This window comes from Triturus cristatus, chromosome 1_1 (assembly GCF_964204655.1).
Source record: "Triturus cristatus chromosome 1_1, aTriCri1.1, whole genome shotgun sequence".
In the NCBI taxonomy this organism is placed as follows: Eukaryota; Metazoa; Chordata; class Amphibia; order Caudata; family Salamandridae; genus Triturus; species Triturus cristatus.
Genome location: NC_140579.1, coordinates 222,468,587 through 222,539,867, shown reverse-complemented (window position 1 = coordinate 222,539,867; position 71,281 = coordinate 222,468,587).

The following is a 71,281-nucleotide window of genomic DNA, read 5'->3' as shown; positions in this document are numbered from 1 at the left end:
ATGAGGCACAGGGTCAGACTGATTTGCATATGGCCATGTCTGAACTGGGGTGGCAGAGTGGGCTAAAGAACGGTGATGGATCAAACCCAGATCTGTTGACTGGGTGTGAGTGTTTGATTGGTTCTGATGCTCTGTCCATCACCACCCCTTTTTGTACCGCTTTGTTCGCCATAAGTTGGCAGGGTATGCTCAGGCGTGAGTCCCTTGCTCACTTTGCCACTGGATTCAAGCAACCCTAGCTGAAGACGGCTGAAATGCCAGAAACCGGTCCTAGGACGCTTGTTTTCAGTCCAGGGAAGGCATGGCATGGCAGTTCGGGCTGGACTGTTCCCATGAGGCACAGGGTCAGACTGATTTGCATATGGCCATGTCTGAACTGGGGTAGCAGAGTGGGCTAAAGAACGGTAATGGATCAAACCCAGATCTGTTGACTCGGTGTGTGTGTTTGATTGGTTCTGATGCTCCGTTTATGACGACCCCTTTTTGTACCGCTTTGTTCGCCATAAGTTGGCAGGGTATACTCAGACGTGAGTCCCTTGCTCACTTTGCCACTGGATTCATGCAAGCCTAGCTGAAGACGGCTGAAATGCCAGCAACCGGTCCTAGGAAGCTTATTTTTGGTCCAGGGAAGGCATGCATGGCTTGGCAGTTCGGGCTGGACTGTTCCCATGAGGCACAGGGTCAGACTGATTTGCATATGGCCATGTCTGAACTGGGGTGGCAGAGTGGGCTAAAGAACGGTGATGGATCAAACCCAGATCTGTTGACTGGGTGTGAGTGTATGATTAGTTCTGATGCTCCGTTCATCACCACCCCTTTTTGTACCGCTTTGTTCGCCATTAGTTGGCAGGGTGTGCTCAGACGTGAGCCCCTTGCTCACTTTGCCACTGGATTCAAGCAAGCCTAGCTGAAGACGGCTGAAATGCCAGAAACAGTTCCTAGGAAGCTTGTTTTCAGTCCAGGGAAGGCATAGCTTGGCAGTTTGGGCTGGACTGTTCTCATGAGGCACAGGGTCAGACTGATTTGCATATGGCCATGTTTGAACTGGGGTGGCAGAGTGAGCTAAATAACGGTGATAGATCAAACCCAGATCTATCGACTGGGTGTGAGTGTTTGATTGGTTCTGATGCTCCGTCCATCACCACCACCTCCTTTTGTACCGCTTTGTTCGCCATAAGTTGCCAGGGTATGCTCAGACGTGAGTCCCTTGCTCACTTTGCCACTGGATTCAAGCAAGCCTGGCTGAAGATGGCTGAAATGCCAGAAAGCGGTCTAGGAAGCTTTTTTCCGGTCCAGGGAAGGCATGGCTTGGGAGTTCGGGCTGGACTGTTCCCATGAGGCACAGGGTCAGACTGATTTGCATATGGCCATGTCTGAACTGGGGTGGCAGAGTGGGCTAAAGAACGGTGATGGATCAAACCCAGATCTGTTGACTGGGTGTGAGTGTTTGATTGGTTCTGATGCTCCGTCCATCACCACCCCTTTTTGTACCGCTTTGTTCGCCATAAGTTGGCAGGGTATGCTCAGACGTGAGTCCCTTGCTCACTTTGCCACTGGATTCAAGCAAGCCTAGCTGAAGACGGCTGAAATGCCAGAAACCGGTCCTAGGAAGCTTGTTTTCGGTCCAGGGAAGGCATGGCTTGGCAGTTCGGGCTGGACTGTTCCCATGAGGCACAGGGTCAGACTGATTTGCATATGGCCATGTCTGAACTGGGGTGGCAGAGTGGGCTAAAGAACGGTGATGGATCAAACCCAGATCTGTTGACTGGGTGTGAGTGTTTGATTGGTTCTGATGCTCTGTCCATCACCACCCCTTTTTGTACCGCTTTGTTCGCCATAAGTTGGCAGGGTATGCTCAGGCGTGAGTCCCTTGCTCACTTTGCCACTGGATTCAAGCAACCCTAGCTGAAGACGGCTGAAATGCCAGAAACCGGTCCTAGGACGCTTGTTTTCAGTCCAGGGAAGGCATGGCTTGGCAGTTCGGGCTGGACTGTTCCCATGAGGCACAGGGTCAGACTGATTTGCATATGGCCATGTCTGAACTGGGGTAGCAGAGTGGGCTAAAGAACGGTAATGGATCAAACCCAGATCTGTTGACTCGGTGTGAGTGTTTGATTGGTTCTGATGCTCCGTCCATCACCACCCCTTTTTGAACCCCTTTGTTCGCCATAAGTTGGCAGGGTATGCTCAGATGTGAGTCCCTTGCTCACTTTGCCATTGGATTCAAGCAAGCCTGGCTGAAGACGGCTGAAATGCTAGAAACCGGTCCTAGGAAGCTTGTTTTTGGTCCAGGGAAGGCATAGCTTGGCATTTTGGGCTGGACTGTTCTCAAGAGGCACAGGGTCAGACTGATTTGCATATGGCCATGTCTGAACTCGGGTGAGCAGAGTGGGCTAAAGAACGGTGATGGATCAAACCCAGATCTATCGACTGGGTGTGAGTGTTTGATTGGTTCTCATGCTCCGACCATCACCACCACCTCCTTTTGTACCGCTTTGTTCGCCATAAGTTGCCAGCGTATGCTGAGACGCGAGTCCCTTGCTCACTTTGCCACTGGATTCAAGCAAGCTTGGCTGAAGATGGTCTAGAAAGCTTGTTTCCGGTCCAGGGAAGGTATGGCTTGGCAGTTCGGGCTGGACTATTCCCATGAGGCACAGGGTCAGACTGATTTGCATATGGCCATCTCTGAACTGGGGTGAGCAGAGTGGGCTAAAGAATGGTGATGGATCAAACCCAGATCTATCGACTGGGTGTGAGTGTTTGATTGGTTCTGATGCTCCGTCCATCACCACCACCTCCTTTTGTACCGCTTTGTTCGCCATAAGTTGCCAGGGTATGCTCAGACGCGAGTCCCTTGCTCACTTTGCCACTGGATTCAATCAAGCCTGGCTGAAGACGGTCTAGAATGCTTGTTTCCGGTCCAGGGAAGGTATGGCTTGGCAGTTCAAGCAAGCCTGGCTGAAGACAGCTGAAATGCCAGAAACCGGTCCTAGGAAGCTTGTTTTTGGTCCAGGGAAGGCATGGCATGGCTTGGCAGTTCGGGCTGGACTGTTCCCATGAGGCACAGGGTCAGACTGATTTGCATATGGCCATGTCTGAACTGGGGTGGCAGAGTGGGCTAAAGAACGGTGATGGATCAAACCCAGATCTGTTGACTGGGTGTGAGTGTTTGATTGGTTCTGATGCTCCGTCCATCACCACCCCTTTTTGAACCGCTTTGTTCGCCATAAGTTGGCAGGGTATGCTCAGACGTGAGTCCCTTGCTCACTTTGCCACTGGATTCAAGCAAGCCTAGCTGAAGACGGCTGAAAGCCCAGAAACCGGTCCTAGGAAGCTTGTTTTCGGTCGAGGGAAGGCATGGCTTGGCAGTTCGGGCTGGACTGTTCCCATGAGGCACAGGGTCAGACTGATTTGCATATGGCCATGTCTGAACTGGGGTGGCAGAGTGGGCTAAAGAACAGTGATGGATCAAACCCAGATCTGTTGACTGGGTGTGAGTGTATGATTGGTTCTGATGCTCCGTTCATCACCACCCCTTTTTGTACCGCTTTGTTCGCCATAAGTTGGCAGGGTATGCTCAGACGTGAGTCCCTTGCCTACTTTGCCTTTGGATTCAAGCGAGACTATCTGAAGATGGCTGAAATGCCAGAAACCAGTCCTAGGAAGCTTGTTTTCGTTCCAGGGAAGGCATGGCTTGGCAGTTCGGGCCGGACTGTTCCCTTGAGGCACAGGGTCAGACTGATTTGCATATGGCCATGTCTGAACTGGGGTGGCAGAGTGAGCTAAAGAACGGTGTTAGATCAAACCCAGATCTATCGACTGGGTGTGAGTGTTTGATTGGTTCTGATGCTCCGTCCATCACCACCACCTCCTTTTGTACCGCTTTGTTCGCCATAAGTTGCCAGGGTATGCTCAGACGTGAGACCCTTGCTCACTTTGCCACTGGATTCAAGCAAGCCTCGCTGAAGAAGGTCTAGAAAGCTTGTTTCCGGTCCAGGGAAGGCATGGCTTGGCAGTTCAAGCAAGCCTGGCTGAAGACGGCTGAAATGCCAGAAACCGGTCCTAGGAAGCTTGTTTTTGGTCCAGGGAAGGCATGGCTTGGCAGTTCGGGCTGGACTTCTCCCATGAAGCACAGGGTCAGACTGATTTGTATATGGCCATGTATGAACTGGGGTGGCTGAGTGGGCTAAAGAACGGTGATGGATCAAACCCAGATCTGTTAACTGGGTGTGAGTGTTTGATTGGTTCTGATGCTCCGTCCATCACCACCCCTTTTTGTACCGCTTTGTTCCCCATAAGTTGGCAGGGTATGCTCAGACGTGAGTCCCTTGCCTACTTTGCCTTTGGATTTAAGCGAGCCTAGCTGAAGATGGCTGAAATGCCAGAAACCAGTCCTAGGAAGCTTGTTTTCATTCCAGGGAAGGCATGGCTTGGCAGTTCGGGCCGGACTGTTCCCTTGAGGCACAGGGTCAGACTGATTTGCATATGGCCATGTCTGAACTGGGGTGGCAGAGTGGGCTAAAGAACGGTGATGGATCAAACCCAGATACGTTGACTGGGTGTGAGTGTTTGATTGGTTCTGATGCTCCGTCCATCACCACCCCTTTTTGTACCGCTTTGTTCGCCATAAGTTGGCAGGGTATACTCAGACGTGAGTCCCTTGCTCACTTTGCCACTGGATTCAAGCAAGCCTAGCTGAAGACGGCTGAAATGCCAGCAACCGGTCCTAGGAAGCTTATTTTTGGTCCAGGGAAGGCATGCATGGCTTGGCAGTTCGGGCTGGACTGTTCCCATGAGGCACAGGGTCAGACTGATTTGCATATGGCCATGTCTGAACTGGGGTGGCAGAGTGGGCTAAAGAACGGTGATGGATCAAACCCAGATCTGTTGACTGGGTGTGAGTGTATGATTAGTTCTGATGCTCCGTTCATCACCACCCCTTTTTGTACCGCTTTGTTCGCCATTAGTTGGCAGGGTGTGCTCAGACGTGAGCCCCTTGCTCACTTTGCCACTGGATTCAAGCAAGCCTAGCTGAAGACGGCTGAAATGCCAGAAACAGTTCCTAGGAAGCTTGTTTTCAGTCCAGGGAAGGCATAGCTTGGCAGTTTGGGCTGGACTGTTCTCATGAGGCACAGGGTCAGACTGATTTGCATATGGCCATGTTTGAACTGGGGTGGCAGAGTGAGCTAAATAACGGTGATAGATCAAACCCAGATCTATCGACTGGGTGTGAGTGTTTGATTGGTTCTGATGCTCCGTCAATCACCACCACCTCCTTTTGTACCGCTTTGTTCGCCATAAGTTGCCAGGGTATGCTCAGACGTGAGTCCCTTGCTCACTTTGCCACTGGATTCAAGCAAGCCTGGCTGAAGATGGCTGAAATTCCAGAAAGCGGTCTAGGAAGCTTTTTTCCGGTCCAGGGAAGGCATGGCTTGGGAGTTCGGGCTGGACTGTTCCCATGAGGCACAGGGTCAGACTGATTTGCATATGGCCATGTCTGAACTGGGGTGGCAGAGTGGGCTAAAGAACGGTGATGGATCAAACCCAGATCTGTTGACTGGGTGTGAGTGTTTGATTGGTTCTGATGCTCCGTCCATCACCACCCCTTTTTGTAGCGCTTTGTTCGCCATAAGTTGGCAGGGTATGCTCAGACGTGAGTTCCTTGCTCACTTTGCCACTGGATTCAAGCAAGCCTGGCTGAAGACGGCTGAAATGCCAGAAACCGGTCCTAGGAAGCTTGTTTCCGGTCCAGGGAAGGCATGGCTTGGTAGTTTGGGCTGGACTGTTCCCATGAGGCACAGGGTCAGACTGATTTGCATATGGCCATGTCTGAACTGAGGTGGCAGAGTGGGCTAAAGAACGGTGATGGATCAAACCCAAATCTGTTGACTGGGTGTGAGTGTTTGATTGGTTCTGATGCTCCGTCAATCACCACCCCTTTTTGTACCGCTTTGTTCGCCATAAGTTGGCAGGGTATGCTCAGACGTGAGTCCCTTGCCTACTTTGCCTTTGGATTCAAGCGAGCCTAGCTGAAGATGGCTGAAATGCCAGAAACCAGTCCTAGGAAGCTTGTTTTCATTCCAGGGAAGGCATGGCTTGGCAGTTCGGGCCGGACTGTTCCCTTGAGGCACAGGGTCAGACTGATTTGCATATGGCCATGTCTGAACTGGGGTGGCAGAGTGGGCTAAAGAACGGTGATGGATCAAACCCAGATATGTTGACTGGGTGTGAGTGTTTGATTGGTTCTGATGCTCCGTCCATCACCACCCCTTTTTGTACCGCTTTGTTCGCCATAAGTTGGCAGGGTATACTCAGATGTGAGTCCCTTGCTCACTTTGCCACTGGATTCAAGCAAGCCTAGCTGAAGACGGCTGAAATGCCAGCAACCGGTCCTAGGAAGCTTGTTTTTGGTCCAGGGAAGGCATGGCATGGCTTGGCAGTTCGGGCTGGACTGTTCCCATGAGGCACAGGGTCAGACTGATTTGCATATGGCCATGTCTGAACTGGGGTGGCAGAGTGGGCTAAAGAACGGTGATGGATCAAACCCAGATCTGTTGACTGGGTGTGAGTGTATGATTGGTTCTGATGCTCCGTTCATCACCACCCCTTTTTGTACCGCTTTGTTCGCCATTAGTTGGCAGGGTGTGCTCAGACGTGAGTCCCTTGCTCACTTTGCCACTGGATTCAAGCAAGCCTCGCTGAAGACGGTCTAGAAAGCTTGTTTCCGGTCCAAGGAAGGCATGGCTTGGCAGTTCGGGCTGGACTGTTCCCATGAGGCACAGGGTCAGACTGATTTGCATATGGCCATGTCTGAACTGGGGTGGCAGAGTGGGCTAAAGAACGGTGATGGATCAAACCCAGATCTGTTGACTGGGTGTGAGTGTTTGATTGGTTCTGAAGCTCCGTCCATCACCACCCCCTTTTGTACCGCTTTGTTCGCCATAAGTTGGCAGGGTATGCTCAGACGTGAGTCCCTTGCTCACTTTGCCTCTGGATTCAAGCAAGCCTGGCTGAAGACAGCTGAAATGCCAGAAACAGGTCCTAGGAAGCTTGTTTCCGGTCCAGGGAAGGCATGGCTTGGCAGTTCGGGCTGGACTGTTCCCATGAGGCACAGGGTCAGACTGATTTGCATATGGCCATGTCTGAACTGGGGTGGTAGAGTGGGCTCAAGAACGGTGATGGATCAAACCCAGATCTGTTGACTGGGTGTGAGTGTTTGATTGGTTCTGATGCTCCGTCCATCACCACCCCTTTTTGTACCGCTTTGTTCACCATAAGTTGGCAGGGTATGCTCAGACGTGAGTCACTTGCTCACTTTGCCACTGGATTCAAGCAAGCATGGCTGAAGACGGCTGAAATGCCAGAATCTGGTCCTAGGAAGCTTGTTTCCGGTCCAGGGAAGGCATGGCTTGGCAGTTTGGGCTGGACTGTTCGCATGAGGCACAGGGTCAGACTGATTTGCATATGGCCATGTCTGAACTGGGGTGGCAGAGTGGGCTAAAGAATGGTGATGGATCAAACCCAAATCTGTTGACTGGGTGTGAGTGTTTGATTGGTTCTGATGCTCCATCCATCACCACCCCTTTTTGTACCGCTTTGTTCGCCATAAGTTGGAAGGGTATGCTCAGACGTGTGTCCCTTGCTCACTTTGCCACTGGATTCAAGCAAGCCTGGCTGAAGACGGCTGAAATGCCAGAAACCGGTCCTAGGAAGCTTGTTTTGGTCCAGGGAAGGCATGGCTTGGCAGTTCGGGCTGGACTATTCCCATGAGGCACAGGGTCAGACTGATTTGCATATGGCCATGTCTCAACTGAGGTGGCAGAGTGGGCTAAAGAACGGTGATGGATCAAACCCAGATCTGTTGACTGGGTGTGAGTGTTTGATTGGTTCTGATGCTCCGTCCATCACCACCCCTTTTTGTACCGCTTTGTTCACCATAAGTTGGCAGGGTATGCTCAGACGTGAGTCCCTTGCTCACTTTGCCACTGGATTCAAGCAACCCTAGCTGAAGATGGCTGAATTGCCAGAAACCGGTCCTAGGAAGCTTGTTTTCAGTCCAGGGAAGGCATGGCTTGGCAGTTCGGGCTGGACTGTTCCCATGAGGCACAGGGTCAGACTGATTTGCATATGGCCATCTCTGAACTGGGGTGAGCAGAGTGGGATAAAGAATGGTGATGGATCAAACCCAGGTCTATTGACTGGGTGTGAGTGTTTGATTGGTTCTGATGCTCCGTCCATCACCACCACCTCCTTTTGTACCGCTTTGTTCGCCATAAGTTGCCAGGGTATGCTCAGACGCGAGTCCCTTGCTCACTTTGCCACTGGATTCAATCAAGCCTGGCTGAAGAAGGTCTAGAAAGCTTGTTTCCGGTCCAGGGAAGGTATGGCTAGGCAGTTCAAGCAAGCCTGGCTGAAGACGGCTGAAATGCCAGAATCCCGTCCTAGGAAGCTTGTTTTTGGTGCAGGGAAGGCATGGCTTGGCAGTTCGGGCTGGACTTCTCCCATGAGGCACAGGATCAGACTGATTTGTATATGGCCATGTATGAACTGGGGTGGCTGAGTGGGCTAAAGAACGGTGATGGATCAAACCCAGATCTGTTAACTGGGTGTGAGTGTTTGATTGGTTCTGATGCTCTGTCCATCACCACCCCTTTTTGTACCGCTTTGTTCGCCATAAGTTGGCAGGGTATGCTCAGACGTGAGTCCCTTGCCTACTTTGCCTTTGGATTCAAGCGAGCCTAGCTGAAGATGGCTGAAATGCCAGAAACCAGTCCTAGGAAGCTTGTTTTCGTTCCAGGGAAGGCATGGCTTGGCTGTTCGGGCCGGACTGTTCCCTTGAGGCACAGGGTCAGACTGATTTGCATATGGCCATGTCTGAACTGGGGTGGCAGAGTGGGCTAAAGAACTCTGATGGATCAAACCCAGATATGTTGACTGGGTGTGAGTGTTTGATTGGTTCTGATGCTCCGTCCATCACCACCCCTTTTTGTACCGCTTTGTTCGCCATAAGTTGGCAGGGTATACTCAGACGTGAGTCCCTTGCTCACTTTGCCACTGGATTCAAGCAAGCCTAGCTGAAGACGGCTGAAATGCCAGCAACTGGTCCTAGGAAGCTTATTTTTGGTCCAGGGAAGGCATGGCATGGCTTGGCAGTTCGGGCTGGACTGTTCCCATGAGGCACAGGGTCAGACTGATTTGCATATGGCCATGTCTGAACTGGGGTGGCAGAGTGGGCTAAAGAACGGTGATGGATTAAACCCAGATCTGTTGACTGGGTGTGAGTGTATGATTGGTTCTGATGCTCCGTTCATCACCACCCCTTTTTGTACCGCTTTGTTCGCCATTAGTTGGCAGGGTGTGCTCAGACGTGAGCCCCTTGCTCACTTTGCCACTGGATTCAAGCAAGCCTAGCTGAAGATGGCTGAAATGCCAGAAACAGTTCCTAGGAAGCTTGTTTTCGGTCTAGGGAAGGCATGGCTTGGCAGTTCGGGCTGGACTGTTCCCATGAGGCACAGGGTCTGACTGATTTGCATATGGCCATGTCTGAACTGGGGTGGCAGAGTGGGCTAAAGAACGGTGATGGATCAAACCCAGATCTGTTGACTGGGTGTGAGTGTTTGATTGGTTCTGATGCTCCGTCCATCACCACCCCCTTTTGTACCGCTTTGTTCGCCATAAGTTAGCAGGGTATGCTCAGACGTGAGTCCCTTGCTCACTTTGCCTCTGGATTCAAGCAAGCCTGGCTGAAGACGGCTGAAATGCCAGAAACCGGTCTAGGAAGCTTGTTTCCGGTCCAGGGAAGGCATGGCTTGGCAGTTCGGGCTGGACTGTTCCCATGAGGCACAGGGTCAGACTGATTTGCATATGGCCATGTCTGAACTGGGGTGGCAGAGTGGGCTAAAGAACGGTGATGGATCAAACCCAGATCTGTTGACTCGGTGTGTGTGTTTGATTGGTTCTGATGCTCCGTTTATGACGACCCCTTTTTGTACCGCTTTGTTCGCCATAAGTTGGCAGGGTATGCTCAGACGTGAGTCCCTTGCTCACTTTGCCACTGGATTCAAACAAGCCTGGCTGGAGACGGCTGAAATGCCAGAAACCGGTCCTAGGAATCTTGTTTTTGGTCCAGGGAAGGCATAGCTTGGCAGTTTGGGCTGGACTGTTCTCATGAGGCACAGGGTCAGACTGATTTGCATATGGCCATGTTTGAACTGGGGTGGCAGAGTGAGCTAAAGAACAGTGATAGATCAAATCCAGATCTATCGACTGGGTGTGAGTGTTTGATTGGTTCTGATGCTCCGTCCATCACCACCACCTCCTTTTGTACCGCTTTGTTCGCCATAAGTTGCCAGGGTATGCTCAGACGTGAGTCCCTTGCTCACTTTGCCACTGGATTCAAGCAAGCCTGGCTGAAGACGGCTGAGATGCCAGAAACCGGTCCTAGGAATCTTGTTTTCGGTCCAGGGAATGCATGGCTTGGCAGTTTGGGCTGGACTGTTCGCATGAGGCACACGGTCAGACTGATTTGCATATGGCCATGTCTGAACTGGGGTGGCAGAGTGGGCTAAAGAATGGTGATGGATCAAACCCAAATCTGTTGACTGGGTGTGAGTGTTTGATTGGTTCTGATGCTCCATCAATCACCACCCCTTTTTGTAGCGCTTTGTTCGCCATAAGTTGGCAGGGTATGCTCAGACGTGAGTCCCTTGCCTACTTTGCCTTTGGATTCAAGCGAGCCTAGCTGAAGATGGCTGAAATGCCAGAAACCAGTCCTAGGAAGCTTGTTTTTGTTCCAGGGAAGGCATGGCTTGGCAGTTCGGGCCGGACTGTTCCCTTGAGGCACAGGGTCAGACTGATTTGCATATGGCCATGTCTGAACTGGGGTGGCAGAGTGGGCTAAAGAACGGTGATGGATCAAACCCAGATATGTTGACTGGGTGTGAGTGTTTGATTGGTTCTGATGCTCCGTCCATCACCACCCCTTTTTGTACCGCTTTGTTCGCCATAAGTTGGCAGGGTATACTCAGATGTGAGTCCCTTGCTCACTTTGCCACTGGATTCAAGAAAGCCTAGCTGAAGACGGCTGAAATGCCAGCAACCGGTCCTAGGAAGCTTGTTTTTGGTCTAGGGAAGGCATGGCATGGCTTGGCAGTTCGGGCTGGACTGTTCCCATGAGGCACAGGGTCAGACTGATTTGCATATGGCCATGTCTGAACTGGGGTGGCAGAGTGGGCTAAAGAACGGTGATGGATCAAACCCAGATCTGTTGACTGGGTGTGAGTGTTTGATTGGTTCTGATGCTCCGTTCATCACGACTCCTTTTTGTACTGCTTTGTTCGCCATTAGTTGGCAGGGTGTGCTCAGACGTGAGTCCCTTGCTCACTTTGCCACTGGATTCAAGCAAGCCTCGCTGAAGACGGTCTAGAAAGCTTGTTTCCGGTCCAAGGAAGGCATGGCTTGGCAGTTCGGGCTGGACTGTTCCCATGAGGCACAGGGTCAGACTGATTTGCATATGGCCATGTCTGAACTGGGGTGGCAGAGTGGGCTAAAGAACGGTGATGGATCAAACCCAGATCTGTTGACTGGGTGTGAGTGTTTGATTGGTTCTGAAGCTCCGTCCATCACCACCCCCTTTTGTACCGCTTTGTTCGCCATAAGTTGGCAGGGTATGCTCAGACGTGAGTCCCTTGCTCACTTTGCCTCTGGATTCAAGCAAGCCTGGCTGAAGACGGCTGAAATGCCAGAAACAGGTCCTAGGAAGCTTGTTTCCGGTCCAGGGAAGGCATGGCTTGGCAGTTCGGGCTGGACTGTTCCCATGAGGCACAGGGTCAGACTGATTTGCATATGGCCATGTCTGAACTGGGGTGGTAGAGTGGGCTCAAGAACGGTGATGGATCAAACCCAGATCTGTTGACTGGGTGTGAGTGTTTGATTGGTTCTGATGCTCCGTCCATCCCCACCCCTTTTTGTACCGCTTTGTTCGCCATAAGTTGGCAGGGTATGCTCAGACGTGAGTCACTTGCTCACTTTGCCACTGGATTCAAGCAAGCATGGCTGAAGACGGCTGAAATGCCAGAATCTGGTCCTAGGAAGCTTGTTTCCGGTCCAGGGAAGGCATGGCTTGGCAGTTTGGGCTGGACTGTTCGCATGAGGCACAGGGTCAGACTGATTTGCATATGGCCATGTCTGAACTGGGGTGGCAGAGTGGGCTAAAGAATGGTGATGGATCAAACCCAAATCTGTTGACTGGGTGTCAGTGTTTGATTGGTTCTGATGCTCCGTCCATCACCACCCCTTTTTGTACCGCTTTGTTCGCCATAAGTTGGAAGGGTATGCTCAGACGTGTGTCCCTTGCTCACTTTGCCACTGGATTCAAGCAAGCCTGGCTGAAGACGGCTGAAATGCCAGAAACCGGTCCTAGGAAGCTTGTTTTCGGTCCAGGGAAGGCATGGCTTGGCAGTTCGGGCTGGACTATTCCCATGAGGCACAGGGTCAGACTGATTTGCATATGGCCATGTCTCAACTGAGGTGGCAGAGTGGGCTAAAGAACGGTGATGGATCAAACCCAGATCTGTTGACTGGGTGTGAGTGTTTGATTGGTTCTGATGCTCCGTCCATCACCACCCCTTTTTGTACCGCTTTGTTCACCATAAGTTGGCAGGGTATGCTCAGACGTGAGTCCCTTGCTCACTTTGACACTGGATTCAAGCAACCCTAGCTGAAGATGGCTGAATTGCCAGAAACCGGTCCTAGGAAGCTTGTTTTCAGTCCAGGGAAGGCATGGCTTGGCAGTTCGGGCTGGACTGTTCCCATGAGGCACAGGGTCAGACTGATTTGCATATGGCCATCTCTGAACTGGGGTGAGCAGAGTGGGATAAAGAATGGTGATGGATCAAACCCAGGTCTATTGACTGGGTGTGAGTGTTTGATTGGTTCTGATGCTCCGTCCATCACCACCACCTCCTTTTGTACCGCTTTGTTCGCCATAAGTTGCCAGGGTATGCTCAGACGCGAGTCCCTTGCTCACTTTGCCACTGGATTCAATCAAGCCTGGCTGAAGAAGGTCTAGAAAGCTTGTTTCCGGTCCAGGGAAGGTATGGCTTGGCAGTTCAAGCAAGCCTGGCTGAAGACGGCTGAAATGCCAGAAACCCGTCCTAGGAAGCTTGTTTTTGGTGCAGGGAAGGCATGGCTTGGCAGTTCGGGCTGGACTTCTCCCATGAGGCACAGGATCAGACTGATTTGTATATGGCCATGTATGAACTGGGGTGGCTGAGTGGGCTAAAGAACGGTGATGGATCAAACCCAGATCTGTTGACTGGGTGTGAGTGTTTGATTGGTTCTGATGCTCCGTCCATCACCACCCCTTTTTGTACCGCTTTGTTCGCCATAAGTTGGCAGGGTATGCTCAGACGTGAGTCCCTTGCCTACTTTGCCTTTGGATTCAAGCGAGCCTAGCTGAAGATGGCTGAAATGCCAGAAACCAGTCCTAGGAAGCTTGTTTTCGTTCCAGGGAAGGCATGGCTTGGCAGTTCGGGCCGGACTGTTCCCTTGAGGCACAGGGTCAGACTGATTTGCATATGGCCATGTCTGAACTGGGGTGGCAGAGTGGGCTAAAGAACGGTGATGGATCAAACCCAGATATGTTGACTGGGTGTGAGTGTTTGATTGGTTCTGATGCTCCGTCCATCACCACCCCTTTTTGTACCGCTTTGTTCGCCATAAGTTGGCAGGGTATACTCAGACGTGAGTCCCTTGCTCACTTTGCCACTGGATTCAAGCAAGCCTAGCTGAAGACGGCTGAAATGCCAGCAACTGGTCCTAGGAAGCTTATTTTTGGTCCAGGGAAGGCATGGCATGGCTTGGCAGTTCGGGCTGGACTGTTCCCATGAGGCACAGGGTCAGACTGATTTGCATATGGCCATGTCTGAACTGGGGTGGCAGAGTGGGCTAAAGAACGGTGATGGATCAAACCCAGATCTGTTGACTGGGTGTGAGTGTATGATTGGTTCTGATGCTCCGTTCATCACCACCCCTTTTTGTACCGCTTTGTTCGCCATTAGTTGGCAGGGTGTGCTCAGACGTGATCCCCTTGCTCACTTTGCCACTGGATTCAAGCAAGCCTAGCTGAAGACGGCTGAAATGCCAGAAACAGTTCCTAGGAAGCTTGTTTTCGGTCTAGGGAAGGCATGGCTTGGCAGTTCGGGCTGGACTGTTCCCATGAGGCACAGGGTCTGACTGATTTGCATATGGCCATGTCTGAACTGGGGTGGCAGAGTGGGCTAAAGAACGGTGATGGATCAAACCCAGATCTGTTGACTGGGTGTGAGTGTTTGATTGGTTCTGATGCTCCGTCCATCACCACCCCCTTTTGTACCGCTTTGTTCGCCATAAGTTAGCAGGGTATGCTCAGACGTGAGTCCCTTGCTCACTTTGCCTCTGGATTCAAGCAAGCCTGGCTGAAGACGGCTGAAATGCCAGAAACCGGTCTAGGAAGCTTGTTTCCGGTCCAGGGAAGGCATGGCTTGCAGTTCGGGCTGGACTGTTCCCATGAGGCACAGGGTCAGACTGATTTGCATATGGCCATGTCTGAACTGGGGTGGCAGAGTGGGCTAAAGAACGGTGATGGATCAAACCCAGATCTGTTGACTCGGTGTGAGTGTTTGATTGGTTCTGATGCTCCGTCCATCACCACCACCTCCTTTTGTACCGCTTTGTTCGCCATAAGTTGCCAGGGTATGCTCAGACGTGAGTCCCTTGCTCACTTTGCCACTGGATTCAAGCAAGCCTGGCTGAAGACGGCCGAGATGCCAGAAACTGGTCCTAGGAATCTTGTTTTCGGTCCAGGGAAGGCATGGCTTGGCAGTTCGGTCTGGACTGCTCCCATAAGGCACAGGATCAGACTGATTTGTATATGGCCATGTCTGAACTGGGGTGGCAGAGTGGGCTAAAGAACGGTGATGGATCAAACCCAGATCTGTTGACTGGGTGTGAGTGTTTGATTGGTTCTGATGCTCCGTCCATCACCACCCCTTTTTGTACCGCTTTGTTCGCCATAAGTTGGCAGGGTATGCTCAGATTTGAGTCCCTTGCTCACTTTGCCACTGGATTCAAATAAGCCCGGCTGAAGACGGCTGAAATGCCAGAAACCGGTCCTAGGAAGCTTGTTTTTGGTCCAGGGAAGGCATAGCTTGGCAGTTTGGGCTGGACAGTTCTCATGAGGCACATGGTCAGTCTGATTTGCATATGGCCATGTCTGAACTGGGGTGGCAGAGTGAGCTAAAGAACGGTGATAGATCAAACCCAGATCTATCGACTGGGTGTGAGTGTTTGGTTGGTTCTGATGCTCCGTCCATCACCACCACCTCCTTTTGTACCGCTTTGTTCGCCATAAGTTGCCAGGGTATGCTCAGACGTGAGTCCCTTGCTCACCTTGCCACTGGATTCAAGCAAGCCTGGCTGAAGATGGTCTAGAAAGCTTGTTTCCGGTCCAGGGAAGGCATGGCTTGGCAGTTCGGGCTGGACTGTTCCCATGAGGCACAGGGTCAGACTGATTTGCATATGGCCATGTCTGAACTGGGGTGGCAGAGTGAGCTAAAGAACGGTGATAGATCAAACCCAGATCTATCGACTGCGTGTGAGTGTTTGATTGGTTCTGATGCTCCGTCCATCACCACCACCTCCTTTTGTACCGCTTTGTTCGCCATAAGTTGCCACGGTATGCTCAGACGTAAGTCCCTTGCTCACGTTGCCACTGGATTCAAGCAATCCTGGCTGAAGACGGTCTAGAAAGCTTGTTTCCGGTCCAGGGAAGGCATGGCTTGGCAGTTCGGGCTGGACTGTTCCCATGAGGCACAGGGTCAGACTGATTTGCATATGGCCATGTCTGAACTGGGGTGGCAGAGTGGGCTAAAGAACGGTGATGGATCAAACCCAGATCTGTTGACTGGGTGTGAGTGTTTGATTGGTTCTGATGCTCTGTCCATCACCACCCCTTTTTGTACCGCTTTGTTCGCCATAAGTTGGCAGGGTATGCTCAGGCGTGAGTCCCTTGCTCACTTTGCCACTGGATTCAAGCTCCCTAGCTGAAGACGGCTGAAATGCCAGAAACCGGTCCTAGGACGCTTGTTTTCAGTCCAGGGAAGGCATGGCTTGGCAGTTCGGGCTGGACTGTTCCCATGAGGCACAGGGTCAGACTGATTTGCATATGGCCATGTCTGAACTGGGGTAGCAGAGTGGGCTAAAGAACGGTAATGGATCAAACCCAGATCTGTTGACTCGGTGTGAGTGTTTGATTGGTTCTGATGCTCCGTCCATCACCACCCCTTTTTGTACCCCTTTGTTCGCCATAAGTTGGCAGGGTATGCTCAGATGTGAGTCCCTTGCTCACTTTGCCATTGGATTTAAGCAAGCCTGGCTGAAGACGGCTGAAATGCTAGAAACCGGTCCTAGGAAGCTTGTTTTTGGTCCAGGGAAGGCATAGCTTGGCATTTTGGGCTGGACTGTTCTCAAGAGGCACAGGGTCAGACTGATTTGCATATGGCCATGTCTGAACTCGGGTGAGCAGAGTGGGCTAAAGAACGGTGATGGATCAAACCCAGATCTATCGACTGGGTGTGTGTGTTTGATTGGTTCTCATGCTCCGACCATCACCACCACCTCCTTTTGTACCGCTTTGTTCGCCATAAGTTGCCAGCGTATGCTGAGACGCGAGTCCCTTGCTCACTTTGCCACTGGATTCAAGCAAGCTTGGCTGAAGATGGTCTAGAAAGCTTGTTTCCGGTCCAGGGAAGGTATGGCTTGGCAGTTCGGGCTGGACTATTCCCATGAGGCACAGGGTCAGACTGATTTGCATATGGCCATCTCTGAACTGGGGTGAGCAGAGTGGGCTAAAGAATGGTGATGGATCAAACCCAGATCTATCGACTGGGTGTGAGTGTTTGATTGGTTCTGATGCTCCGTCCATCACCACCACCTCCTTTTGTACCGCTTTGTTCGCCATAAGTTGCCAGGGTATGCTCAGACGCGAGTCCCTTGCTCACTTTGCCACTGGATTCAATCAAGCCTGGCTGAAGACGGTCTAGAATGCTTGTTTCCGGTCCAGGGAAGGTATGGCTTGGCAGTTCAAGCAAGCCTGGCTGAAGACAGCTGAAATGCCAGAAACCGGTCCTAGGAAGCTTGTTTTTGGTCCAGGGAAGGCATGGCATGGCTTGGCAGTTCGGGCTGGACTGTTCCCATGAGGCACAGGGTCAGACTGATTTGCATATGGCCATGTCTGAACTGGGGTGGCAGAGTGGGCTAAAGAACGGTGATGGATCAAACCCAGATCTGTTGACTGGGTGTGAGTGTTTGATTGGTTCTGATGCTCCGTCCATCACCACCCCTTTTTGAACCGCTTTGTTCACCATAAGTTGGCAGGGTATGCTCAGACGTGAGTCCCTTGCTCACTTTGCCACTGGATTCAAGCAAGCCTAGCTGAAGACGGCTGAAAGCTCAGAAACCGGTCCTAGGAAGCTTGTTTTCGTTCCAGGGAAGGCATGGCTTGGCAGTTCGGGCTGGACTGTTCCCATGAGGCACAGGGTCAGACTGATTTGCATATGGCCATGTCTGAACTGGGGTGGCAGAGTGGGCTAAAGAACAGTGATGGATCAAACCCAGATCTGTTGACTGGGTGTGAGTGTATGATTGGCTCTGATGCTCCGTTCATCACCACCCCTTTTTGTACCGCTTTGTTCGCCATAAGTTGGCAGGGTATGCTCAGACGTGAGTCCCTTGCCTACTTTGCCTTTGGATTCAAGCGAGACTAGCTGAAGATGGCTGAAATGCCAGAAACCAGTCCTAGGAAGCTTGTTTTCGTTCCAGGGAAGGCATGGCTTGGCAGTTCGGGCCGGACTGTTCCCTTGAGGCACAGGGTCAGACTGATTTGCATATGGCCATGTCTGAACTGGGGTGGCAGAGTGAGCTAAAGAACGGTGTTAGATCAAACCCAGATCTATCGACTGGGTGTGAGTGTTTGATTGGTTCTGATGCTCCGTCCATCACCACCACCTCCTTTTGTACCGCTTTGTTCGCCATAAGTTGCCAGGGTATGCTCAGACGTGAGACCCTTACTCACTTTGCCACTGGATTCAAGCAAGCCTCGCTGAAGACGGTCTAGAAAGCTTGTTTCCGGTCCAGGGAAGGCATGGCTTGGCAGTTCAAGCAAGCCTGGCTGAAGACGGCTGAAATGCCAGAAACCGGTCCTAGGAAGCTTGTTTTTGGTCCAGGGAAGGCATGGCTTGGCGGTTCGGGCTGGACTTCTCCCATGAGGCACAGGGTCAGACTGATTTGTATATGGCCATGTATGAACTGGGGTGGCTGAGTGGGCTAAATAACGGTGATGGATCAAACCCAGATCTGTTAACTGGGTGTGAGTGTTTGATTGGTTCTGATGCTCCGTCCATCACCACCCCTTTTTGTACCGCTTTGTTCGCCATAAGTTGGCAGGGTATGCTCAGACGTGAGTCCCTTGCCTACTTTGCCTTTGGATTCAAGCGAGCCTAGCTGAAGATGGCTGAAATGCCAGAAACCGGTCTAGGAAGCTTTTTTCAGGTCCAGGGAAGGCATGGCTTGGGAGTTCGGGCTGGACTGTTCCCATGAGGCACAAGGTCAGACTGATTTGCATATGGCCATGTCTGAACTGGGGTGGCAGAGTGGGCTAAAGAACGGTGATGGATCAAACCCAGATCTGTTGACTGGGTGTGAGTGTTTGATTGGTTCTGATGCTCCGTCCATCACCACCCCTTTTTGTAGCGCTTTGTTCGCCATAAGTTGGCAGGGTATGCTCAGACGTGAGTTCCTTGCTCACTTTGCCACTGGATTCAAGCAAGCCTGGCTGAAGACGGCTGAAATGCCAGAAACCGGTCCTAGGAAGCTTGTTTCCGGTCCAGGGAAGGCATGGCTTGGTAGTTTGGGCTGGACTGTTCCCATGAGGCACAGGGTCAGACTGATTTGCATATGGCCATGTCTGAACTGAGGTGGCAGAGTGGGCTAAAGAACGGTGATGGATCAAACCCAAATCTGTTGACTGGGTGTGAGTGTTTGATTGGTTCTGATGCTCCGTCAATCACCACCCCTTTTTGTACCGCTTTGTTCGCCATAAGTTGTCAGGGTATGCTCAGACGTGAGTTCCTTGCTCACTTTGCCACTGGATTCAAGCAAGCCTGGCTGAAGACGGCTGAAATGCCAGAAACCGGTCCTAGGAAGCTTGTTTTCAGTCCAGGGAAGGCATGGCTTGGCAGTTCGGGCTGGACTGTTCCCATGAGGCACAGGGTCAGACTGATTTGCATATGGCCATCTCTGAACTGGGGTGAGCAGAGTGGGATAAAGAATGGTGATGGATCAAACCCAGGTCTATTACTGGGTGTGAGTGTTTGATTGGTTCTGATGCTCCGTCCATCACCACCACCTCCTTTTGTACCGCTTTGTTCGCCATAAGTTGCCAGGGTATGCTCAGACGCGAGTCCCTTGCTCACTTTGCCACTGGATTCAATCAAGCCTGGCTGAAGAAGGTCTAGAAAGCTTGTTTCCGGTCCAGGGAAGGTATGGCTAGGCAGTTCAAGCAAGCCTGGCTGAAGACGGCTGAAATGCCAGAATCCCGTCCTAGGAAGCTTGTTTTTGGTGCAGGGAAGGCATGGCTTGGCAGTTCGGGCTGGACTTCTCCCATGAGGCACAGGATCAGACTGATTTGTATATGGCCATGTATGAACTGGGGTGGCTGAGTGGGCTAAAGAACGGTGATGGATCAAACCCAGATCTGTTGACTGGGTGTGAGTGTTTGATTGGTTCTGATGCTCCGTCCATCACCACCCCTTTTTGTACCGCTTTGTTCGCCATAAGTTGGCAGGGTATGCTCAGACGTGAGTCCCTTGCCTACTTTGCCTTTGGATTCAAGCGAGCCTAGCTGAAGATGGCTGAAATGCCAGAAACCAGTCCTAGGAAGCTTGTTTTCGTTCCAGGGAAGGCATGGCTTGGCAGTTCGGGCCGGACTGTTCCCTTGAGGCACAGGGTCAGACTGATTTGCATATGGCCATGTCTGAACTGGGGTGGCAGAGTGGGCTAAAGAACGGTGATGGATCAAACCCAGATATGTTGACTGGTTGTGAGTGTTTGATTGGTTCTGATGCTCTGTCCATCACCACCCCTTTTTGTACCGCTTTGTTCGCCATAAGTTGGCAGGGTATACTCAGACGTGAGACCCTTGCTCACTTTGCCACTGGATTCAAGCAAGCCTAGCTGAAGACGGCTGAAATGCCAGCAACCGGTCCTAGGAAGCTTGTTTTTGGTCCAGGGAAGGCATGGCATGGCATGGCTTGGCAGTTTGGGCTGGACTGTTCGCATGAGGCACAGGGTCAGACTGATTTGCATATGGCCATGTCTGAACTGGGGTGGCAGAGTGGGCTAAAGAACGGTGATGGATCAAACCCAGATCTGTTGACTGGGTGTGAGTGTTTGATTGGTTCTGATGCTCCGTCCATCACCACCCCTGTTTGTACCGCTTTGTTCGCCATAAGTTGCCAGCGTATGCTGAGACGCAAGTCCCTTGCTCACTTTGCCACTGGATTCAAGCAAGCTTGGCTGAAGATGGTCTAGAAAGCTTGTTTCCGGTCCAGGGAAGGTATGGCTTGGCAGTTCGGGCTTGACTATTCCCATGAGGCACAGGGTCAGACTGATTTGCATATGGCCATCTCTGAACTGGGGTGAGCAGAGTGGGCTAAAGAATGGTGATGGATCAAACCCAGATCTATCGACTGGGTGTGAGTGTTTGATTGGTTCTGATGCTCCGTCCATCACCACCACCTTCTTTTATACCGCTTTGTTCGCCATAAGTTGCCAGGGTATGCTCAGACGCGAGTCCCTTGCTCACTTTGCCACTGGATTCAATCAAGCCTGGCTGAAGACGGTCTAGAATGCTTGTTTCCGGTCCAGGGAAGGTATGGCTTGGCAGTTCAAGCAAGCCTGGCTGAAGACGGCTGAAATGCCAGAAACCAGACCTAGGAAGCTTGTTTTTGGTCCAGGGAAGGCATGGCTTGGCAGTTCGGGCTGGACTTCTCCCATGAGGCACAGGGTCAGACTGATTTGTATATGGCCATATATGAACTGGGGTGGCAGAGTGGGCTAAAGAACGGTGATGGATCAAACCCAGATCTGTTGACTGAGTGTGAGGGTTTGATTGGTTCTGATGCTCCGTCCATCACCACCCCTTTTTGTACCGCTTTGTTCGCCATAAGTTGGCAGGGTATGCTCAGACGTGACTCCCTTGCCTACTGTGCCTTTGGATTCAAGCAAGACTAGCTGAAGACGGCTGAAATGCCAGAAACCAGTCCTAGGAAGCTTGTTTTCGTTCCAGGGAAGGCATGGCTTGGCAGTTCGGGCCGGACTGTTCCCATGAGGCACAGGGTCAGACTGATTTGCATATGGCCATGTCTGAACTAGGGTGGCAGAGTGGGCTAAAGAACGGTGATGGATCAAACCCAGATCTGTTGACTGGGTGTGAGTGTTTGATTGGTTCTGATGCTCCGTCCATCACCACCCCTTTTTGTACCGCTTTGTTCGCCATAAGTTGGCAGGGTATGCTCAGACGTGAGTCCCTTGCTCACTTTGCCACTGGATTCAAGCAAGCCTAGCTGAAGACAGCTGAAATGCCAGCAACCGGTCCTAGGAAGCTTGTTTTTGGTCCAGGGAAGGCATGGCATGGCTTGGCAGTTCGGGCTGGACTGTTCCCATGAGGCACAGGGTCAGACTGATTTGCATATGGCCATGTCTGAACTGGGGTGGCAGAGTGGGCTAAAGAACGGTGATGGATCAAACCCAGATCTGTTGACTGGGTGTGAGTGTATGATTGGTTCTGATGCTCCGTTCATCACCACCCCTTTTTGTACCACTTTGTTCGCCATTAGTTGGCAGGGTGTGCTCAGACGTGAGTCCCTTGCTCACTTTGCCACTGGATTCAAGCAAGCCTAGCTGAAGACAGCTGAAATGCCAGAAACCGTTCCTAGGAAGCTTGTTTTCGGTCTAGGGAAGGCATGGCTTGGCAGTTCGGGCTGGACTGTTCCCATGAGGCACAGGGTCTGACTGATTTGCATATGGCCATGTCTGAACTGGGGTGGCAGAGTGGGCTAAAGAACGGTGATGGATCAAACCCAGATCTGTTGACTGGGTGTGAGTGTATGATTGGTTCTGATGCTCCGTTCATCACCACCCCTTTTTGTACCGCTTTGTTCGCCATTAGTTGGCAGGGTGTGCTCAGACGTGAGTCCCTTGCTCACTTTGCCACTGGATTCAAGCAAGCCTAGCTGAAGACGGCTGAAATGCCAGAAACCGTTCCTAGGAAGCTTGTTTTCGGTCTAGGGAAGGCATGGCTTGGCAGTTCGGGCTGGACTGTTCCCATGAGGCACAGGGTCTGACTGATTTGCATATGGCCATGTCTGAACTGGGGTGGCAGAGTGGGCTAAAGAACGGTGATGGATCAAACCCAGATCTGTTGACTGGGTGTGAGTTTTTGATTGGTTCTGATGCTCCGTCCATCACCACCCCCTTTTGTACCGCTTTGTTCACCATAAGTTGGCAGGGTATGCTCAGACGTGAGTCCCTTGCTCACTTTGCCTCTGGATTCAAGCAAGCCTGGCTGAAGACGGCTGAAATGCCAGAAACCGGTCTAGGAAGCTTGTTTCCGGTCCAGGGAAGGCATGGCTTGGCAGTTCGGGCTGGACTGTTCCCATGAGGCACAGGGTCAGACTGATTTGCATATGGCCATGTCTGAACTGGGGTGGCAGAGTGGGCTAAAGAACGGTGATGGATCAAACCCAGATCTGTTGACTCGGTGTGAGTGTTTGATTGGTTCTGATGCTCCATTTATCACGACCCCTTTTTGTACCGCTTTGTTCGCCATAAGTTGGCAGGGTATGCTCAGACGTGAGTCCCTTGCTCACTTTGCCACTGGATTCAAACAAGCCTGGCTGAAGACGGCTGAAATGCCAGAAACCGGTCCTAGGAAGCTTGTTTTTGGTCCAGGGAAGGCATAGCTTGGCAGTTTGGGCTGGACTGTTCTCATGAGGCACAGGGTCAGACTGATTTGCATATGGCCATGTTTGAACTGGGGTGGCAGAGTGAGCTAAAGAACGGTGATAGATCAAACCCAGATCTATCGACTGGGTGTGAGTGTTTGATTGGTTCTGATGCTCCGACCATCACCACCACCTCCTTTTGTACCGCTTTGTTCGCCATAAGTTGCCAGGGTATGCTCAGACGTGAGTCCCTTGCTCACTTTGCCACTGGATTCAAGCAAGCCTGGCTGAAGACGGCTGAAATGCCAGAAACCGGTCTAGGAAGCTTTTTTCCGGTCCAGGGAAGGCATGGCTTGGGAGTTCGGGCTGGACTGTTCCCATGAGGCACAGGGTCAGACTGATTTGCATATGGCCATGTCTGAACTGGGGTGGCAGAGTGGGCTAAAGAACGGTGATGGATCAAACCCAGATCTGTTGACTGAGTGTGATTGTTTGATTGGTTCTGATGCTCCGTCCATCACCACCCCCTTTTGTACCGCTTTGTTCGCCATAAGTTGGCAGGGTATGCTCAGACGTGAGTCCCTTGCTCACTTTGCCACTGGATTCAAACAAGCCTGGCTGAAGACGGCTGAAATGCCAGAAACCGGTCCTAGGAAGCTTGTTTCCGGTCCAGGGAAGGCATGGCTTGGCAGTTCGGGCTGGACTGTTCCCATGAGGCACAGGGTCAGACTGATTTGCATATGGCCATGTCTGAACTGGGGTAGCAGAGTGGGCTAAAGAACGGTAATGAATCAAACCCAGATCTGTTGACTCGGTGTGAGTGTTTGATTGGTTCTGATGCTCCGTCCATCACCACCCCCTTTTGTACCGCTTTGTTCGCCATAAGTTAGCAGGGTATGCTCAGACGTGAGTCCCTTGCTCACTTTGCCACTGGATTCAAGCAAGCCTGGCTGAAGACGTTCTAGAAAGCTTGTTTCCGGTCCAGGGAAGGTATGGCTTGGCAGTTCGTGCTGTACTGTTCCCATGAGGCACAGGGTCAGACTGATTTGCATATGGCCATGTCTGAACTGGTGTGGCAGAGTGGGCTAAAGAAAGGTGATGGATCAAACCCTGATCTGTTGACTGGGTGTGAGTGTTTGATTTGTTCTGATGCTCTGTCCATCACCACCCCCTTTTGTACCGCTTTGTTCGCCATAAGTTGGCAGGGTATGCTCAGATGTGAGTCCCTTGCTCACATTGCCACTGGATTCAAACAAGCCTGGCTGAAGACGGCTGAAATGCCAGAAACCGTTCCTAGGAAGCTTGTTTTTGGTCCAGGGAAGGCATAGCTTGGCAGTTTGGGCTGGACTGTTCTCATGAGGCACTGGGTCAGACTGATTTGCATATGGCCACGTCTGAACTGGGGTGGCAGAGTGAGCTAAAGAACGGTGATAGATCAAACCCAGATCTATCGACTGGGTGTGAGTGTTTGATTGGTTCTGATACTCCGTCCATCACCACTACCTCCTTTTGTACCGCTTTGTTGGCCATAAGTTGCCAGGGTATGCTCAGACGCGAGTCCCTTGCTCACTTTGCCACTGGATTCAAGCAAGCCTGGCTGAAGACGGTCTAGAAAGCTTGTTTCCGGTCCAGGGAAGGCATGGCTTGGCAGTTCGGGCTGGACTGTTCCCATGAGGCACAGGGTCAGACTGATTTGCATATGGCCATGTCTGAACTGGGGTGGCAGAGTGAGCTAAAGAACGGTGATAGATCAAACCCAGATCTATCGACTACGTGTGAGTGTTTGATTGGTTCTGATGCTCCGTCCATCACCACCACCTCCTTTTGTACCGCTTCGTTCGCCATAAGTTGCCAGGGTATGCTCAGACGTGAGTCCCTTGCTCACTTTGCCACTGGATTCAAGCAATCCTGGCTGAAGACGGTCTAGAAAGCTTGTTTCCGGTCCAGGGAATGCATGGCTTGGCAGTTCGGGCTGGACTGTTCCCATGAGGCACAGGGTCAGACTGATTTGCATATGGCCATGTCTGAACTGGGGTGGCAGAGTGGGCTAAAGAACGGTGATGGACCAAACCCAGATCTGTTGACTGGGTGCGAGTGTTTGATTGGTTCTGATGCTCCGTCCATCACCACCCCTTTTTGTACCGTTTTGTTCGCTATAAGTTGGCAGGGTATGCTCAGACGTGAGTCCCTTGTTCACTTTGCCACTGGATTCAAGCAAGCCTAGCTGAAGACGGCTGAAATTCCAGAAACCGGTCCTAGGAAGCTTGTTTGCGGTCCAGGGAAGGCATGGCTTGGCAGTTCGGGCTGGACTGTTCCCATGAGGCACAGCGTTAGACTGATTTGCATATGGCCATGTCTGAACTGGGATGGCAGAGTGGGCTAAAGAACGGTGATGGATCAAACCCAGATCTGTTGACTGGGTGTGAGTGTTTGATTGGTTCTGATGCTCCGTCCATCACCACCCCTGTTTGTACCCCTTTGTTCGCCATAAGTTGGCAGGGTATGCTCAGATGTGAGTCCCTTGCTCACTTTGCCATTGGATTCAAGCAAGCCTGGCTGAAGACGGCTGAAATGCTAGAAACCGGTCCTAGGAAGCTTGTTTTTGGTCCAGGGAAGGCATAGCTTGGCATTTTGGGCTGGACTGTTCTCAAGAGGCACAGGGTCAGACTGATTTGCATATGGCCATGTCTGAACTGGGGTGGCAGAGTGGGCTAAAGAACGGTGATGGATCAAACCCAGATCTATCGACTGGGTGTGAGTGTTTGATTGGTTCTGATGCTCCGACCATCACCACCACCTCCTTTTGTACCGCTTTGTTCGCCATAAGTTGCCAGCGTATGCTGAGACGCGAGTCCCTTGCTCACTTTGCCACTGGATTCAAGCAAGCTTGGCTGAAGATGGTCTAGAAAGCTTGTTTCCGGTCCATGGAAGGTATGGCTTGGCAGTTTGGGCTGGACTATTCCCATGAGGCACAGGGTCAGACTGATTTGCATATGGCCATCTCTGAACTGGGGTGAGCAGGGTGGGCTAAAGAATGGTGATGGATCAAACCCAGATCTATCGACTGGGTGTGAGTGTTTGATTGGTTCTGATGCTCCGTCCATCACCACCACCTCCTTTTATACCGCTTTGTTCGCCATAAGTTGCCAGGGTATGCTCAGACGCGAGTCCCTTGCTCACTTTGCCACTGGATTCAATCAAGCCTGGCTGAAGACGGTCTAGAATGCTTGTTTCCGGTCCAGGGAAGGTATGGCTTGGCAGTTCAAGCAAGCCTGGCTGAAGACGGCTGAAATGCCAGAAACCGGTCCTAGGAAGCTTGTTTTTGGTCCAGGGAAGGCATGGCTTGGCAGTTCGGGCTGGACTTCTCCCATGAGGCACAGGGTCAGACTGATTTGTATATGGCCATATATGAACTGGGGTGGCAGAGTAGGCTAAAGAACGGTGATGGATCAAACCCAGATCTGTTGACTGAGTGTGAGGGTTTGATTGGTTCTGATGCTCCGTCCATCACCACCCCTTTTTGTACCGCTTTGTTCGCCATAAGTTGGCAGGGTATGCTCAGACGTGAGTCCCTTGCCTACTGTGCCTTTGGATTCAAGCGAGACTAGCTGAAGATGGCTGAAATGCCAGAAACCAGTCCTAGGAAGCTTGTTTTCGTTCCAGGGAAGGCATGGCTTGGCAGTTCGGGCCGGACTGTTCCCATGAGGCACAGGGTCAGACTGATTTGCATATGGCCATGTCTGAACTAGGGTGGCAGAGTGGGCTAAAGAACGGTGATGGATCAAACCCAGATCTGTTGACTGGGTGTGAGTGTTTGATTGGTTCTGATGCTCCGTCCATCACCACCCCTTTTTGTACCGCTTTGTTTGCCATAAGTTGGCAGGGTATGCTCAGACGTGAGTCCCTTGCTCACTTTGCCACTGGATTCAAGCAAGCCTAGCTGAAGACAGCTGAAATGCCAGCAACCGGTCCTAGGAAGCATGTTTTTGGTCCAGGGAAGGCATGGCATGGCTTGGCAGTTCGGGCTGGACTGTTCCCATGAGGCACAGGGTCAGACTGATTTGCATATGGCCATGTCTGAACTGGGGTGGCAGAGTGGGCTAAAGAACGGTGATGGATCAAACCCAGATCTGTTGACTGGGTGTGAGTGTTTGATTGGTTCTGATGCTCCGTCCATCACCACCCCTTTTTGAACCGCTTTGTTCGCCATTAGTTGGCAGGGTGTGCTCAGACATGAGTCCCTTGCTCACTTTGCCACTGGATTCAAGCAAGCCTAGCTGAAGACGGCTGAAAGCCCAGAAACCGGTCCTAGGAAGCTTGTTTTCGGTCCAGGGAAGGCATAGCTTGGCAGTTCGGGCTGGACTGTTCCCATGAGGCACAGGGTCAGACTGATTTGCACATGGCCATGTCTGAACTGGGGTGGCAGAGTGGGCTAAAGAACGGTGATGGATCAAACCCAGATCTGTTGACTGGGTGTGAGTGTATGATTGGTTCTGATGCTTCGTTCATCACCACCCCTTTTTGTACCGCTTTGTTCGCCATTAGTTGGCAGGGTGTGCTCAGACATGAGTCCCTTGCTCACTTTGCCACTGGATTCAAGCAAGCCTAGCTGAAGACGGCTGAAATGCCAGAAACCGGTCCTAGGAAGCTTGTTTTCGGTCTAGGGAAGGCATGGCTTGGCAGTTCGGGCTGGACTGTTCCCATGAGGCACAGGGTCTGACTGATTTGCATATGGCCATGTCTGAACTGGGGTGGCAGAGTGGGCTAAAGAACGGTGATGGATCAAACCCAGATCTGTTGACTGGGTGTGAGTGTTTGATTGGTTCTGATGCTCCGTCCATCACCACCCCCTTTTGTACCGCTTTGTTCGCCATAAGTTGGCAGGGTATGCTCAGACGTGAGTCCCTTGCTCACTTTGCCTCTGGATTCAAGCAAGCCTGGCTGAAGACGGCTGAAATGCCAGAAACCGGTCTAGGAAGCTTGTTTCCGGTCCAGGGAAGGCATGGTTTGGCAGTTCGGGCTGGACTGTTCCCATGAGGCACAGCGTTAGACTGATTTGCATATGGCCATGTCTGAACTGGGGTGGCAGAGTGGGCTAAAGAATGGGGATGGATCAAACCCAAATCTGTTGACTGGGTGCGAGTGTTTGATTGGTTCTGATGCTCCGTCCATCACCACCCCTTTTTGTACCGCTTTGTTCGCTATAAGTTGGCAGGGTATGCTCAGACGTGAGTCCCTTGCTCACTTTGCCACTGGATTCAAGCAAGCCTAGCTGAAGACGGCTGAAATTCCAGAAACTTTTCCTAGGAAGCTTGTTTTCCGTCCAGGGAAGGCATGGCTTGGCAGTTCGGGCTGGACTGTTCCCATGAGGCACAGCGTTAGACTGATTTGCATATGGCCATGTCTGAACTGGGGTGGCAGAGTGGGCTAAAGAACGGTGATGGATCAAACCCAGATCTGTTGACTGGGTGTGAGTGTTTGATTGGTTCTGATGCTCCGTCCATCACCACCCCTGTTTGTACCGCTTTGTTCGCCATAAGTTGGCAGGGTATGCTCAGGCGTGAGTCCCTTGCTCACTTTGCCACTGGATTCAGGCAACCCTAGCTGAAGACGGCTGAAATGCCAGAAACCGGTCCTAGGACGCTTGTTTTCAGTCCAGGGAAGGCATGGCTTGGCAGTTCGGGCTGGACTGTTCCCATGAGGCACAGGGTCAGACTGATTTGCATATTGCCATGTCTGAACTGGGGTAGCAGAGTGGGCTAAAGAACGGTAATGGATCAAACCCAGATCTGTTGACTCGGTGTGAGTGTTTGATTGGTTCTGATGCTCCGTCCATCACCAGCCCTTTTTGTACCCCTTTGTTCGCCATAAGTTGGCAGGGTATGCTCAGATGTGAGTCCCTTGCTCACTTTGCCTTTGGATTCAAGCAAGCCTGGCTGAAGACGGCTGAAATGCTAGAAACCGGTCCTAGGAAGTTTGTTTTTGGTCCAGGGAAGGCATAGCTTGGCATTTTGGGCTGGACTGTTCTCAAGAGGCACAGGGTCAGACTGATTTGCATATGGCCATGTCTGAACTGGGGTGAGCAGAGTGGGCTAAAGAACGGTGATGGATCAAACCCAGATCTATCGACTGGGTGTGAGTGTTTGATTGGTTCTGATGCTCCGACCATCACCACCACCTCCTTTTGTACCGCTTTGTTCGCCATAAGTTGCCAGCGTATGCTGAGACGCGAGTCCCTTGCTCACTTTGCCACTGGATTCAAGCAAGCTTGGCTGAAGATGGTCTAGAAAGCTTGTTTCCGGTCCAGGGAAGGTATGGCTTGGCAGTTCGGGCTGGACTATTCCCATGAGGCACAGGGTCAGACTGATTTGCATATGGCCATCTCTGAACTGGGGTGAGCAGAGTGGGCTAAAGAATGGTGATGGATCAAACCCAGATCTATCGACTGGGTGTGAGTGTTTGATTGGTTCTGATGCTCCGTCCATCACCACCACCTCCTTTTATACCGCTTTGTTCGCCATAAGTTGCCAGGGTATGCTCAGACGCGAGTCCCTTGCTCACTTTGCCACTGGATTCAATCAAGCCTGGCTGAAGACGGTCTAGAATGCTTGTTTCCGGTCCAGGGAAGGTATGGCTTGGCAGTTCAAGCAAGCCTGGCTGAAGACGGCTGAAATGCCAGAAACCGGTCCTAGGAAGCTTGTTTTTGGTCCAGGGAAGGGAAGGCATGGCTTGGCAGTTCGGGCTGGACTTCTCCCATGAGGCACAGGGTCAGACTGATTTGTATATGGCCATATATGAACTGGGGTGGCAGAGTAGGCTAAAGAACGGTGATGGATCAAACCCAGATCTGTTGACTGAGTGTGAGGGTTTGATTGGTTCTGATGCTCCGTCCATCACCACCCCTTTTTGTACCGCTTTGTTCGCCATAAGTTGGCAGGGTATGCTCAGACGTGAGTCCCTTGCCTACTGTGCCTTTGGATTCAAGCGAGACTAGCTGAAGATGGCTGAAATGCCAGAAACCAGTCCTAGGAAGCTTGTTTTCGTTCCAGGGAAGGCATGGCTTGGCAGGTCGGGCCGGACTGTTCCCATGAGGCACAGGGTCAGACTGATTTGCATATGGCCATGTCTGAACTAGGGTGGCAGAGTGGGCTAAAGAACGGTGATGGATCAAACCCAGATCTGTTGACTGGGTGTGAGTGTTTGATTGGTTCTGATGCTCCGTCCAACCCCACCCCTTTTTGTACCGCTTTGTTCGCCATAAGTTGGCAGGGTATGCTCAGACGTGAGTCCCTTGCTCACTTTGCCACTGGATTCAAGCAAGCCTAGCTGAAGACAGCTGAAATGCCAGCAACCGGTCCTAGGAAGCATGTTTTTGGTCCAGGGAAGGCATGGCATGGCTTGGCAGTTCGGGCTGGACTGTTCCCATGAGGCACAGGGTCAGACTGATTTGCATTTGGCCATGTCTGAACTGGGGTGGCAGAGTGGGCTAAAGAACGGTGATGGATCAAACCCAGATCTGTTGACTGGGTGTGAGTGTTTGATTGGTTCTGATGCTCCGTCCATCACCACCCCTTTTTGAACCGCTTTGTTCGCCATAAGTTGGCAGGGTATGCTCAGACGTGAGTCCCTTGCTCACTTTGCCACTGGATTCAAGCAAGCCTAGCTGAAGACGGCTGAAAGCCCAGAAACCGGTCCTAGGAAGCTTGTTTTCGGTCCAGGGAAGGCATGGCTTGGCAGTTCGGGCTGGACTGTTCCCATGAGGCACAGGGTCAGACTGATTTGCACATGGCCATGTCTGAACTGGGGTGGCAGAGTGGGCTAAAGAACGGTGATGGATCAAACCCAGATCTGTTGACTGGGTGTGAGTGTATGATTGGTTCTGATGCTTCGTTCATCACCACCCCTTTTTGTACCGCTTTGTTCGCCATTAGTTGGCAGGGTGTGCTCAGACATGAGTCCCTTGCTCACTTTGCCACTGGATTCAAGCAAGCCTAGCTGAAGACGGCTGAAATGCCAGAAACCGGTCCTAGGAAGCTTGTTTTCGGTCTAGGGAAGGCATGGCTTGGCAGTTCGGGCTGGACTGTTCCCATGAGGCACAGGGTCTGACTGATTTGCATATGGCCATGTCTGACCTGGGGTGGCAGAGTGGGCTAAAGAACGGTGATGGATCAAACCCAGATCTGTTGACTGGGTGTGAGTGTTTGATTGGTTCTGATGCTCCGTCCATCACCACCCCCTTTTGTACCGCTTTGTTCGCCATAAGTTGGCAGGGTATGCTCAGACGTGAGTCCCTTGCTCACTTTGCCTCTGGATTCAAGCAAGCCTGGCTGAAGACGGCTGAAATGCCAGAAACCGGTCTAGGAAGCTTGTTTCCGGTCCAGGGAAGGCATGGTTTGGCAGTTCCGGCTGGACTGTTCCCATGAGGCACAGGGTCAGACTGATTTGCTTATGGCCATGTCTGAACTGGGGTGGAAGAGTGGGCTAGAGAACGGTTATGGATCAAACCCAGATCTGTTGACTCGGTGTGAGTGTTTGATTGGTTCTGATGCTCCGTTCATCACGACCCCTTTTTGTACCGCTTTGTTCGCCATAAGTTGGCAGGGTATGCTCAGACGTGAGTCCCTTGCTCACTTTGCCACTGGATTCAAACAAGCCTGGCTGAAGACGGCTGAAATGCAAGAAACCGGTCCTAGGAAGCTTGTTTTTGGTCCAGGGAAGGCATAGCTTGGCAGTTTGGGCTGGACTGTTCTCATGAGGCACAGGGTCAGACTGATTTGCATATGGCCATGTCTGAACTGGGGTGGCAGAGTGAGCTAAAGAACGGTGATAGATCAAACCCAGATCTATCGACTGGGTGTGAGTGTTTGATTGGTTCTGATGCTCCGTCCATCACCACCACCTCCTTTTGTACCGCTTTGTTCGCCATAAGTTGCCAGGGTATGCTCAGACGTGAGTCCCTTGCTCACTTTGCCACTGGATTCAAGCAAGCCTGGCTGAAGATGGTCTAGAAAGCTTGTTTCCGGTCCAGGGAAGGCATGGCTTGGCAGTTCGGGCTGGACTGTTCCCATGAGGCACAGGGTCAGACTGATTTGCATATGGCCATGTCTGAACTGGGGTGGCAGAGTGGGCTAAAGAACGGTGATGGATCAAACCCAGATCTGTTGACTGGGTGTGAGTGTTTGATTGGTTCTGATGCTCCGTCCATCACCACCCCTTTTTGTAGCGCTTTGTTCGCCATAAGTTGGCAGGGTATGCTCAGACGTGAGTTCCTTGCTCACTTTGCCACTGGATTCAAGCAAGCCTGGCTGAAGACGGCTGAAATGCCAGAAACCGGTCCTAGGAAGCTTGTTTCCGGTCCAGGGAAGGCATGGCTTGGCAGTTTGGGCTGGACTGTTCCCATGAGGCACAGGGTCAGACTGATTTGCATATGGCCATGTCTGAACTGGGGTGGCAGAGTCGGCTAAAGAACGGTGATGGATCAAACCCAAATCTGTTGACTGGGTGTGAGTGTTTGATTGGTTCTGATGCTCCGTCCATCACCACCCCTTTTTGTACCGCTTTGTTCGCCATAAGTTGGCAGGGTATGCTCAGACGTGACTCCCTTGCTCACTTTGCCACTGGATTCAAGCAAGCATAGCTGAAGACGGCTGAAATGCCAGAAACCGGTCCTAGGAAGCTTGTTTTCGGTCCAGGGAAGGCATGGCTTGGCAGTTCGGGCTGGACTGTTCCCATGAGGCACAGGGTCAGACTAATTTGCATATGGCCATGTCTGAACTGGGGTAGCAGAGTGGGCTAAAGAACGGTAATGGATCAAACCCAGATATGTTGACTGGGTGTGAGTGTTTGATTGGTTCTGATGCTCCGTCCATCACCACCACCTCCTTTTGTACCGCTTTGTTCGCCATAAGTTGCCAGGGTATGCTCAGACGCGAGTCCCTTGCTCACTATGCCACTGGATTCAATCAAGCCTGGCTGAAGACGGTCTAGAATGCTTGTTTCCGGTCCAGGGAACGTATGGCTTGGCAGTTCAAGCAAGCCTGGCTGAAGACGGCTGAAATGCCAGAAACCGGTCCTAGGAAGCTTGTTTTTGGTCCAGGGAAGGCATGGCTTGGCAGTTCGGGCTGGACTTCTCCCATGAGGCACAGGGTCAGACTGATTTGTATATGGCCATCTATGAACTGGGGTGGCAGAGTGGGCTAAAGAACGGTGATGGATCAAACCCAGATCTGTTGACTGGGTGTGAGTGTTTGATTGGTTCTGATGCTCCGTCCATCACCACCCCCTTTTGTACCGCTTTGTTCACCATAAGTTGGCAGGGTATGCTCAGACGTGAGTCCCTTGCTCACTTTGCCTCTGGATTCAAGCAAGCCTGGCTGAAGACGGCTGAAATGCCAGAAACCGGTCCTAGGAAGCTTGTTTGCGGTCCAGGGAAGGCAGGCTTGGCAGTTCGGGCAGGACTGTTCCCATGAGGCACAGGGTCAGACTGATTTGCATATGGCCATGTCTGAACTGGGGTAGCAGAGTGGGCTAAAGAACAGTAATGGATCAAACCCAGATATGTTGACTGGGTGTGAGTGTTTGATTGGTTCTGATGCTCCGTCCATCACCACCACCTCCTTTTGTACCGCTTTGTTCGCCATAAGTTGCCAGGGTATGCTCAGACGCGAGTCCCTTGCTCACTATGCCACTGGATTCAATCAAGCCTGGCTGAAGACGGTCTAGAATGCTTGTTTCCGGTCCAGGGAACGTATGGCTTGGCAGTTCAAGCAAGCCTGGCTGAAGACGGCTGAAATGCCAGAAACCGGTCCTAGGAAGCTTGTTTTTGGTCCAGGGAAGGCATGGCTTGGCAGTTCGGGCTGGACTTCTCCCATGAGGCACAGGGTCAGACTGATTTGTATATGGCCATCTATGAACTGGGGTGGCAGAGTGGGCTAAAGAACGGTGATGGATCAAACCCAGATCTGTTGACTGAGTGTGAGTGTTTGATTGGTTCTGATGCTCCGTCCATCACCACCCCTTTTTGTACCCCTTTGTTCGCCATAAGTTGGCAGGGTATGCTCAGATGTGAGTCCCTTGCTCACTTTGCCATTGGATTCAAGCAAGCCTGGCTGAAGACGGCTGAAATGCCAGAAACCGGTCCTAGGAAGCTTGTTTTTGGTCCAGGGAAGGCATAGCTTGGCATTTTGGGCTGGACTGTTCTCAAGAGGCACAGGGTCAGTCTGATTTGCATATGGCCATGTCTGAACTGGGGTGAGCAGAGTGGGCTAAATAACGGTGATGGATCAAACCCAGATCTATCGACTGGGTGTGAGTGTTTGGTTGGTTCTGATGCTCCGACCATCACCACCACCTCCTTTTGTACCGCTTTGTTCGCCATAAGTTGCCAGGGTATGCTCAGACGCGAGTCCCTTGCTCACTTTGCCACTGGATTCAATCAAGCCTGGCTGAAGACGGTCTAGAATGCTTTTTTCCGGTCCAGGGAAAGTATGGCTTGGCAGTTCAAGCAAGCCTGGCTGAAGACGGCTGAAATGCCAGAAACCGGTCCTAGGAAGCTTGTTTTTGGTCCAGGGAAGGCATGGCTTGGCAGTTCGGGCTGGACTTCTCCCATGAGGCACAGGGTCAGACTGATTTGTATATGGCCATATATGAACTGGGGTGGCAGAGTGGGCTAAAGAACGGTGATGGATCAAACCCAGATCTGTTGACTGAGTGTGAGGGTTTGATTGGTTCTGATGCTCCGTCCATCACCACCCCTTTTTGTACCGCTTTGTTCGCCATAAGTTGGCAGGGTATGCTCAGACGTGAGTCCCTCGCCTACTTTGCCTTTGGATTCAAGCGAGACTAGCTGAAGATGGCTGAAATGCCAGAAACCAGTCCTAGGAAGCTTGTTTTCGTTCCAGGGAAGGCATGGCTTGGCAGTTCGGGCCGGACTGTTGCCATGAGGCACAGGGTCAGACTGATTTGCATATGGCCATGTCTGAACTGGGGTGGCAGAGTGGGCTAAAGAACGGTGATGGATCAAACCCAGATCTGTTGACTGGGTGTGAGTGTTTGATTGGTTCTGATGCTCCATCCATCACCACCCCTTTTTGTACCGCTTTGTTCACCATAAGTTGGCAGGGTATGCTCAGACGTGAGTCCCTGCTCACTTTGCCACTGGATTCAAGCAAGCCTAGCTGAAGACAGCTGAAATGCCAGCAACCGGTCCTAGGAAGCTTGTTTTTGGTCCAGGGAAGGCATGGCATGGCATGGCTTGGCAGTTCGGGCTGGACTGTTCCCATGAGGCACAGGGTCAGACTGATTTGCATATGGCCATGTCTGAACTGGGGTGGCAGAGTTAGCTAAAGAACGGTGATGGATCAAACCCAGATCTGTTGACTGGGTGTGAGTGTTTGATTGGTTCTGATGCTCCGTCCATCACCACCCCTTTTTGAACCGCTTTGTTCGCCATAAGTTGGGAGGGTATGCTCAGACGTGAGTCCCTTGCTCACTTTGCCACTGGATTCAAGCAAGCCTAGCTGAAGACGGCTGAAAGCCCAGAAACCGGTCCTAGGAAGCTTGTTTTCGGTCCAGGGAAGGCATGGCTTGGCAGTTCGGGCTGGACTGTTCCCATGAGGCACAGGGTCAGACTGATTTGCATATGGCCATGTCTGAACTGGGGTGGCAGAGTGGTCTAAAGAACAGTGATGGATCAAACCCAGATCGGTTGACTGGGTGTGAGTGTATGATTGGTTCTGATGCTTCGTTCATCACCACCCCTTTTTGTACCGCTTTGTTCGCCATTAGTTGGCAGGGTGTGCTCAGACATGAGTCCCTTGCTCACTTTGCCACTGGATTCAAGCAAGCCTAGCTGAAGACGGCTGAAATGCCAGACACCGGTCCTAGGAAGCTTGTTTTCGGTCTAGGGAAGGCATGGCTTGGCAGTTCGGGCTGGAGTGTTCCCATGAGGCACAGGGTCTGACTGATTTGCATATGGCCATGTCTGAACTGGGGTGGCAGAGTGGGCTAAAGAACGGTGATGGGTCAAACCCAGATCTGTTGACTGGGTGTGAGTGTTTGATTGGTTCTGATGCTCCGTCCATCACCACCCCCTTTTGTACCGCTTTGTTCGCCATAAGTTGGCAGGGTATGCTCAGACGTGAGTCCCTTGCTCACTTTGCCTCTGGATTCAAGCAAGCCTGGCTGAAGACGGCTGAAATGCCAGAAACCGGTCTAGGAAGCTTGTTTCCGGTCCAGGGAAGGCATGGTTTGGAAGTTCGGGCTGGACTGTTCCCATGAGGCACAGGGTCAGACTGATTTGCATATGGACATGTCTGAACTGGGGTGGCAGAGTGGGCTAAAGAACGGTGATGGATCAAACCCAGATCTGTTGACTCGGCCTGAGTGTTTGATTGGTTCTGATGCTCCGTTCATCACGACTCCTTTTTGTACCGCTTTGTTCGCCATAAGTTGGCAGGGTATGCTCAGACGTGAGTCCCTTGCTCACTTTGCCACTGGATTCAATCAAGCCTGGCTGAAGACGGCTGAAATGCCAGAAACCGGTCCTATGAAGCTTGTTTTTGGTCCAGGGAAGACATAGCTTGGCAGTTTGGGCTGGACTGTTCTCATGAGGCACAGGGTCAGACTGATTTGCATATGGCCATGTCTGAACTGGGGTGGCAGAGTGAGCTAAAGAACGGTGATAGATCAAACCCAGATCTTTCGACTGGGTGTGAGTGTTTGATTGGTTCTGATGCTCCGTCCATCACCACCACCTCCTTTTGTACCGCTTTGTTCGCCATAAGTTGCCAGGGTATGCTCAGACGTGAGTCCCTTGCTCACTTTCCCACTGGATTCAAGCAAGCCTGGCTGAAGACGGTCTAGAAAGCTTGTTTCCGGTCCAGGGTATGCATTGCTTGGCAGTTCGGGCTGGACTGTTCCCATGAGGCACAGGGTCAGACTGATTTGCATATGGCCATGTCTGAACTGGGGTGGCAGAGTGGGCTAAAGAACGGTGATGGATCAAACCCAGATCTGTTGACTGGGTGTGAGTGTTTGATTGGTTCTGATGCTCCGTCCATCACCACCCCTTTTTGTAGCGCTTTGTTCGCCATAAGTTGGCAGGGTATGCTCAGACGTGAGTTCCTTGCTCACTTTGCCACTGGATTCAAGCAAGCCTGGCTGAAGACGGCTGAAATGCCAGAAACTGGTCCTAGGAAGCTTGTTTCCGGTCCAGGGAAGGCATGGCTTGGCAGTTTGGGCTGGACTGTTCCCATGAGGCACAGGGTCAGACTGATTTGCATATGGCCATGTCTGAACTGGGGTGGCAGAGTGGGCTAAAGAACGATGATGGATCAAACCCAAATCTGTTGACTGGGTGTGAGTGTTTGATTGGTTCTGATGCTCCGTCCATCACCACCCCTTTTTGTACCGCTTTGTTCGCCATAAGTTGGCAGGGTATGCTCAGACGTGAGTCCCTTGCTCACTTTGCCACTGGATTCAAGCAAGCCTAGCTGAAGACAGCTGAAATGCCAGCAACCGGTCCTAGGAAGCTTGTTTTTGGTCCAGGGAAGGCATGGCATGGCATGGCTTGGCAGTTCGGGCTGGACTGTTCCCATGAGGCACAGGGTCAGACTGATTTGCATATGGCCATGTCTGAACTGGGGTGGCAGAGTGGGCTAAAGAACGGTGATGGATCAAACCCAGATCTGTTGACTGGGTGTGAGTGTTTGATTGGTTCTGATGCTCCGTCCATCACCACCCCTTTTTGAACCGCTTTGTTCGCCATAAGTTGGGAGGGTATGCTCAGACGTGAGTCCCTTGCTCACTTTGCCACTGGATTCAAGCAAGCCTAGCTGAAGACGGCTGAAAGCTCAGAAACCGGTCCTAGGAAGCTTGTTTTCGGTCCAGGGAAGGCATGGCTTGGCAGTTTGGGCTGGACTGTTCCCATGAGGCACAGGGTCAGACTGATTTGCATATGGCCATGTCTGAACTGGGGTGGCAGAGTGGGCTAAAGAACGGTGATGGATCAAACCCAGATCGGTTGACTGGGTGTGAGTGTATGATTGGTTCTGATGCTTCGTTCATCACCACCCCTTTTTGTACCGCTTTGTTCGCCATTAGTTGGCAGGGTGTGCTCAGACATGAGTCCCTTGCTCACTTTGCCTCTGGATTCAAGCAAGCCTGGCTGAAGACGGCTGAAATGCCAGAAACCGGTCTAGGAAGCTTGTTTCCGGTCCAGGGAAGGCATGGTTTGGAAGTTCGGGCTGGACTGTTCCCATGAGGCACAGGGTCAGACTGATTTGCATATGGACATGTCTGAACTGGGGTGGCAGAGTGGGCTAGAGAACGGTGATGGATCAAACCCAGATCTGTTGACTCGGTGTGAGTGTTTGATTGGTTCTGATGCTCCGTTCATCACGACTCCTTTTTGTACCGCTTTGTTCGCCATAAGTTGGCAGGGTATGCTCAGACGTGAGTCCCTTGCTCACTTTGCCACTGGATTCAAACAAGCCTGGCTGAAGACGGCTGAAATGCCAGAAACCGGTCCTATGAAGCTTGTTTTTGGTCCAGGGAAGACATAGCTTGGCAGTTTGGGCTGGACTGTTCTCATGAGGCACAGGGTCAGACTGATTTGCATATGGCCATGTCTGAACTGGGGTGGCAGAGTGAGCTAAAGAACGGTGATAGATCAAACCCAGATCTATCGACTGGGTGTGAGTGTTTGATTGGTTCTGATGCTCCGTCCATCACCACCACCTCCTTTTGTACCGCTTTGTTCGCCATAAGTTGCCAGGGTATGCTCAGACGTGAGTCCCTTGCTCACTTTGCCACTGGATTCAAGCAAGCCTGGCTGAAGACGGTCTAGAAAGCTTGTTTCCGGTCCAGGGTATGCATTGCTTGGCAGTTCGGGCTGGACTGTTCCCATGAGGCACAGGGTCAGACTGATTTGCATATGGCCATGTCTGAACTGGGGTGGCAGAGTGGGCTAAAGAACGGTGATGGATCAAACCCAGATCTGTTGACTGGGTGTGAGTGTTTGATTGGTTCTGATGCTCCGTCCATCACCACCCCTTTTTGTAGCGCTTTGTTCGCCATAAGTTGGCAGGGTATGCTCAGACGTGAGTTCCTTGCTCACTTTGCCACTGGATTCAAGCAAGCCTGGCTGAAGACGGCTGAAATGCCAGAAACTGGTCCTAGGAAGCTTGTTTCCGGTCCAGGGAAGGCATGGCTTGGCAGTTTGGGCTGGACTGTTCCCATGAGGCACAGGGTCAGACTGATTTGCATATGGCCATGTCTGAACTGGGGTGGCAGAGTGGGCTAAAGAACGATGATGGATCAAACCCAAATCTGTTGACTGGGTGTGAGTGTTTGATTGGTTCTGATGCTCCGTCCATCACCACCCCTTTTTGTACCGCTTTGTTCGCCATAAGTTGGCAGGGTATGCTCAGACGTGAGTCCCTTGCTCACTTTGCCACTAGATTCAAGCAAGCCTAGCTGAAGACGGCTGAAATGCCAGAAACCGGTCCTAGGAAGCTTGTTTTCGGTCCAGGGAAGGCATGGCTTGGCAGTTCGGGCTGGACTGTTCCCATGAGGCACAGGGTCAGACTGATTTGCATATGGCCATGTCTGAACTGGGGTGGCAGAGTGGGCTAAAGAACAGTGATGGATCAAACCCAGATCTGTTGACTGGGTGTGAGTGTTTGATTGGTTCTGATGCTCCGTCCATCACCACCCCTTTTTGTACCGCTTTGTTCGCCATAAGTTGGCAGGGTATGCTCAGACGTGAGTCCCTTGCTCACTTTGCCTCTGGATTCAAGCAAGCCTGGCTGAAGACGGCTGAAATGCCAGAAACCGGTCTAGGAAGCTTGTTTCCGGTCCAGGGAAGGCATAGCTTGGCAGTTCGGGCTGGACTGTTCCCATGAGGCACAGGGTCAGACTGATTTGCATATGGCCATGTCTGAACTGGGGTGGCAGAGTGGGCTAAAGAACGGTGATGGATCAAACCCAGATCTGTTGACTCGGTGTGAGTGTTTGATTGGTTCTGATGCTCCGTTCATCACGACCCCTTTTTGTACCGCTTTGTTCACCATAAGTTGGCAGGGTATGCTCAGACGTGAGTCCCTTGTTCACTTTGCAACTGGATTCAAACAAGCCTGGCTGAAGACGGCTGAAATGCCAGAAACCGGTCCTAGGAAGCTTGTTTTTGGTCCAGGGAAGGCATAGCTTGGCAGTTTGGGCTGGACTGTTCTCATGAGGCACAGGGTCAGACTGATTTGCATATGGCCATGTCTGAACTGGGGTGGCAGAGTGAGCTAAAGAACGGTGATAGATCAAACCCAGATCTATCGACTGGGTGTGAGTGTTTGATTGGTTCTGATGCTCCGTCCATCACCACCACCTCCTTTTGTACCGCTTTGTTCGCCATAAGTTGCCAGGGTATGCTCAGACGTGAGTCCCTTGCTCACTTTGCCACTGGATTCAAGCAAGCCTGGCTGAAGACGGTCTAGAAAGCTTGTTTCCGGTCCAGGGAAGGCATGGCTTGGCAGTTCTGGCTGGACTGTTCCCATGAGGCACAGGGTCAGACTGATTTGCATATGGCCATGTCTGAACTGGGGTGGCAGAGTGGGCTAAAGAACGGTGATGGATCAAACCCAGATCTGTTGACTGGGTGTGAGTGTTTTATTGGTTCTGATGCTCCGTCCATCACCACCCCTTTTTGTAGCGCTTTGTTCGCCATAAGTTGGCAGGGTATGCTCAGACGTGAGTTCCTTGCTCACTTTGCCACTGGATTCAAGCAAGCCTGGCTGAAGACGGCTGAAATGCCAGAAACCGGTCCTAGGAAGCTTGTTTTTGGTCCAGGGAAGGCATAGCTTGGCAGTTTGGGCTGGACTGTTCTCATGAGGCACAGGGTCAGACTGATTTGCATATGGCCATGTCTGAACTGGGGTGGCAGAGTGAGCTAAAGAACGGTGATAGATCAAACCCAGATCTATCGACTGGGTGTGAGTGTTTGATTGGTTCTGATGCTCCGTCCATCACCACCACCTCCTTTTGTACCGCTTTGTTCGCCATAAGTTGCCAGGGTATGCTCAGACGGGAGTCCCTTGCTCACTTTGCCACTGGATTCAAGCAAGCCTGGCTGAAGACGGTCTAGAAAGCTTGTTTCCAGTCCAGGGAAGGCATGGCTTGGCAGTTCTGGCTGGACTGTTCCCATGAGGCACAGGGTCAGACTGATTTGCATATGGCCATGTCTGAACTGGGGTGGCAGAGTGGGCTAAAGAACGGTGATGGATCAAACCCAGATCTGTTGACTGGGTGTGAGTGTTTTATTGGTTCTGATGCTCCGTCCATCACCACCCCTTTTTGTAGCGCTTTGTTCGCCATAAGTTGGCAGGGTATGCTCAGACGTGAGTTCCTTGCTCACTTTGCCACTGGATTCAAGCAAGCCTGGCTGAAGACGGCTGAAATGCCAGAAACCGGTCCTAGGAAGCTTGTTTTCGGTCTAGGGAAGGCATGGCTTGGCAGTTTGGGCTGGACTGTTCCCATGTGGCACAGGGTCTGACTGATTTGCATATGGCTATGTCTGAACTGGGGTGGCAGAGTGGGCTAAAGAACGGTGATGGATCAAACCCAGATCTGTTGACTGGGTGTGAGTGTTTGATTGGTTCTGATGCTCCGTCCATCACCACCCCCTTTTGTACCGCTTTGTTCGCCATAAGTTGGCAGGGTATGCTCAGACGTGAGTCCCTTGCTCACTTTGCCTCTGGATTCAAGCAAGCCTGGCTGAAGACAGCTGAAATGCCAGAAACCGGTCTAGGAAGCTTGTTTCCGGTCCAGGGAAGCATAGCTTGGCAGTTCGGGCTGGACTGTTCCCAAGAGGCACAGGGTCAGACTGATTTGCATATGGCCATGTCTGAACTGGGGTGGCAGAGTGGGCTAAAGAACGGTGATGGATCAAACCCAGATCTGTTGACTCGGTGTGAGTGTTTGATTGGTTCTGATGCTCCGTTCATCACGACCCCTTTTTGTACCGCTTTGTTCGCCATAAGTTGGCAGGGTATGCTCAGACGTGAGTCCCTTGTTCACTTTGCCACTGGATTCAAACAAGCCTGGCTGAAGACGGCTGAAATGCCAGAAACCGGTCCTAGGAAGCTTGTTTTTGGTCCAGGGAAGGAATAGCTTGGCAGTTTGGGCTGGACTGTTCTCATGAGGCACAGGGTCAGACTGATTTGCATATGGCCATGTCTGAACAGGGGTGGCAGAGTGAGCTAAAGAACGGTGATAGATCAAACCCAGATCTATCGACTGGGTGTGAGTGTTTGATTGGTTCTGATGCTCCGTCCATCACCACCACCTCCTTTTGTACCGCTTTGTTCGCCATAAGTTGCCAGGGTATGCTCAGACGCGAGTCCCTTGCTCACTATGCCACTGGATTCAATCAAGCCTGGCTCAAGACGGTCTAGAATGCTTGTTTCCGGTCCAGGGAACGTATGGCTTGGCAGTTCAAGCAAGCCTGGCTGAAGACGGCTGAAATGCCAGAAACCGGTCCTAGGAAGCTTGTTTTTGGTCCAGGGAAGGCATGGCTTGGCAGTTCGGGCTGGACTTCTCCCATGAGGCACAGGGTCAGACTGATTTGAATATGGCCATCTATGAACTGGGGTGGCAGAGTGGGCTAAAGAACGGTAATGGATCAAACCCAGATATGTTGACTGGGTGTGAGTGTTTGATTGGTTCTGATGCTCCGTCCATCACCACCACCTCCTTTTGTACCGCTTTGTTCGCCATAAGTTTCCAGGGTATGCTCAGACGCGAGTCCCTTGCTCACTATGCCACTGGATTCAATAAAGCCTGGCTGAAGACGGTCTAGAATGCTTGTTTCCGGTCCAGGGAACGTATGGCTTGGCAGTTCAAGCAAGCCTGGCTGAAGACGGCTGAAATGCCAGAAACCGGTCCTAGGAAGCTTGTTTTTGGTCCAGGGAAGGCATGGCTTGGCAGTTCGGGCTGGACTTCTCCCATGAGGCACAGGGTCAGACTGATTTGTATATGGCCATCTATGAACTGGGGTGGCAGAGTGGGCTAAAGAACGGTGATGGATCAAACCCAGATCTGTTGACTCGGTGTGAGTGTTTGATTGGTTCTGATGCTCCGTCCATCACCACCCCTTTTTGTACCCCTTTGTTCACCATAAGTTGGCAGGGTATGCTCAGATGTGAGTCCCTTGCTCACTTTGCCATTGGATTCAAGCAAGCCTGGCTGAAGACGGCTGAAATGCTAGAAACCAGTCCTAGGAAGCTTGTTTTTGGTCCAGGGAAGGCATAGCTTGGCATTTTGGGCTGGACTGTTCTCAAGAGGCACAGGGTCAGACTGATTTGCATATGGCCATGTCTGAACTGGGGTGAGCAGATTGGGCTAAATAACGGTGATGGATCAAACCCAGATCTATCGACTGGGTGTGAGTGTTTGATTGGTTCTGATGCTCCGACCATCACCACCACCTCCTTTTGTACCGCTTTGTTCGCCATAAGTTGGCAGGGTATGCTCAGACGCGAGTCCCTTGCTCACTTTGCCACTGGATTCAATCAAGCCTGGCTGAAGACGGTCTAGAATGCTTCTTTCCGGTCCAGGGAAAGTATGGCTTGGAAGTTCAAGCAAGCCTGGCTGAAGACGGCTGAAATGCCAGAAACCGGTCCTAGGAAGCTTGTTTTTGGTCCAGGGAAGGCATGGCTTGGCAGTTCGGGCTGGACTTCTCCCATGAGGCACAGGGTCAGACTGATTTGTATATGGCCATATATGAACTGGGGTGGCAGAGTGGGCTAAAGAACGGTGATGGATCAAACCCAGATCTGTTGACTGAGTGTGAGGGTTTGATTGGTTCTGATGCTCCGTCCATCACCACCCCTTTTTGTACCGCTTTGTTCGCCATAAGTTGGCAGGGTATGCTCAGACGTGAGTCCATTGCCTACTTTGCCTTTGGATTCAAGCGAGACTAGCTGAAGATGGCTGAAATGCCAGAAACCAGTCCTAGGAAGCTTGTTTTCGTTCCAGGGAAGGCATGGCTTGGCAGTTCGGGCCGGACTGTTGCCATGAGGCACAGGGTCAGACTGATTTGCATATGGCCATGTCTGAACTGGGGTGGCAGAGTGGGCTAAAGAACGGTGATGGATCAAACCCAGATCTGTTGACTGGGTGTGAGTGTTTGATTGGTTCTGATGCTCCATCCATCACCACCCCTTTTTGTACCGCTTTGTTCGCCATAAGTTGGCAGGGTGTGCTCAGACGTGAGTCCCTTGCTCACTTTGCCACTGGATTCAAGCAAGCCTAGCTGAAGACGGCTGAAATGCCAGAAACCGTTCCTAGGAAGCTTGTTTTCGGTCTAGGGAAGGCATGGCTTGGCAGTTCGGGCTGGACTGTTCCCATGAGGCACAGGGTCTGACTGATTTGCATATGGCCATGTCTGAACTGGGGTGGCAGAGTGGGCTAAAGAACGGTGATGGATCAAACCCAGATCTGTTGACTGGGTGTGAGTGTTTGATTGGTTCTGATGCTCCGTCCATCACCACCCCTTTTTGAACCGCTTTGTTCGCCATAAGTTGGGAGGGTATGCTCAGACGTGAGTCCCTTGCTCACTTTGCCACTGGATTCAAGCAAGCCTAGCTGAAGACGGCTGAAAGCCCAGAAACCGGTCCTAGGAAGCTTGTTTTCGGTCCAGGGAAGGCATGGCTTGGCAGTTCGGGCTGGACTGTTCCCATGAGGCACAGGGTCAGACTGATTTGCATATGGCCATGTCTGAACTGGGGTGGCAGAGTGGGCTAAAGAACGGTGATGGATCAAACCCAGATCGGTTGACTGGGTGTGAGTGTATGATTGGTTCTGATGCTTCGTTCATCACCACCCCTTTTTGTACCGCTTTGTTCGCCATTAGTTGGCAGGGTGTGCTCAGACATGAGTCCCTTGCTCACTTTGCCACTGGATTCAAGCAAGCCTAGCTGAAGACGGCTGAAATGCCAGACACCGGTCCTAGGAAGCTTGTTTTTGGTCTAGGGAAGGCATGGCTTGGCAGTTCGGGCTGGAGTGTTCCCATGAGGCACAGGGTCTGACTGATTTGCATATGGCCATGTCTGAACTGGGGTGGCAGAGTGGGCTAAAGAACGGTGATGGATCAAACCCAGATCTGTTGACTGGGTGTGAGTGTTTGATTGGTTCTGATGCTCCGTCCATCACCACCCCCTTTTGTACCGCTTTGTTCGCCATAAGTTGGCAGGGTATGCTCAGACGTGAGTCCCTTGCTCACTTTGCCTCTGGATTCAAGCAAGCCTGGCTGAAGACGGCTGAAATGCCAGAAACCGGTCTAGGAAGCTTGTTTCCGGTCCAGGGAAGGCATGGTTTGGAAGTTCGGGCTGGACTGTTCCCATGAGGCACAGGGTCAGACTGATTTGCATATGGACATGTCTGAACTGGGGTGGCAGAGTGGGCTAGAGAACGGTGATGGATCAAACCCAGATCTGTTGACTCGGCGTGAGTGTTTGATTGGTTCTGATGCTCCGTTCATCACGACTCCTTTTTGTACCGCTTTGTTCGCCATAAGTTGGCAGGGTATGCTCAGACGTGAGTCCCTTGCTCACTTTGCCACTGGATTCAAACAAGCCTGGCTGAAGACGGCTGAAATGCCAGAAACCGGTTCTAGGAAGCTTGTTTTTGGTCCAGGGAAGGCATAGCTTGGCAGTTTGGGCTGGACTGTTCTCATGAGGCACAGGGTCAGACTGATTTGCATATGGCCATGTCTGAACTGGGGTGGCAGAGTGAGCTAAAGAACGGTGATAGATCAAACCCAGATCTATCGACTGGGTGTGAGTGTTTGATTGGTTCTGATGCTCCGTCCATCACCACCACCTCCTTTTGTACCGCTTTGTTCGCCATAAGTTGCCAGGGTATGCTCAGACGTGAGTCCCTTGCTCACTTTGCCACTGGATTCAAGCAAGCCTGGCTGAAGACGGTCTAGAAAGCTTGTTTCCGGTCCAGGGTATGCATTGCTTGGCAGTTCGGGCTGGACTGTTCCCATGAGGCACAGGGTCAGACTGATTTGCATATGGCCATGTCTGAACTGGGGTGGCAGAGTGGGCTAAAGAACGGTGATGGATCAAACCCAGATCTGTTGACTGGGTGTGAGTGTTTGATTGGTTCTGATGCTCCGTCCATCACCACCCCTTTTTGTAGCGCTTTGTTCGCCATAAGTTGGCAGGGTATGCTCAGACGTGAGTTCCTTGCTCACTTTGCCACTGGATTCAAGCAAGCCTGGCTGAAGACGGCTGAAATGCCAGAAACTGGTCCTAGGAAGCTTGTTTCCGGTCCAGGGAAGGCATGGCTTGGCAGTTTGGGCTGGACTGTTCCCATGAGGCACAGGGTCAGACTGATTTGCATATGGCCATGTCTGAACTGGGGTGGCAGAGTGGGCTAAAGAACGGTGATGGATCAAACCCAGATCTGTTGACTCGGCGTGAGTGTTTGATTGGTTCTGATGCTCCGTTCATCACGACTCCTTTTTGTACCGCTTTGTTCGCCATAAGTTGGCAGGGTATGCTCAGACGTGAGTCCCTTGCTCACTTTGCCACTGGATTCAAACAAGCCTGGCTGAAGACGGCTGAAATGCCAGAAACCGGTTCTAGGAAGCTTGTTTTTGGTCCAGGGAAGGCATAGCTTGGCAGTTTGGGCTGGACTGTTCTCATGAGGCACAGGGTCAGACTGATTTGCATATGGCCATGTCTGAACTGGGGTGGCAGAGTGAGCTAAAGAACGGTGATAGATCAAACCCAGATCTATCGACTGGGTGTGAGTGTTTGATTGGTTCTGATGCTCCGTCCATCACCACCACCTCCTTTTGTACCGCTTTGTTCGCCATAAGTTGCCAGGGTATGCTCAGACGTGAGTCCCTTGCTCACTTTGCCACTGGATTCAAGCAAGCCTGGCTGAAGACGGTCTAGAAAGCTTGTTTCCGGTCCAGGGTATGCATTGCTTGGCAGTTCGGGCTGGACTGTTCCCATGAGGCACAGGGTCAGACTGATTTGCATATGGCCATGTCTGAACTGGGGTGGCAGAGTGGGCTAAAGAACGGTGATGGATCAAACCCAGATCTGTTGACTGGGTGTGAGTGTTTGATTGGTTCTGATGCTCCGTCCATCACCACCCCTTTTTGTACCGCTTTGTTCGCCATAAGTTGGCAGGGTATGCTCAGACGTGAGTTCCTTGCTCACTTTGCCACTGGATTCAAGCAAGCCTGGCTGAAGACGGCTGAAATGCCAGAAACTGGTCCTAGGAAGCTTGTTTCCGGTCCAGGGAAGGCATGGCTTGGCAGTTTGGGCTGGACTGTTCCCATGAGGCACAGGGTCAGACTGATTTGCATATGGCCATGTCTGAACTGGGGTGGCAGAGTGGGCTAAAGAACGATGATGGATCAAACCCAAATCTGTTGACTGGGTGTGAGTGTTTGATTGGTTCTGATGCTCCGTCCATCACCACCCCTTTTTGTACCGCTTTGTTCGCCATAAGTTGGCAGGGTATGCTCAGACGTGAGTCCCTTGCTCACTTTGCCACTGGATTCAAGCAAGCCTAGCTGAAGACGGCTGAAATGCCAGGAACCGGTCCTAGGAAGCTTGTTTTCGGTCCAGGGAAGGCATGGCTTGGCAGTTCGGGCTGGACTGTTCCCATGAGGCACAGGGTCAGACTGATTTGCATATGGCCATGTCTGAACTGGGGTGGCAGAGTGGGCTAAAGAACAGTGATGGATCAAACCCAGATCTGTTGACTGGGTGTGAGTGTTTGATTGGTTCTGATGCTCCGTCCATCCCCACCCCTTTTTGTACCGCTTTGTTCGCCATAAGTTGGCAGGGTATGCTCAGACGTGAGTCCCTTGCTCACTTTGCCTCTGGATTCAAGCAAGCCTGGCTGAAGACGGCTGAAATGCCAGAAACCGGTCTAGGAAGCTTGTTTCCGGTCCAGGGAAGGCATAGCTTGGCAGTTCGGGCTGGACTGTTCCCATGAGGCACAGGGTCAGACTGATTTGCATATGGCCATGTCTGAACTGGGCTGGCAGAGTGGGCTAAAGAACGGTGATGGATCAAGCCCAGATCTGTTGACTCGGTGTGAGTGTTTGATTGGTTCTGATGCTCCGTTCATCACGACCCCTTTTTGTACCGCTTTGTTCGCCATAAGTTGGCAGGGTATGCTCAGACGTGAGTCCCTTGTTCACTTTGCCACTGGATTCAAACAAGCCTGGCTGAAGACGGCTGAAATGCCAGAAACCGGTCCTAGGAAGCTTGTTTTTGGTCCAGGGAAGGCATAGCTTGGCAGTTTGGGCTGGAATGTTCTCATGAGGCACAGGGTCAGACTGATTTGCATATGGCCATGTCTGAACTGGGGTGGCAGATTGAGCTAAAGAACGGTGATAGATCAAACCCAGATCTATCGACTGATTGTGAGTGTTTGATTGGTTCTGATGCTCCGTCCATCACCACCACCTCCTTTTGTACCGCTTTGTTCGCCATAAGTTGCCAGGGTATGCTCAGACGTGAGTCCCTTGCTCACTTTGCCACTGGATTCAAGCAAGCCTGGCTGAAGACGGTCTAGAAAGCTTGTTTCCGGTCCAGGGAAGGCATGGCTTGGCAGTTCTGGCTGGACTGTTCCCATGAGGCACAGGGTCAGACTGATTTGCATATGGCCATGTCTGAACTGGGGTGGCAGAGTGGGCTAAAGAACGGTGATGGATCAAACCCAGATCTGTTGACTGGGTGTGAGTGTTTTATTGGTTCTGATGCTCCGTCCATCACCACCCCTTTTTGTAGCGCTTTGTTCGCCATAAGTTGGCAGGGTATGCTCAGACGTGAGTTCCTTGCTCACTTTGCCACTGGATTCAAGCAAGCCTGGCTGAAGACGGCTGAAATGCCAGAAACCGGTCCTAGGAAGCTTGTTTCCGGTCCAGGGAAGGCATGGCTTGGCAGTTTGGGCTGGACTGTTCCCATGAGGAACAGGGTCAGACTGATTTGCATATGGCCATGTCTGAACTGGGGTGGCAGAGTGGGCTAAAGAACGGTGATGGATCAAACCCAAATCTGTTGACTGGGTGTGAGTGTTTGATTGGTTCTGATGCTCCGTCCATCACCACCCCTTTTTGTACCGCTTTGTTCGCCATAAGTTGGCAGGGTATGCTCAGACATGAGTCCCTTGCTCACTTTGCCACTGGATTCAAGCAAGCCTAGCTGAAGACGGCTGAAATGCCAGAAACCGGTCCTAGGAAGCTTGTTTTCGGTCCAGGGAAGGCATGGCTTGGCAGTTCGGGCTGGACTGTTCCCATGAGGCACAGGGTCAGACTGATTTGCATATGGCCATGTCTGAACTGGGGTGGCAGAGTGGGCTAAAGAACAGTGATGGAACAAACCCAGATCTGCTGACTGGGTGTGAGTGTTTGATTGGTTCTGATGCTCCGTCCATCACCACTCCTTTTTGTACCGCTTTGTTCGCCATAAGTTGGCAGGGTATGGTCACGCGTGAGTCCCTTGCTCCCTTTGCCACTGGATTAAAGCAACCATAGCTGAAGAGGGCTGAAATGCCAGAAACCGGTCCTAGGATGCTTGTTTTCAGTCCAGGGAAGGCATGGCTAGGCAGTTCGGACTGGACTTCTCCCATGAGGCACAGGGTCAGACTTATTTGTATATGGCCATATATGAACTGGGGTGGCAGAGTGGGCTAAAGAACGGTGATGGATCAAACCCAGATCTGTTGACTGAGTGTGAGTGTTTGATTGGTTCTGATGCTCCGTCCATCACCACCCCATATTGTACCGCTTTGTTCGCCATAAGTTGGCAGGGTATGCTCAGACGTGAGTCCCTTGCCTACTTTGCCTTTGGATTCAAGCGAGCCTAGCTGAAGATGGCTGAAATGCCAGAAACCAGTCCTAGGAAGCTTGTTTTCGTTCCAGGGAAGGCATGGCTTGGCAGTTCGGGCTGGACTGTTCTCAAGAGGCACAGGGTCAGACTGATTTGCATATGGCCATGTCTGAACTGGGGTGAGCAGAGTGGGCTAAATAACGGTGATGGATCAAACCCAGATCTATCGACTGGGTGTGAGTGTTTGGTTGGTTCTGATGCTCCGACCATCACCACCACCTCCTTTTGTACCGCTTTGTTCGCCATAAGTTGCCAGGGTATGCTCAGACGCGAGTCCCTTGCTCACTTTGCCACTGGATTCAGTCAAGCCTGGCTGAAGACGGTCTAGAATGCTTTTTTCCGGTCCAGGGAAAGTATGGCTTGGCAGTTCAAGCAAGCCTGGCTGAAGACGGCTGAAATGCCAGAAACCGGTCCTAGGAAGCTTGTTTTTGGTCCAGGGAAGGCATGGCTTGGCAGTTCGGGCTGGACTTCTCCCATGAGGCACAGGGTCAGACTGATTTGTATATGGCCATATATGAACTGGGGTGGCAGAGTGGGCTAAAGAACGGTGATGGATCAAACCCAGATCTGTTGACTGAGTGTGAGGGTTTGATTGGTTCTGATGCTCCGTCCATCACCACCCCTTTTTGTACCGCTTTGTTCGCCATAAGTTGGCAGGGTATGCTCAGACGTGAGTCCCTCGCCTACTTTGCCTTTGGATTCAAGCGAGACTAGCTGAAGATGGCTGAAATGCCAGAAACCAGTCCTAGGAAGCTTGTTTTCGTTCCAGGGAAGGCATGGCTTGGCAGTTCGGGCCGGACTGTTGCCATGAGGCACAGGGTCAGACTGATTTGCATATGGCCATGTCTGAACTGGGGTGGCAGAGTGGGCTAAAGAACGGTGATGGATCAAACCCAGATCTGTTGACTGGGTGTGAGTGTTTGATTGGTTCTGATGCTCCATCCATCACCACCCCTTTTTGTACCGCTTTGTTCGCCATAAGTTGGCAGGGTATGCTCAGACGTGAGTCCCTGCTCACTTTGCCACTGGATTCAAGCAAGCCTAGCTGAAGACAGCTGAAATGCCAGCAACCGGTCCTAGGAAGCTTGTTTTTGGTCCAGGGAAGGCATGGCATGACATGGCTTGGCAGTTCGGGCTGGACTGTTCCCATGAGGCACAGGGTCAGACTGATTTGCATATGGCCATGTCTGAACTGGGGTGGCAGAGTGGGCTAAAGAACGGTGATGGATCAAACTCAGATCTGTTGACTGGGTGTGAGTGTTTGATTGGTTCTGATGCTCCGTCCATCACCACCCCTTTTTGAACCGCTTTGTTCGCCATAAGTTGGGAGGGTATGCTCAGACGTGAGTCCCTTGCTCACTTTGCCACTGGATTCAAGCAAGCCTAGCTGAAGACGGCTGAAAGCCCAGAAACCGGTCCTAGGAAGCTTGTTTTCGGTCCAGGGAAGGCATGGCTTGGCAGTTCGGGCTGGACTGTTCCCATGAGGCACAGGGTCAGATTGATTTGCATATGGCCATGTCTGAACTGGGGTGGCAGAGTGGGCTAAAGAACAGTGATGGATCAAACCCAGATCGGTTGACTGGGTGTGAGTGTATGATTGGTTCTGATGCTTCGTTCATCACCACCCCTTTTTGTACCGCTTTGTTCGCCATTAGTTGGCAGGGTGTGCTCAGACATGAGTCCCTTGCTCACTTTGCCACTGGATTCAAGCAAGCCTAGCTGAAGACGGCTGAAATGCCAGACACCGGTCCTAGGAAGCTTGTTTTCGGTCTAGGGAAGGCATGGCTTGGCAGTTCGGGCTGGAGTGTTCCCATGAGGCACAGGGTCTGACTGATTTGCATATGGCCATGTCTGAACTGGGGTGGCAGAGTTGGCTAAAGAACGGTGATGGATCAAACCCAGATCTGTTGACTGGGTGTGAGTGTTTGATTGGTTCTGATGCTCCGTCCATCACCACCCCCTTTTGTACCGCTTTGTTCGCCATAAGTTGGCAGGGTATGCTCAGACGTGAGTCCATTGCTCACTTTGCCTCTGGATTCAAGCAAGCCTGGCTGAAGACGGCTGAAATGCCAGAAACCGGTCTAGGAAGCTTGTTTCCGGTCCAGGGAAGGCATGGTTTGGAAGTTCGGGCTGGACTGTTCCCATGAGGCACAGGGTCAGACTGATTTGCATATGGACATGTCTGAACTGGGGTGGCAGAGTGGGCTAAAGAACGGTGATGGATCAAACCCAGATCTGTTGACTCGGCCTGAGTGTTTGATTGGTTCTGATGCTCCGTTCATCACGACTCCTTTTTGTACCGCTTTGTTCGCCATAAGTTGGCAGGGTATGCTCAGACGTGAGTCCCTTGCTCACTTTGCCACTGGATTCAAACAAGCCTGGCTGAAGACGGCTGAAATGCCAGAAACCGGTCCTATGAAGCTTGTTTTTGGTCCAGGGAAGACATAGCTTGGCAGTTTGGGCTGGACTGTTCTCATGAGGCACAGGGTCAGACTGATTTGCATATGGCCATGTCTGAACTGGGGTGGCAGAGTGAGCTAAAGAACGGTGATAGATCAAACCCAGATCTTTCGACTGGGTGTGAGTGTTTGATTGGTTCTGATGCTCCGTCCATCACCACCACCTCCTTTTGTACCGCTTTGTTCGCCATAAGTTGCCAGGGTATGCTCAGACGTGAGTCCCTTGCTCACTTTCCAACTGGATTCAAGCAAGCCTGGCTGAAGACGGTCTAGAAAGCTTGTTTCCGGTCCAGGGTATGCATTGCTTGGCAGTTCGGGCTGGACTGTTCCCATGAGGCACAGGGTCAGACTGATTTGCATATGGCCATGTCTGAACTGGGGTGGCAGAGTGGGCTAAAGAACGGTGATGGATCAAACCCAGATCTGTTGACTGGGTGTGAGTGTTTGATTGGTTCTGATGCTCCGTCCATCACCACCCCTTTTTGTAGCGCTTTGTTCGCCATAAGTTGGCAGGGTATGCTCAGACGTGAGTTCCTTGCTCACTTTGCCACTGGATTCAAGCAAGCCTGGCTGAAGACGGCTGAAATGCCAGAAACTGGTCCTAGGAAGCTTGTTTCCGGTCCAGGGAAGGCATGGCTTGGCAGTTTGGGCTGGACTGTTCCCATGAGGCACAGGGTCAGACTGATTTGCATATGGCCATGTCTGAACTGGGGTGGCAGAGTGGGCTAAAGAACGATGATGGATCAAACCCAAATCTGTTGACTGGGTGTGAGTGTTTGATTGGTTCTGATGCTCCGTCCATCACCACCCCTTTTTGTACCGCTTTGTTCGCCATAAGTTGGCAGGGTATGCTCAGACGTGAGTCCCTTGCTCACTTTGCCACTGGATTCAAGCAAGCCTAGCTGAAGACAGCTGAAATGCCAGCAACCGGTCCTAGGAAGCTTGTTTTTGGTCCAGGGAAGGCATGGCATGGCATGGCTTGGCAGTTCGGGCTGGACTGTTCCCATGAGGCACAGGGTCAGACTGATTTGCATATGGCCATGTCTGAACTGGGGTGGCAGAGTGGGCTAAAGAACGGTGATGGATCAAACCCAGATCTGTTGACTGGGTGTGAGTGTTTGATTGGTTCTGATGCTCCGTCCATCACCACCCCTTTTTGAACCGCTTTGTTCGCCATAAGTTGGGAGGGTATGCTCAGACGTGAGTCCCTTGCTCACTTTGCCACTGGATTCAAGCAAGCCTAGCTGAAGACGGCTGAAAGCCCAGAAACCGGTCCTAGGAAGCTTGTTTTCGGTCCAGGGAAGGCATGGCTTGGCAGTTCGGGCTGGACTGTTCCCATGAGGCACAGGGTCAGACTGATTTGCATATGGCCATGTCTGAACTGGGGTGGCAGAGTGGGCTAAAGAACGGTGATGGATCAAACCCAGATCGGTTGACTGGGTGTGAGTGTATGATTGGTTCTGATGCTTCGTTCATCACCACCCCTTTTTGTTCCGCTTTGTTCGCCATTAGTTGGCAGGGTGTGCTCAGACATGAGTCCCTTGCTCACTTTGCCTCTGGATTCAAGCAAGCCTGGCTGAAGACGGCTGAAATGCCAGAAACCGGTCCTAGGAAGCTTGTTTTCAGTCCAGGGAAGGCATGGCTTGGCAGTTCGGGCTGGACTGTTCCCATGAGGCACAGGGTCAGACTGATTTGCATATGGCCATGTCTGAACTGGGGTGGCAGAGTGGGCTAAAGAACAGTGATGGATCAAACCCAGATCTGTTGACTGGGTGTGAGTGTTTGATTGGTTCTGATGCTCCGTCCATCACCACCCCTTTTTGTACCGCTTTGTTCGCCATAAGTTGGCAGGGTATGCTCAGACGTGAGTCCCTTGCTCACTTTGCCTCTGGATTCAAGCAAGCCTGGCTGAAGACGGCTGAAATGCCAGAAACCGGTCTAGGAAGCTTGTTTCCGGTCCAGGGAAGGCATAGCTTGGCAGTTCGGGCTGGACTGTTCCCAGGAGGCACAGGGTCAGACTGATTTGCATATGGCCATGTCTGAACTGGGGTGGCAGAGTGGGCTAAAGAACGGTGATGGATCAAACCCAGATCTGTTGACTCGGTGTGAGTGTTTGATTGGTTCTGATGCTCCGTTCATCACGACCCCTTTTTGTACCGCTTTGTTCGCCATAAGTTGGCAGGGTATGCTCAGACGTGAGTCCCTTGTTCACTTTGCAACTGGATTCAAACAAGCCTGGCTGAAGACGGCTGAAATGCCAGAAACCGGTCCTAGGAAGCTTGTTTTTGGTCCAGGGAAGGCATAGCTTGGCAGTTTGGGCTGGACTGTTCTCATGAGGCACAGGGTCAGACTGATTTGCATATGGCCATGTCTGAACTGGGGTGGCAGAGTGAGCTAAAGAACGGTGATAGATCAAACCCAGATCTATCGACTGGGTGTGAGTGTTTGATTGGTTCTGATGCTCCGTCCATCACCACCACCTCCTTTTGTACCGCTTTGTTCGCCATAAGTTGCCAGGGTATGCTCAGACGTGAGTCCCTTGCTCACTTTGCCACTGGATTCAAGCAAGCCTGGCTGAAGACGGTCTAGAAAGCTTGTTTCCGGTCCAGGGAAGGCATGGCTTGGCAGTTCTGGCTGGACTGTTCCCATGAGGCACAGGGTCAGACTGATTTGCATATGGCCATGTCTGAACTGGGGTGGCAGAGTGGGCTAAAGAACGGTGATGGATCAAACCCAGATCTGTTGACTGGGTGTGAGTGTTTTATTGGTTCTGATGCTCCGTCCATCACCACCCCTTTTTGTAGCGCTTTGTTCGCCATAAGTTGGCAGGGTATGCTCAGACGTGAGTTCCTTGCTCACTTTGCCACTGGATTCAAGCAAGCCTGGCTGAAGACGGCTGAAATGCCAGAAACCGGTCCTAGGAAGCTTGTTTTTGGTCCAGGGAAGGCATAGCTTGGCAGTTTGGGCTGGACTGTTCTCATGAGGCACAGGGTCAGACTGATTTGCATATGGCCATGTCTGAACTGGGGTGGCAGAGTGAGCTAAAGAACGGTGATAGATCAAACCCAGATCTATCGACTGGGTGTGAGTGTTTGATTGGTTCTGATGCTCCGTCCATCACCACCACCTCCTTTTGTACCGCTTTGTTCGCCATAAGTTGCCAGGGTATGCTCAGACGTGAGTCCCTTGCTCACTTTGCCACTGGATTCAAGCAAGCCTGGCTGAAGACGGTCTAGAAAGCTTGTTTCCGGTCCAGGGAAGGCATGGCTTGGCAGTTCTGGCTGGACTGTTCCCATGAGGCACAGGGTCAGACTGATTTGCATATGGCCATGTCTGAACTGGGGTGGCAGAGTGGGCTAAAGAACGGTGATGGATCAAACCCAGATCTGTTGACTGGGTGTGAGTGTTTTATTGGTTCTGATGCTCCGTCCATCACCACCCCTTTTTGTAGCGCTTTGTTCGCCATAAGTTGGCAGGGTATGCTCAGACGTGAGTTCCTTGCTCACTTTGCCACTGGATTCAAGCAAGCCTGGCTGAAGACGGCTGAAATGCCAGAAACCGGTCCTAGGAAGCTTGTTTTCGGTCTAGGGAAGGCATGGCTTGGCAGTTTGGGCTGGACTGTTCCCATGAGGCACAGGGTCTGACTGATTTGCATATGGCTATGTCTGAACTGGGGTGGCAGAGTGGGCTAAAGAACGGTGATGGATCAAACCCAGATCTGTTGACTGGGTGTGAGTGTTTGATTGGTTCTGATGCTCCGTCCATCACCACCCCCTTTTGTACCGCTTTTTCGCCATAAGTTGGCAGGGTAAGCTCAGACGTGAGTCCCTTGCTCACTTTGCCTCTGGATTCAAGCAAGCCTGGCTGAAGACAGTTGAAATGCCAGAAACCGGTCTAGGAAGCTTGTTTCCGGTCCAGGGAAGCATAGCTTGGCAGTTCGGGCTGGACTGTTCCCAAGAGGCACAGGGTCAGACTGATTTGCATATGGCCATGTCTGAACTGGGGTGGCAGAGTGGGCTAAAGAACGGTGATGGATCAAACCCAGATCTGTTGACTCGGTGTGAGTGTTTGATTGGTTCTGATGCTCCGTTCATCACGACCCCTTTTTGTACCGCTTTGTTCGCCATAAGTTGGCAGGGTATGCTCAGACGTGAGTCCCTTGTTCACTTTGCCACTGGATTCAAACAAGCCTGGCTGAAGACGGCTGAAATGCCAGAAACCGGTCCTAGGAAGCTTGTTTTTGGTCCAGGGAAGGAATAGCTTGGCAGTTTGGGCTGGACTGTTCTCATGAGGCACAGGGTCAGACTGATTTGCATATGGCCATGTCTGAACAGGGGTGGCAGAGTGAGCTAAAGAACGGTGATAGATCAAACCCAGATCTATCGACTGGGTGTGAGTGTTTGATTGGTTCTGATGCTCCGTCCATCACCACCACCTCCTTTTGTACCGCTTTGTTCGCCATAAGTTGCCAGGGTATGCTCAGACGCGAGTCCCTTGCTCACTATGCCACTGGATTCAATCAAGCCTGGCTCAAGACGGTCTAGAATGCTTGTTTCCGGTCCAGGGAACGTATGGCTTGGCAGTTCAAGCAAGCCTGGCTGAAGACGGCTGAAATGCCAGAAACCGGTCCTAGGAAGCTTGTTTTTGGTCCAGGGAAGGCATGGCTTGGCAGTTCGGGCTGGACTTCTCCCATGAGGCACAGGGTCAGACTGATTTGAATATGGCCATCTATGAACTGGGGTGGCAGAGTGGGCTAAAGAACGGTAATGGATCAAACCCAGATATGTTGACTGGGTGTGAGTGTTTGATTGGTTCTGATGCTCCGTCCATCACCACCACCTCCTTTTGTACCGCTTTGTTCGCCATAAGTTGCCAGGGTATGCTCAGACGCGAGTCCCTTGCTCACTATGCCACTGGATTCAATAAAGCCTGGCTGAAGACGGTCTAGAATGCTTGTTTCCGGTCCAGGGAACGTATGGCTTGGCAGTTCAAGCAAGCCTGGCTGAAGACGGCTGAAATGCCAGAAACCGGTCCTAGGAAGCTTGTTTTTGGTCCAGGGAAGGCATGGCTTGGCAGTTCGGGCTGGACTTCTCCCATGAGGCACAGGGTCAGACTGATTTGTATATGGCCATCTATGAACTGGGGTGGCAGAGTGGGCTAAAGAACGGTGATGGATCAAACCCAGATCTGTTGACTCGGTGTGAGTGTTTGATTGGTTCTGATGCTCCGTCCATCACCACCCCTTTTTGTACCCCTTTGTTCACCATAAGTTGGCAGGGTATGCTCAGATGTGAGTCCCTTGCTCACTTTGCCATTGGATTCAAGCAAGCCTGGCTGAAGACGGCTGAAATGATAGAAACCGGTCCTAGGAAGCTTGTTTTTGGTCCAGGGAAGGCATAGCTTGGCATTTTGGGCTGGACTGTTCTCAAGAGGCACAGGGTCAGACTGATTTGCATATGGCCATGTCTGAACTGGGGTGAGCAGAGTGGGCTAAATAACGGTGATGGATCAAACCCAGATCTATCGACTGGGTGTGAGTGTTTGATTGGTTCTGATGCTCCGACCATCACCACCACCTCCTTTTGTACCGCTTTGTTCGCCATAAGTTGCCAGGGTATGCTCAGACGCGAGTCCCTTGCTCACTTTGCCACTGGATTCAATCAAGCCTGGCTGAAGACGGTCTAGAATGCTTTTTTCCGGTCCAGGGAAAGTATGGCTTGGCAGTTCAAGCAAGCCTGGCTGAAGACGGCTGAAATGCCAGAAACCGGTCCTAGGAAGCTTGTTATTGGTCCAGGGAAGGCATGGCTTGGCAGTTCGGGCTGGACTTCTCCCATGAGGCACAGGGTCAGACTGATTTGTATATGGCCATATATGAACTGGGGTGGCAGAGTGGGCTAAAGAACGGTGATGGATCATACCCAGATCTGTTGACTGAGTGTGAGGGTTTGATTGGTTCTGATGCTCCGTCCATCCCCACCCCTTTTTGTACCGCTTTGTTCGCCATAAGTTGGCAGGGTATGCTCAGACGTGAGTCCCTTGCCTACTTTGCCTTTGGATTCAAGTGAGACTAGCTGAAGATGGCTGAAATGCCAGAAACCAGTCCTAGGAAGCTTGTTTTTGTTCCAGGGAAGGCATGGCTTGGCAGTTCGGGCCGGACTGTTGCCATGAGGCACAGGGTCTGACTGATTTGCATATGGCCATGTCTGAACTGGGGTGGCAGAGTGGGCTAAAGAACGGTGATGGATCAAACCCAGATCTGTTGACTGGGTGTGAGTGTTTGATTGGTTCTGATGCTCCATCCATCACCACCCCTTTTTGTACCGCTTTGTTCGCCATAAGTTGGCAGGGTGTGCTCAGACGTGAGTCCCTTGCTCACTTTGCCACTGGATTCAAGCAAGCCTAGCTGAAGGCGGCTGAAATGCCAGAAACCGTTCCTAGGAAGCTTGTTTTCGGTCTAGGGAAGGCATGGCTTGGCAGTTCGGGCTGGACTGTTCCCATGAGGCACAGGGTCTGACTGATTTGCATATGGCCATGTCTGAACTGGGGTGGCAGAGTGGGCTAAAGAACGGTGATGGATCAAACCCAGATCTGTTGACTGGGTGTGAGTGTATGATTGGTTCTGATGCTCCGTTCATCACCACCCCTTTTTGTACCGCTTTGTTCGCCATTAGTTGGCAGGGTGTGCTCAGACGTGAGTCCCTTGCTCACTTTGCCACTGGATTCAAGCAAGCCTAGCTGAAGACGGCTGAAATGCCAGAAACCGTTCCTAGGAAGCTTGTTTTCGGTCTAGGGAAGGCATGGCTTGGCAGTTCGGGCTGGACTGTTCCCATGAGGCACAGGGTCTGACTGATTTGCATATGGCCATGTCTGAACTGGGGTGGCAGAGTGGGCTAAAGAACGGTGATTGATCAAACCCAGATCTGTTGACTGGGTGTGAGTGTTTGATTGGTTCTGATGCTCCGTCCATCACCACCCCCTTTTGTACCGCTTTGTTCGCCATAAGTTGGCAGGGTATGCTCAGACGTGAGTCCCTTGCTCACTTTGCCTCTGGATTCAAGCAAGCCTGGCTGAAGACGGCTGAAATGCCAGAAACCGGTCTAGGAAGCTTGTTTCCGGTCCAGGGAAGGCATGGTTTGGAAGTTCGGGCTGGACTGTTCCCATGAGGCACAGGGTCAGACTGATTTGCATATGGACATGTCTGAACTGGGGTGGCAGAGTGGGCTAGAGAACGGTGATGGATCAAACCCAGATCTGTTGACTCGGCGTGAGTGTTTGATTGGTTCTGATGCTCCGTTCATCGCGACTCCTTTTTGTACCACTTTGTTCGCCGTAAGTTGGCAGGGTATGCTCAGACGTGAGTCCCTTGCTCACTTTGCCACTGGATTCAAACAAGCCTGGCTGAAGACGGCTGAAATGCTAGAAACCGGTTCTAGGAAGCTTGTTTTTGGTCCAGGGAAGGCATAGCTTGGCAGTTTGGGCTGGACTGTTCTCATGAGGCACAGGGTCAGACTGATTTGCATATGGCCATGTCTGAACTGGGGTGGCAGAGTGAGCTAAAGAACGGTGATAGATCAAACCCAGATCTATCGACTGGGTGTGAGTGTTTGATTGGTTCTGATGCTCCGTCCATCACCACCACCTCCTTTTGTACCGCTTTGTTCGCCATAAGTTGCCAGGGTATGCTCAGACGTGAGTCCCTTGCTCACTTTGCCACTGGATTCAAGCAAGCCTGGCTGAAGACGGTCTAGAAAGCTTGTTTCCGGTCCAGGGTATGCATTGCTTGGCAGTTCGGGCTGGACTGTTCCCATGAGGCACAGGGTCAGACTGATTTGCATATGGCCATGTCTGAACTGGGGTGGCAGAGTGGGCTAAAGAACGGTGATGGATCAAACCCAGATCTGTTGACTGGGTGTGAGTGTTTGATTGGTTCTGATGCTCCGTCCATCACCACCCCTTTTTGTAGCGCTTTGTTCGCCATAAGTTGGCAGGGTATGCTCAGACGTGAGTTCCTTGCTCACTTTGCCACTGGATTCAAGCAAGCCTGGCTGAAGACGGCTGAAATGCCAGAAACTGGTCCTAGGAAGCTTGTTTCCGGTCCAGGGAAGGCATGGCTTGGCAGTTTGGGCTGGACTGTTCCCATGAGGCACAGGGTCAGACTGATTTGCATATGGCCATGTCTGAACTGGGGTGGCAGAGTGGGCTAAAGAACGATGATAGATCAAACCCAAATCTGTTGACTGGGTGTGAGTGTTTGATTGGTTCTGATGCTCCGTCCATCACCACCCCTTTTTGTACCGCTTTGTTCGCCATAAGTTGGCAGGGTATGCTCAGACGTGAGTCCCTTGCTCACTTTGCCACTGGATTCAAGCAAGCCTAGCTGAAGACGGCTGAAATGCCAGGAACCGGTCCTAGGAAGCTTGTTTTCGGTCCAGGGAAGGCATGGCTTGGCAGTTCGGGCTGGACTGTTCCCATGAGGCACAGGGTCAGACTGATTTGCATATGGCCATGTCTGAACTGGGGTGGCAGAGTGGGCTAAAGAACAGTGATGGATCAAACCCAGATCTGTTGACTGGGTGTGAGTGTTTGATTGGTTCTGATGCTCTGTCCATCCCCACCCCTTTTTGTACCGCTTTGTTCGCCATAAGTTGGCAGGGTATGCTCAGACGTGAGTCCCTTGCTCACTTTGCCTCTGGATTCAAGCAAGCCTGGCTGAAGACGGCTGAAATGCCAGAAACCGGTCTAGGAAGCTTGTTTCCAGTCCAGGGAAGGCATAGCTTGGCAGTTCGGGCTGGACTGTTCCCATGAGGCACAGGGTCAGACTGATTTGCATATGGCCATGTCTGAACTGGGCTGGCAGAGTGGGCTAAAGAACGGTGATGGATCAAGCCCAGATCTGTTGACTCGGTGTGAGTGTTTGATTGGTTCTGATGCTCCGTTCATCACGACCCCTTTTTGTACCGCTTTGTTCGCCATAAGTTGGCAGGGTATGCTCAGACGTGAGTCCCTTGTTCACTTTGCCACTGGATTCAAACAAGCCTGGCTGAAGACGGCTGAAATGCCAGAAACCGGTCCTAGGAAGCTTGTTTTTGGTCCAGGGAAGGCATAGCTTGGCAGTTTGGGCTGGAATGTTCTCATGAGGCACAGGGTCAGACTGATTTGCATATGGCCATGTCTGAACTGGGGTGGCAGATTGAGCTAAAGAATGGTGATAGATCAAACCCAGATCTATCGACTGGGTGTGAGTGTTTGATTGGTTCTGATGCTCCGTCCATCACCACCACCTCCTTTTGTACCGCTTTGTTCGCCATAAGTTGCCAGGGTATGCTCAGACGTGAGTCCCTTGCTCACTTTGCCACTGGATTCAAGCAAGCCTGGCTGAAGACGGTCTAGAAAGCTTGTTTCCGGTCCAGGGAAGGCATGGCTTGGCAGTTCTGGCTGGACTGTTCCCATGAGGCACAGGGTCAGACTGATTTGCATATGGCCATGTCTGAACTGGGGTGGCAGAGTGGGCTAAAGAACGGTGATGGATCAAACCCAGATCTGTTGACTGGGTGTGAGTGTTTTATTGGTTCTGATGCTCCGTCCATCACCACCCCTTTTTGTAGCGCTTTGTTCGCCATAAGTTGGCAGGGTATGCTCAGACGTGAGTTCCTTGCTCACTTTGCCACTGGATTCAAGCAAGCCTGGCTGAAGACGGCTGAAATGCCAGAAACCGGTCCTAGGAAGCTTGTTTCCGGTCCAGGGAAGGCATGGCTTGGCAGTTTGGGCTGGACTGTTCCCATGAGGAACAGGGTCAGACTGATTTGCATATGGCCATGTCTGAACTGGGGTGGCAGAGTGGGCTAAAGAACGGTGATGGATCAAACCCAAATCTGTTGACTGGGTGTGAGTGTTTGATTGGTTCTGATGCTCCGTCCATCACCACCCCTTTTTGTACCGCTTTGTTCGCCATAAGTTGGCAGGGTATGCTCAGACATGAGTCCCTTGCTCACTTTGCCACTGGATTCAAGCAAGCCTAGCTGAAGACGGCTGAAATGCCAGAAACCGGTCCTAGGAAGCTTGTTTTCGGTCCAGGGAAGGCATGGCTTGGCAGTTCGGGCTGGACTGTTCCCATGAGGCACAGGGTCAGACTGATTTGCATATGGCCATGTCTGAACTGGGGTGGCAGAGTGGGCTAAAGAACAGTGATGGAACAAACCCAGATCTGCTGACTGGGTGTGAGTGTTTGATTGGTTCTGATGCTCCGTCCATCACCACTCCTTTTTGTACCGCTTTGTTCGCCATAAGTTGGCAGGGTATGGTCACGCGTGAGTCCCTTGCTCCCTTTGCCACTGGATTCAAGCAACCATAGCTGAAGAGGGCTGAAATGCCAGAAACCGGTCCTAGGATGCTTGTTTTCAGTCCAGGGAAGGCATGGCTTGGCAGTTCGGACTGGACTTCTCCCATGAGGCACAGGGTCAGACTGATTTGTATATGGCCATATATGAACTGGGGTGGCAGAGTGGGCTAAAGAACGGTGATGGATCAAACCCAGATCTGTTGACTGAGTGTGAGTGTTTGATTGGTTCTGATGCTCCGTCCATCACCACCCCATATTGTACCGCTTTGTGCGCCATAAGTTGGCAGGGTATGCTCAGACGTGAGTCCCTTGCCTACTTTGCCTTTGGATTCAAGCGAGTCTAGCTGAAGATGGCTGAAATGCCAGAAACCAGTCCTAGGAAGCTTGTTTTCGTTCCAGGAAAGGCATGGCTTGGCAGTTCGGGCCGGACTGTTCCCTTGAGGCACAGGGTCAGACTGATTTGCATATGGCCATGTCTGAAATGGGGTGGCAGAGTGGGCTAAAGAACGGTGATGGATCAAACCCAGATATGTTGACTGGGTGTGAGTGTTTGATTGGTTCTGATGCTCCGTCCATCACCACCCCTTTTTGTACCGCTTTCTTCGCCATAAGTTGGCAGGGTATGCTCAGACGTGAGTCCCCTGCTCACTTTGCCACTGGATTCAAGCAAGCCTAGCTGAAGACAGCTGAAATGCCAGCAACCGGTCCTAGGAAGCTTGTTTTTGGTCCAGGGAAGGCATGGCATGGCTTGGCAGTTCGGGCTGGACTGTTCCCATGAGGCACAGGGTCAGACTGATTTGCATATGGCCATGTCTGAACTGGGGTGGCAGAGTGGGCTAAAGAACGGTGATGGATCAAACCCAGATCTGTTGACTGGGTGTGAGTGTTTGATTGGTTCTGATGCTCCGTCCATCACCACCCCTTTTTGAACCGCTTTGTTCGCCATAAGTTGGCAGGGTATGCTCAGACGTGAGTCCCTTGCTCACTTTGCCACTGGATTCAAGCAAGCCTAGCTGAAGACGGCTGAAATGCCAGAAACCGGTCCTAGGAAGCTTGTTTTCGGTCCAGGGAAGGCATGGCTTGGCAGTTCGGGCTGGACTGTTCCCATGAGGCACAGGGTCAGACTGATTTGCATATGGCCATGTCTGAACTGGGGTGGCAGAGTGGGCTAAAGAACAGTGATGGAACAAACCCAGATCTGCTGACTGGGTGTGAGTGTTTGATTGGTTCTGATGCTCCGTCCATCACCACTCCTTTTTGTACCGCTTTGTTCGCCATAAGTTGGCAGGGTATGGTCACGCGTGAGTCCCTTGCTCCCTTTGCCACTGGATTCAAGCAACCATAGCTGAAGAGGGCTGAAATGCCAGAAACCGGTCCTAGGATGCTTGTTTTCAGTCCAGGGAAGGCATGGCTTGGCAGTTCGGACTGGACTTCTCCCATGAGGCACAGGGTCAGACTGATTTGTATATGGCCATATATGAACTGGGGTGGCAGAGTGGGCTAAAGAACGGTGATGGATCAAACCCAGATCTGTTGACTGAGTGTGAGTGTTTGATTGGTTCTGATGCTCCGTCCATCACCACCCCATATTGTACCGCTTTGTGCGCCATAAGTTGGCAGGGTATGCTCAGACGTGAGTCCCTTGCCTACTTTGCCTTTGGATTCAAGCGAGTCTAGCTGAAGATGGCTGAAATGCCAGAAACCAGTCCTAGGAAGCTTGTTTTCGTTCCAGGAAAGGCATGGCTTGGCAGTTCGGGCCGGACTGTTCCCTTGAGGCACAGGGTCAGACTGATTTGCATATGGCCATGTCTGAAATGGGGTGGCAGAGTGGGCTAAAGAACGGTGATGGATCAAACCCAGATATGTTGACTGGGTGTGAGTGTTTGATTGGTTCTGATGCTCCGTCCATCACCACCCCTTTTTGTACCGCTTTCTTCGCCATAAGTTGGCAGGGTATGCTCAGACGTGAGTCCCCTGCTCACTTTGCCACTGGATTCAAGCAAGCCTAGCTGAAGACAGCTGAAATGCCAGCAACCGGTCCTAGGAAGCTTGTTTTTGGTCCAGGGAAGGCATGGCATGGCTTGGCAGTTCGGGCTGGACTGTTCCCATGAGGCACAGGGTCAGACTGATTTGCATATGGCCATGTCTGAACTGGGGTGGCAGAGTGGGCTAAAGAACGGTGATGGATCAAACCCAGATCTGTTGACTGGGTGTGAGTGTTTGATTGGTTCTGATGCTCCGTCCATCACCACCCCTTTTTGAACCGCTTTGTTCGCCATAAGTTGGCAGGGTATGCTCAGACGTGAGTCCCTTGCTCACTTTGCCACTGGATTCAAGCAAGCCTAGCTGAAAACGGCTGAAAGCCAAGAAACCGGTCCTAGGAAGCTTGGTTTCGGTCCAGGGAAGGCATGGCTTGGCAGTTCGGGCTGGACTGTTCCCATGAGGCACAGGGTCAGACTGATTTGCATATGGCCATGTCTGAACTGGGGTGGCAGAGTGGGCTAAAGAACGGTGATGGATCAAACCCAGATCTGTTGACTGGGTGTGAGTGTATGATTGGTTCTGATGCTCCGTTCATCACCACCCCTTTTTGTACCGCTTTGTTAGCCATTAGTTGGCAGGGTGTGCTCAGACGTGAGTCCCTTGCTCACTTTGCCACTGGATTCAAGCAAGCCTAGCTGAAGACAGCTGAAATGCCAGAAACCGGTCCTAGGAAGCTTGTTTTCGGTCTAGGGAAGGCATGGCTTGGCAGTTCGGGCTGGACTGTTCCCATGAGGCACAGGGTCTGACTGATTTTCATATGGCTATGTCTGAACTGGGGTGGCAGAGTGGGCTAAAGAACGGTGATGGATCAAACCCAGATCTGTTGACTGGGTGTGAGTGTTTGATTGGTTCTGATGCTCCGTCCATCACCACCCCCTTTTGTACCGCTTTGTTCGCCATAAGTTGGCAGGGTATGCTCAGACGTGAGTCCCTTGCTCACTTTGCCTCTGGATTCAAGCAAGCCTGGCTGAAGACAGCTGAAATGCCAGAAACCGGTCTAGGAAGCTTGTTTCCGGTCCAGGGAAGCATAGCTTGGCAGTTCGGGCTGGACTGTTCCCAAGAGGCACAGGGTCAGACTGATTTGCATATGGCCATGTCTGAACTGGGGTGGCAGAGTGGGCTAAAGAACGGTGATGGATCAAACCCAGATCTGTTGACTCGGTGTGAGTGTTTGATTGGTTCTGATGCTCCGTTCATCATGACCCCTTTTTGTACCGCTTTGTTCGCCATAAGTTGGCAGGGTATGCTCAGACGTGAGTCCCTTGTTCACTTTGCCACTGGATTCGAACAAGCCTGGCTGAAGACGGCTGAAATGCCAGAAACCGGTCCTAGGAAGCTTGTTTTTGGTCCAGGGAAGGCATAGCTTGGCAGTTTGGGCTGGACTGTTCTCATGAGGCACAGGGTCAGACTGATTTGCATATGGCCATGTCTGAACAGGGGTGGCAGAGTGAGCTAAAGAACGGTGATAGATCAAACCCAGATCTATCGACTGGGTGTGAGTGTTTGATTGGTTCTGATGCTCCGTCCATCACCACCACCTCCTTTTGTACCGCTTTGTTCGCCATAAGTTGCCAGGGTATGCTCAGACGTGAGTCCCTTGCCTACTTTGCCACTGGATTCAAGCAAGCCTGGCTGAAGACGGTCTAGAAAGCTTGTTTCCGGTCCAGGGAAGGCATGGCTTGGCAGTTCGGGCTGGACTGTTCCCATGAGGCACAGGGTCAGACTGATTTGCATATGGCCATGTCTGAACTGGGGTGGCAGAGTGGGCTAAAGAACGGTGATGGATCAAACCCAGATCTGTTGACTGGGTGTGAGTGTTTGATTGGTTCTGATGCTCCGTCCATCACCACCCCTTTTTGTAGCGCTTTGTTCGCCCAAAGTTGGCAGGGTATGCTCAGACGTGAGTTCCTTGCTCACTTTGCCACTGGATTCAAGCAAGCCTGGCTGAAGACGGCTGAAATGCCAGAAACCGGTCTAGGAAGCTTGTTTTCGGTCCAGGGAAGGCATAGCTTGGCAGTTCGGGCTGGACTGTTCCCATGAGGCACAGGGTCAGACTGATTTGCATATGGCCATGTCTGAACTGGGGTGGCAGAGTGGGCTAAAGAACGGTGATGGATCAAACCCAGATCTGTTGACTCGGTGTGAGTGTTTGATTGGTTCTGATGCTCCGTTCATCACGACCCCTTTTTGTACCGCTTTGTTCGCCATAAGTTGGCAGGGTATGCTCAGACTTGAGTCCCTTGTTCACTTTGCCACTGGATTCAAACAAGCCTGGCTGAAGACGGCTGAATTGCCAGAAACCGGTCCTAGGAAGCTTGTTTTTGGTCCAGGGAAGGCATGGCTTGGCAGTTTGGGCTGGACTGTTCTCATGAGGCACAGGGTCAGACTGATTTGCATATGGCCATGTCTGAACTGGGGTGGCAGAGTGAGCTAAAGAACGGTGATAGATCAAACCCAGATCTATCGACTGGGTGTGAGTGTTTGATTGGTTCTGATGCTCCGTCTATCACCACCACCTCCTTTTGTACCGCTTTGTTCGCCATAAGTTGCCAGGGTATGCTCAGACGTGAGTCCCTTGCTCACTTTGCCACTGGATTCAAGCAAGCCTGGCTGAAGACGGTTTAGAAAGCTTGTTTCCGGTCCAGGGAAGTCATGGCTTGGCAGTTCGGGCTGGACTGTTCCCATGAGGCACAGGGTCAGACTGATTTGCATATGGCCATGTCTGAACTGGGGTGGCAGAGTGGGCTAAAGAACGGTGATGGATCAAACCCAGATCTGTTGACTGGGTGTGAGTGTTTGATTGGTTCTGATGCTCCGTCCATCACCACCCCTTTTTGTAGCGCTTTGTTCGCCCAAAGTTGGCAGGGTATGCTCAGACGTGAGTTCCTTGCTCACTTTGCCACTGGATTCAAGCAAGCCTGGCTGAAGACGGCTGAAATGCCAGAAACCGGTCCTAGGAACCTTGTTTCCGGTCCAGAGAAGGCATGGCTTGGCAGTTTGGGCTGGACTGTTCCCATGAGGCACAGGGTCAGACTGATTTGCATATGGCCATGTCTGAACTGGGGTGGCAGAGTGGGCTAAAGAACGGTGATGGATCAAACCCAAATCTGTTGACTGGGTGTGAGTGTTTGATTGGTTCTGATGCTCTGTCCATCACCACCCCTTTTTGTACCTCTTTGTTCGCCATAAGTTGGCAGGGTATGGTCACGCGTGAGTCCCTTGCTCCCTTTGCCACTGGATTCAAGCAACCATAGCTGAAGACGGCTGAAATGCCAGAAACCAGTCCTAGGAAGCTTGTTTCCGGTCCAGGGAAGGCATGGTTTGGCAGTTCGGGCTGGACTGTTCCCATGAGGCACAGGGTCAGACTGATTTGCATATGGCCATGTCTGAACTGGGGTGGCAGAGTGGGCTAGAGAACGGTGATGGATCAAACCCAGATCTGTTGACTCGGTGTGAGTGTTTGATTGGTTCTGATGCTCCGTTCATCACGACCCCTTTTTGTACCGCTTTGTTCGCCATAAGTTAGCAGGGTATGCTCAGACGTGAGTCCCTTGCTCACTTTGCCACTGGATTCAAACAAGCCTGGCTGAAGACGGCTGAAATGCCAGAAACCGGTCCTAGGAAGCTTGTTTTTGGTCCAGGGAAGGCATAGCTTGGCAGTTTGGGCTGGACTGTTCTCATGAGGCACAGGGTCAGACTGATTTGCATATGGCCATGTCTGAACTGGGGTGGCAGAGTGAGCTAAAGAACGGTGATAGATCAAACCCAGATCTATCGACTGGGTGTGAGTGTTTGATTGGTTCTGATGCTCCGTCCATCACCACCACCTCCTTTTGTACCGCTTTGTTCGCCATAAGTTGCCAGGGTATGCTCAGACGTGAGTCCCTTGCTCACTTTGCCAATGGATTCAAGCAAGCCTGGCTGAAGACGGTCTAGAAAGCTTGTTTCCGGTCCAGGGAAGGCATGGCTTGGCAGTTCGGGCTGGACTGTTCCCATGAGGCACAGGGTCAGACTGATTTGCATATGGCCATGTCTGAACTGGGGTGGCAGAGTGGGCTAAAGAACGGTGATGGATCAATCCCAGATCTGTTGACTGGGTGTGAGTGTTTGATTGGTTCTGATGCTCTGTCCATCACCACCCCTTTTTGTAGCGCTTTGTTCGCCATAAGTTGGCAGGGTATGCTCAGACGTGAGTTCCTTGCTCACTTTGCCACTGGATTCAAGCACGCCTGGCTGAAAACGGCTGAAATGCCAGAAACCGGTCCTAGGAAGCTTGTTTCCAGTCCAGGGAAGGCATGGCTTGGCAGTTTGGGCTGGACTGTTCCCATGAGGCACAGGGTCAGACTGATTTGCATATGGCCATGTCTGAACTGGGGTGGCAGAGTGGGCTAAAGAACGGTGATGGATCAAACCCAAATCTGTTGACTGGGTGTGAGTGTTTGATTGGTTCTGATGCTCCGTCCATCACCACCCCTTTTTGTACCGCTTTGTTCGCCATAAGTTGGCAGGGTATGCTCAGACGTGAGTCCCTTGCTCACTTTGCCACTGGATTCAAGCAACCCTAGCTGAAGACGGCTGAAATGCCAGAAACCGGTCCTAGGACGCTTGTTTTCAGTCCAGGGAAGGCATGGCTTGGCAGTTCGGGCTGGACTGTTCCCATGAGGCACAGGGTCAGACTGATTTGCATATGGCCATGTCTGAACTGGGGTAGCAGAGTGGGCTAAAGAACGGTAATGGATCAAACCCAGATCTGTTGACTCGGTGTGAGTGTTTGATTGGTTCTGATGCTCCGTCCATCACCACCCCTTTTTGTACCCCTTTGTTCGCCATAAGTTGGCAGGGTATGCTCAGATGTGAGTCCCTTGCTCACTTTGCCATTGGATTCAAGCAAGCCTGGCTGAAGACGGCTGAAATGCTAGAAACCGGTCCTAGGAAGCTTGTTTTTGGTCCAGGGAAGGCATAGCTTGGTATTTTGGGCTGGATTGTTCTCAAGAGGCACAGAGTCAGACTGATTTGCATATGGCCATGTCTGAACTGGGGTGAGCAGAGTGGGCTAAAGAACGGTGATGGATCAAACCCAGATCTATCGACTGGGTGTGAGTGTTTGATTGGTTCTGATGCTCCGACCATCACCACCACCTCCTTTTGTACCGCTTTGTTCGCCATATGTTGCCAGCGTATGCTGAGACGCGAGTCCTTTGCTCACTTTGCCACTGGATTCAAGCAAGCTTGGCTGAAGATGGTCTAGAAAGCTTGTTTCCGGTCCAGGGAAGGTATGGCTTGGCAGTTCGGGCTGGACTATTCCCATGAGGCACAGGGTCAGACTGATTTGCATATGGCCATCTCTGAACTGGGGTGAGCAGAGTGGGCTAAAGAATGGTGATGGATCAAACCCAGATCTATCGACTGGGTGTGGGTGTTTGATTGGTTCTGATGCTCCGTCCATCACCACCACCTCCTTTTGTACCGCTTTGTTCGCCATAAGTTGCCAGGGTATGCTCAGACGCGAGTCCCTTGCTCACTTTGCCACTGGATTCAATCAAGCTTGGCTGAAGACGGTCTAGAATGCTTGTTTCCGGTCCAGGGAAGGTATGGCTTGGCAGTTCAAGCAAGCCTGCCTGAAGACGGCTGAAATGCCAGAAACCGGTCCTAGGAAGCTTGTTTTTGGTCCAGGGAAGGCATGGCTTGGCAGTTCGGGCTGGACTTCTCCCATGAGGCACAGGGTCAGACTGATTTGTATATGGCCATATATGAACTGGGGTGGCAAAGTGGGCTAAAGAACGGTGATGGATCAAACCCAGATCTGTTGACTGAGTGTGAGTGTTTGATTGGTTCTGATGCTCCGTCCATCACCACCCCTTTTTGTACCGCTTTGTTCGCCATAAGTTGGCAGGGTATGCTCAGACGTGAGTCCCTTGCCTACTTTGCCTTTGGATTCAAGCGAGACTAGCTGAAGATGGCTGAAATGCCAGAAACCAGTCCTAGGAAGCTTGTTTTCGGTCCAGGGAAGGCATGGCTTGGCAGTTCGGGCTGGACTGTTCCCATGAGGCACAGGGTCAGACTGATTTGCATATGGCCATGTCTGAACTGGGGTGGCAGAGTGGGCTAAAGAACAGTGATGGATCAAACCCAGATCTGTTGACTGGGTGTGAGTGTTTGATTGGTTCTGATGCTCCGTCCATCACCACCCCTTTTTGTACCGCTTTGTTCGCCATAAGTTGGCAGGGTATGGTCACGCATGAGTCCCTTGCTCCCTTTGCCACTGGATTCAAGCAACCATAGCTGAAGACGGCTGAAATGCCAGAAACCGGTCCTAGGATGCTTGTTTTCAGTCCAGGGAAGGCATGGCTTGGCAGTTTGGGCTGGACTTCTCCCATGAGGCACAGGGTCAGACTGATTTGAATATGGCCATATATGAACTGGGGTGGCAGAGTGGGCTAAAGAACGGTGATGGATCAAACCCAGATCTGTTGACTGAGT